Source organism: Athene noctua, chromosome 2 (assembly GCF_965140245.1).
Source record: "Athene noctua chromosome 2, bAthNoc1.hap1.1, whole genome shotgun sequence".
Taxonomy (NCBI): domain Eukaryota; kingdom Metazoa; phylum Chordata; class Aves; order Strigiformes; family Strigidae; genus Athene; species Athene noctua.
The window spans coordinates 104469497-104541585 of record NC_134038.1 but is presented as its reverse complement, the minus strand read 5'-3'; the positions used below and the strand labels follow the sequence as shown (position 1 = coordinate 104541585).

Here is a 72089-nt window from a genome sequence, read left to right as displayed (position 1 = left end):
TCATAAAGAAATCATCATTCTCTTTACATGCATTCCACAACAACCCACTTCCAGACTGCTAACCTCAACCACTCAGCAGAAAAATAGTCAGATCGGTATCTTGGAGGTACAAATATCCCCCTTGGCATTTTGTGAGAGACAGTATGTGTGTACACAAGAGAAAATTAGCATTTCTACTGAGCCAGCAAATAAGGCCAGCTATGTAGAGACACACCATCTCAGTAGGTCACAATACAGAACAGTTCCTTAAAAAAACCCTGAAAAACACAAGGAGCATTTTCTTTATTCTCTGATCTCCCTTGGACAATTCTTGAAAACATTTGTTGGATCACTGATTTTATCTTCATGCTCTTGATAAATAATCCTTATAAGCACCTTGCCCATACCTGTGGTCCCAGAGGGTACTGGGCAAAAGCTACTTTAAGAACAACGCTAAATAAAATGTTAAGGTAAATGCTCCTTATTACTGCTTTGCCTTGCATACTCCATCTGAAGGCTATGAGAACTATTCTCACCAAACAACTGGGTCTTCTCTGATGAGTCTCTATTTAAACAAGTATTAATAAATGGTGCATCTGAAAATAACACATCTTCATTTTTGGATGTAACTTTCTTTAAGGGCTTTGCCAATCATACTGTACAGTACTGCACCTGCCAGGTGCCTTTCCCTATGAACAAGAAATCAACTCTAACATTCGCCACACAAAAATGTTATGACATCCATGTGATACTTACCTTCAAACTACTGAATACACCTTAACTCAGCTGTTCAATAGGTAGCTGTAGTTTAAACTTCTCCTGTAACTCCTTCTGGAATGACAAAATCTACATTTCAGTGCCTCCACATTTTTTGACAAACCATTCTGCTTTTACCTAGTTGGCAGGCAGTATTTCTGAAGTACAAGTAAGTAAGCTAAGACAAGAATACTGAATCAGCTAAAACAAACAAACAAAAAAACCCCAAACCAGCCTTTAAAACCAATATCTACTTCATCTCAGGATTTTTCAACAAAAATTGTGAAAAGTGCTTATGTTCTTCTTGGTTTGTGGGAAATATGGGTGTTGTCAGTTGAACAACAAACAGATGATTCCATGATGTATTTACTTGAGATACTGCCAGAAATTCACACCTTGCACTAACAGATCTGACTCAGGACACACAGTACTTGGGGGTGGTGGTTCAAAAAACAAAAGAAATGCACAAAACCCCCTTGCCAAACAAAATTTCATTCTAGATCTAGTGCTGAAAAGAAAGACATTGGGAATTCCTGTAAAAGTAATTAAAGGGAAAAGATATGAGGAAACAAAGGAAGTTACACTGGTTTGTTCTGTTGTTTGGGGTTTTTTAAAAAGAAGGGTCCTTCCAATGTAAACTGTGTCCTTAATCTCAGCAGATACTGCATGAAGTGCCACAGTTAACCGATTATCACAGGTGTTTACAACAAATACTTTCACAGTTAAACAAACACTGACAGCAGTTTTTCAATTCAGTGAATATTCCAGCCACTTAGACCTTGGCAGAAAGCCCCGTCAAAACAGATAGAAAGATTACAAAAAGCAGGGCAACACAGAAAGTAAATCTTATGCTTACACTCTTAAACGTGTGAATGTCTAAATAGCCATCTAAATAGTGAAGAAATTAATTAAGCTCCTGACCCTTACCCAACCAGAGCAGCTTGATCTGAGAATGCTCAAAGCAATCTTTTACTGTCTGTAAAACCTCCTGACAATTCTTTGCACTTCACCAGGGTGCAAAATGTGCAAGTGACTTCCACATTATTTGGTCCTCAAAACGGTATTTAACTAGGGTTAACCAGGACTTGCAGCCCCTTGCAGATCTTACCAGCTTTAGAAAGGCAGCTGAACATCAAGGAATTAAATGTGAAGGAAAGGCCCTGCCAACTAACCTGTCACTACCTTATTCTTAGTGCAGTGTCTCCAGATCTTTCTCACTGAAATAACCCCTTGCTCCACCCCATTCCACTGAGCCAGCAGTTTTTGTCCAGGTCCAGATGGTAAAAGGGATCGATGATAGGTAAAGTGTTGCAGAACCCACTAAAACTTCGAATGCTACAAGATTGCTTCGTGAAAACAGTTGGACAGTCAAAGGAGGACAATGACTACTAATAACTCATGATATTTTCGGGACATTAACACAGCAAACTCAGTTGTTCATTTGGTGGCTGACTGCAGACAGCAACCTTTGATGTGGGGGACCGAGGTGCAAATCCTGTCCCTCATTCCCACAGCAGTTATTTCCCAAGTTAATGCTGGAATGGCTCACACATGGGTTCCTATTAAAAACAAGTAAACAAAACCATCTACCTCTAGTCCTACCAATTTTTCATCAGCATGGAAAGAATGTCTCCCCTCTTATTCCTATTAAGGCAGCAAAGAGCCACACGATCACTCTCTCTGTTTTACATGAGGTTTTGATGAAGCTCACATGAGACCCAAATGGCTCTTCTGGTACTTAAAGTCAAGCAGAGAAACCCAGTATGTATTTTCATAACACAGAAAATGGATCTCCTTTTTTCCATCACCATACATATGTGGAATAAAAAAAACATAGTAAAAAATGCAGACTGAACTACAGGATACTCTCAAAGGTGCCTGATGCCACCAGAAGAATTTTGTATTTGCAAGTTTTCAGTACTTTAACAAACACTTCTCTGAAGCAGTTTACACTTACTCTGATTAAACTCTTCATTTATGCTCAAGACTGTGATCTAAAGATCAGCAAATTTTATGGTTCTTGCTCATCATACATTCATTTTGGTTGTGTATGCACACACACACCTCCATAGTGTATCACAATATCATCCAGACAAAAATGGAGAAGGACAAGACAGTTCTTATCTTCTGCAGCAACACAGGGTGCAGAAACAAGTTTGGCCACTTCTTTACATAGGTATTTGTAACCTGCTGGGGGAAAAAAGCCTCCCTCCCCACAAGCCACATGGAATTTGTAAGTGAACAAAACAATGCTGAACTGGAATGAAGGCTATAAAAGGAAGTTCTAACTACCTTTCCTCTCAGAATTTTGTTAGCGCTCCAGAAAATACCTACCCAAGCACCCACTGCAGCTTCATATTTGAAGTACCTATCCTGAATGAAAGATCACTTACAAAATACTATCTTTGAGGTTTCCAGAATTAATAATTTTTCCTACATAAAGATTTTAATCTTGAATCAAAGATCTGGAGAGAAGTGAATTCACCTGCTGCTTCAAATCCATTTGTAGGAAGAACATGCAGAACCTAATTCCACAGATTTAAAAAAAAAAAAAAAAAAGTGATTTTTAAATACTAGCAAGAAAGTACAGAGATCACCATCTGATATGCCAGTGTTTTGACACTGTATGGAACGCTTCTCTGTGTTTATTTATTTCCCATTTTAAAATAATTATTCAGTTCTGTATGGCTTGGACTAGGCAAGGTAGGAAAAAAACCCCACACAATTTCTCCTTCAGAAAAACATAAAAAAATCACAAAACATTCCTTCAATTTAACAAAGAAAATTTCCAACAGTTGCCAGCATCTAGGAGCAGAATAAAAAACAAACAAAACCTCAGATCTTCATCATATAATGCAGTAGGAGCAACATGAAAGATTAGAAAGATTTTATTTTGTTGGAATACTTTTGTCCTGTATACACATACATATGAAACAGCCACTACAGATTCTAAGCACAGTGTTTTAGAAAATACCTTTGCAATTAAATTGCTTGCCATAGCTCATCAACACCATCTGTTTAATTTTCTGTGGTATAGAGTGACTTCTTTAAGCTGAAAGGCCCATGGAGATGTCTCACATTGGCTAAAAAAGTGTTTCCAGGCTTTGCTGAACTCAAGGACCATCTCAATCTTTGCTGAACTCAAGGACCATCTCAATCTTTTCTGGAAAACCACAGAATATACCAGTTTTTTTCCTGCAGTGCTGCCACTATTTTTTCTACTAAGAATAACATGAAGCTTAATCTGCATTTTGAACACACTTTTCTGAATTTGTTCCTACTCTCTTTTGCCTGAGTGCAAGAATCCTTTTGTATAGTTTTCACATTTTGCCCCCTTCCCCCTGCTCTGCAATTATTTAGACAACCATATTTGCAAGCACCACTGGCCCCAAGTCCACTGTTCTGCATCAAGGCAGACAAGAAGAATATTTATACCTGTGTCAAACCATTTCAGTACTATAGGTACAGGGGAAAAAAAAGTAGCAGACTAGTGTCACTTGATTTAGTGAACGACATATTTAGCTTTAAATTCTCTGAAGATGGATTTACATCTCTCTAACATTTCTGCTAATACCCAAATGATTTTCCATGTTTGTCTTACCATTTACAGAGAGTATTTAACTAAAGATATGAGTATAGTTTGACATTTTCAAACCTGAGTTTTAACAGAGAAGATGACTGGACTTTAGGTCTGCAGGTTTCCTTTATAGCTGTAGACTTCTGGGAATTATTTCTCAAATAATACATAACTCTTCTGAAAGCAAATCTGTTCTTTTCACAAAAATATTGGTATGTCTCATATAAAAATAAATCAAAATAATTCTCAGTTTATCATAGAATTGGTAACATAAAAAACTGCCCATCCATGATGTCAGCCTTATTACTATCTCCTCATTTAATTGCCTCCTAACTGGTTTGAGATTTCTCAATGGCACAGGCAAGGCTGAATGCAGCTGTTCCAAAGGTGAGCGGGATGGGTCCAAATTGCTTCTCCAACAGCAAAAGAAGATGGCCTAATATGAGGTGAACACATGGCTAAGACCTGGAAGGGTTGGCTTAGTTTTCCTGCTGCTGTTCGGAAGACAAGGGAACTAGGAGAGGTGGCACCAACTTGCTTCTTCCCCACCCTTTCCTTGCCATACTATATTCCTAAACCCAACCTCAGGGATGCCATCAGCAGCAGGAAACCCTCCACTCAGGAGTCCAGGAGTCTTTGCTATAAACAAAGGAAGTAGCAGAAACATGATCATGTTCTTGCTGCTAATCTCTGTCAGTGCTCTCGTTTGCAGAGTCTGGAGCAGCCCCCAAGTTGTACAACTTTCACTTCACAAGTCTCATCTCACAGTTCTCACACATCATTAGGATCGGTGAGTGCGATTAAGTATGAAACGAGATTGTGGACTGAGAGGTTTCCATCAGCCAGGATTCACAGTTGTGGTGCAAATTTCAAAGCCTCACAGAGCTTTAAAATGTAAATAAATAAAGAAACAAATGACATATCCCCACAGACCAGAATACTTATCCAAAGAAAGGAGGAACAAAAATAAAGTCAGTAATTCACATCAGAAGGTATTCAGAGGACACAGTGCATTTTTCCCTAAGGTACTCATGCCTTTTTAACACGAGTGACTGCTTTAAGTATGACAAAACCATTTACCCACTTTCTCTGTTGTAAAATTGGAAGCAGTTTCAGTGAGCTAAAAGATTTGAACACTTTTCCCCCAAATACACTTACCTGCTCTCTCACCCTTAGATAAGAAGCTGAAGCATTCTAGGCATTATAACAAGGAAAGTTGCTAATTTACTAAGACCTGAATGCTGAATGATAACAATCCAGGACGTCACGTCCAGTCTGTAGGAGGCTTTTGTTTTGATTTTTGGATTGCTTCCATGGCAGGAAGTTGCTTCAGTTGTTGCTTTAGAGTTTTCTCAGAATCACGATAGCAACGGAAAAAAACCCCTTAGAGCAATTAAGGTTTCTGGTCCTATTGAAAATACTCATGGCTTTACTGTTTTGTGCAATGATCACAAAGTTATTATGAGATCATATACATGTTTCCTACAAGGTTCATTTCAAAATGCTGCATCGGGAAAGAAAATACAGATTGCTTGTTTCTCTATGCTGTCTAAGTTTATCCTATAGTACATAGTTTGAAGTGGAAAAGAAAGAAAAGCTAAGCTTCATAACTTTTGTCAAGTGTTGAAAAGAATTATTTTCTTCCTCAAACTGCTGTAAATCTTATTTACAAAAACAGAGTGGTAGAGTCTAGAAATTATAAAAATCATCGCTTCAAAAAAATTCTACCATTCCTGTCAGGAAAAACAATGTTTTACCCATCTCTGGCTTCAGGCAAGTTCCAGCTTGTCTCAAAGTTAAACCTTGGAAAACCTGAGAATTTGCAGGGATGAAAGAGGGGGTATATTTACTTTTAAGAGTGGAATTTCATTCATTCATTCATTCATTCATTCATTCATTCATTCATTCATTCTATTTAATGGAAAAGGGAGTACCAGAACAATTCATAGAATCTGAACTTTGCTTTAAATTTACATTTCTATTTAAATATCAACAGAAGACCTTAAAGCTATCTAAATCAAAACTAAATATTTTTGGTTTAAGTCAAATAGTATAGCAAGGTTGATCTACAGTTATGGTTGACCTAAGATCTTGTTTCTTCCACTTTCTGGAGAAAACTTAAAATAAAAACTCCCTAAACCCCATGTTTTTAATATTTTTTAAAACTTCCTCTTTCCCTTTAATTTTGAAATTTCAAAATCTCCCCTTCATATATGGGTTAGTGAAAGACTGAGTTAATAAGTTAAAAACAATCCTATGCTAACTTATTACGAGCTATATCTCTTTTTGTTAAAAAATGCTATTTTATAACACACATTTATATGCTATTTTAGTCACACATTTATATGAAATTCATAGTTTACATCTTGATTTTTTTATAAAGTTGGTTATTGAGTTTTAGTGTTTTGCTATACTGCAGCTGAGGATTTTCCTGAGAATTTGTCTTTATTAGACCCAGATATAGCTAGCAGCTCAGCAAGGAATCCTTAAAGAGGCTTCAATGGTCCCATACCTCAAAATTAGCAAAATTAAAATGCACTGATGGTCTCCATCAGTTCCGTCAGCACTCAGGAGCAATAAAACTTACTTCTAGAAGGAAATGCAAATCAACAAGGGGCTTTTTTTATTTTTTAATTATTTAACAACAAAAAAATCTACAGCTGATAACAGGAAATCCTTATAACACAGATAAGATCATAACAAGCAGAATAAAAAGATTATTTTTATATTAGTAAGTTAAACCTGGAAAACAAATTCCTACAGTTTAAATAAAGTCATGCCTTTACAATTCCATTTTTTTTTTTTTCTTCATGTCCTCAACTGAATATTTTACTACAAAAAGTTCTTACTAGTTCTGGTTTGGTTTAGAAATGTGACAAAACAGCTTGCTTTCAGTTGAGTTTTCATACAAGTGTGTGGGAGTTGACATATATAAATCTTGTGTTGAATAAGTTATTTTATATCTCCGTCTTCATTCTCTGTCTCTCTCTCCCCACTCCTCCCCCACCCTTTAAAAAAACCAAGCAAGGTATAAACTGAAGCTTTTTCTTCATGTTCATAGATCAGGAATTGAACAAATTAAATTAATTTGATTGTGTTTGCAATCAAACAAAAGTTGATGTAAACTTACAGAATCTAATAATCATCCAGTGAAACACTCCATTTTGGGAAAACATTAGTAATGCTTACTCTGTTTCAAACATCCCCATATCCCATGTCTAAAATACATCTTGCTGCATATTTTCAAATAGAATATTTTTCCTAATTTGGAATATACAAAACCATAGGAATTCAGACTTCATTAAGAAGTTTTAAAAGTAAACAAAAATAAGATAAAAATTTAAAATAAACTACTAAAGAGAGTAAACTGCTCACAATACAACAAAAGAGATCTGGCAGAAGAGCAGCAAAATGACACAGGAAAGGAGGCCAAGAAATGACAGCTTGCAGCTGCAGCTTTCAAGGTTGAATTTTATTTCCCTTGAATCTTAATTAAGTTATCTATCTTCAAGTCCTGATATTTTGCTCAGTGGATGACTATTCTTCCTTACTGCTTAGTTAGTCTAATCACGAACCACTGTAATCAACCAACACATCCCAACAATGGAAGAAGGCTCAGAGGAGATGACCCAAATAATAATTATTTCAGAAAGACTATAAAGAATGACCACCAATTATTATTAAAAAAGCTGAACTTAAGACAAGGGGAACTGGAGGGTAATTCTTGTTTTAGATACATGATTGTACTAGTGGGTCATTAGGTTGTATAAACAGTCTTCCTTGAGATGACTAGTGGAGAGTAATGTCTTCCTGAGCTAACTGGAACAGCATGGGGGAAGTAGATATGTGGTTCAGCCCAACAGAGAGTATCAAAACTGAGCAACTCATAAAACGTGTTTTAATTTGTGCCCTGTCAATATCCTGTCAGTAGGCACTACTGAGAAGAATCTGTCTCCCTCTTCTTAACTCCCTCCTGTCAGGTATGTGTACACATTGATGAGATCGCTCCTGAGCCTCTTCCATGCTGAAGAGTCCCAGCTCTCTCAGCCTCTCCTCATAGGAGAGATGCTCCAATCCCCTCATCATCCTTGCTGGCCTGTGCTAGAATTGCTCCAGTGAGTCCATGTCTCGCTTGTACTGGGGAGCCCAGAACTGGACACAGCACTCCAGATGTGTCTCACCAGTGCTGATGAGAGATGAGGGATCAACCTCCCTCGCCCTTCTGGCAAAGCTATGCTGTATGCAGCCCAGAACAGGGATGGCTGCCTTCGGTGGGAGGGTTTGCTGCTGGCTCATGGACAGCTTGTAGTCCACCAAGGATGCCAACACCCCCCTCTGCAGAGCTGCTTTCCAGCCAGTGGGCTACCAGCATGTATTGGTGCATGGGGTCATTGGTCCTAGGTGCAGGACATTGTACTTCCCCTTGTTGAACTTCATGAGGTTCCTCTCTGCCCAGTTCTCCAACCTGTTGAGGTCCCTCTGGATGGCAGCACATCTATCTGGTCCATCACCCACACCTCACTGTTTTGTACTATCTGCTACATTGCTGAGCTTCTCACTCTGCCTCATCATTCAGATCATTAATGAAGATGTTAAACAGGACTGGACCCAGTATCAAACCCTGGGGTACACTACTAGCAACCTGCCTCCAACTGTACTTTGTGCCACTGACCACAACACTTAGCATGGGCCCAGCCCTTCAACCGTTCTCAATCCACCTTGCCGTCCACTTATTTTGTCCCTACTTTGTCAGCTTGTCTACAAGGATGTTATGGGAGATAGTGTCTAAAGACTTCCTAAAATCAAGGTAAACAACATCTACTGCTCTCCCCTCATCCACAAAACTAGTCACCTAATTGTAAAAGCCTATTAGGTTGTTTAAGCATGATTTCCCCTTTGTAAATCCATGTTGACTACTCTTGATCATCTTCTTGTCCTTAAGTAGTTTGGAAATGGTTTCCAGGAGGATTTTCTCCATTGTTTTTCCAGGGATTGAGGTGAAGCTCAAGTTAAATATCAAAGCAATTTTTTTTTCTTTCATAAAAATGCAGAAAAATTCCTTGAAAACAATAAGATCTGCCTGCCATCTCAGTGGTGATAGAGGACAGAGAACCATGCATCAGCAAAAACTCAAAGGTTATTGATATGTTCAAAACCGTGGAAGCGCCTGAGAACAGTTACATAGGTATTAGGGCTTGTCCCCCCAAAAAAGGTGGCGGGATCCATAGCCCAACTGTAGTACATCTACACCAATGCATGCAGCATGGGCAACAAACAGGAGGAGCTGGAAGCCATTGTGCAGCTGGAAAATTGTGATATAGTTGCAGTCACCGAAACATGGTGGGATGACTCACACAGCTGGAGTGCTGCAGTGGATGGCTATAAACTCTTCAGAAGGAATGGGCAAGGAGGGAGAGGCAGTGGAGTATCACTGAATGTTAGGGAGGGTTTTGGTTTTCTAGAGCTTGATGATGGTGTTGAAAGTGTCAAGTCTTTATGGGTAAGAATCAGAAGAAAGGCCAATAAGGCAGATATGGTTGGAGTCTGTTATAGAGCACCCAAGCAGGATGAAGAAACAGATGAAATATTTTATAAGCAGCTGGGAGAAGTCTCATGATTGCTAACCTTTGTTCTTGTGGGAGACTTCAACTTATCAGAGGTTTGCTGGAAATACAATACAGCAGAGAGGAAACAATCCAGGAGGTTCCTGGAGTGTGTGGAAGAGAACTTCCTGATACGGCTGGTGAGTGAGCCAGCTAGGGAAGGCAGCCCACTGGACCTGTTATTCTTGAACAGAGAAGGACTTGCGGGTGATGTGATGGCTGGAGGCCATGTTGGGCATAGCGATCACAAAACACATAGAGTTTTTGATTCACAGAGAAGTAAAGAGGGGGGTTTGCAGGCTTGCTACCTTGGACTTTTGGAAGGAAGGCTTTGGCCTGCTTAGTGGTCTGATTGACAGAGTCCCTTGAGAGACAGTCCTGAAGGGAAAAGGATTCTAGGAAGGCTGGGCATTCTTCAAGAAGGAAATCCTAAAGGTACAGGAGCAGTCTGTCCCCATGTGCCAAAAGATGAGCCAGTGGGGAAGAAGACTAGCCTGGCTGAACAGAGAGCTTTGGCTGGAACTCGGGAAAAAAAGGAGAGTTTATGTATGACCTTTGGAAGAAGGGGCAGGCAATTCCAGAGGATTACAAAGATGTTGTGAGGTTATGCAGGGAAAAAAATCAAAAGGGTCAAAGCTCAGCTAGAACTTAACCTGGCTACTGCCATAAAAGACAATTAAAAATGTTTCTGTAAATACATTAACAACAAAAGGAGGGCTAAGAAAAATCTCCACCCTTTATTGAATGCAGGGGGAAATATAGTAACAGAAGTTGAGGAAAAGGCTGAGGTACTTAATGCCTTCTTTGACTCAGTCTTTCGTAGTAAGACCAGTTGTTCTTGGGGTACCAGCCCCCTGATCTGGAAGGCAGAGACAGTGAGCAAAATGAAGACCCCATAATCCATGGGAAAATGGTTAGTGAGATGCCACACCACGTAGACACACACAAGTCCAATCCCATCCCTTGGATGGGATCCACCCAAGGGTACTGAGGGAGCTGGCAGAAGTGCTCACCAAGGCACTTTCAACCATTTATCAGCAGTCCTGGCTAACTCGGGAGGTCCCAGTTGACTGGAAGTTAACAGATGCCCATCTACAAGAAGGGCCAGAAGGAAGATCTGGGGAACTACAGGCCTGTCAGTCTGACCTCGGTGACAGGGAAGGTCATGGAACACATCATCTTGAGTATCATTGCAAGCACGTACAGGACAACCAGGTGATCAGGCCCAGTCAGCATGGATTTATGAAAAGCAGGTCCTGCCTGACTCAGCTGATCTCCTTCTATGACAAGGTTCCCTGTTTAGTGGATGAGGGAAAGGCTGTGGATGTTGTCTACCTGGACCTTAGTAAAGCCTTTGACACCATTTCCCATAGCATTCTCCTGATGAAACTGGCTGTTCATGTCTTGGATGGGCGTACTCTTCACTGGATAAAAACTGACTGGATGGCTGGGCCCAAAGATTTGTGGTGAATGGAGTTAAGTCCAGTTGGTGACTGGTCACAAGTGGTGTTCCCCAGGGCTCAGTACTGGGGCCAGTTCTCTTTAATCTGGATGAGTGGATCAAGAGCACCCTCAGTGAGTCTGCAGATGGCACCAAGTTGGTCAGGAGTTTTGATCTGCTTGAGGGTAGGATGGCTCTACAGAGGGATCTGGACAGGCTGGGTCAATGGACCATGGCCAAGTGCTGGTCACAACAACCCCATGCAGCACTACAGGCTTGGGGAAGAGTGGCTGGAAATCTGACCAGCAGAAAAGGACCTGGGGGTGTAGCTTGATAGCCAACTGAATATGAGCTATCAGTGTGGCCAAGAAGGCCAATAACATCCTGGCTTGTATCAGAAATAGTGTGGCCAGCACGACTAAGTAAATGATCATTGCCCTGTACTCGGCACTGGTGAGGCCACACCTCGAATACTGTGTTAGTTTTGGGCCCCTCACTACAAGAAAGACATTGAGGTGCTGGAGTGTGTCCAAAGAAGGGCAACAAAGCAGGTGAAGGGTCTAGAGAACAAGTCTTGTGAGGAGTGGCAGGGAACTAGAATTGTTTAGCCTGCAGAAAAGGCTGAGGGGAGACCTTATTTCTCTCTACAACCGCCTTTAAGGAGGTTGTAGCAAAGTAGGTGTCGGTCTCTTTTCCCAAGTAACAAGTGATAGGATAAAAGGAAATGGCCTCAAGTTGCACCACAGGCAGTTTACATTGGACATTAGGAAAAATTTCTTCACCAAAAGGGTTAATAAACATTGGAACAGGCTGCCCAGGGAAGTGGTTGAGTCACCATCCCTGAAGGTATTTAAAAGATTCATAGAGGTGGTGCTTAGGGATCTGGTTTAGTGGTGGACTTGACAGTGCTAGGTTAATGGTTGTACCCGATGATCTTATAGGTCTTTTCCAATCTTTATGATTCTGTGATTCCATATCTTGCTTTAATTACCCTATACATATCCTGCAAAGGATCACTTCTTTTTTCATTGCTTAAACATGGTCAGGTATGCTCTGCTGGATGAAGTTCAAATGCCTGCAGTAAGTTCTATAGTATTTCAGCTGTCATGAAAAAAATCTTACTAGAAGAAAATCCAATAGTTCAGTAATTTTAGAATAAATGATGAACCAAGGAGTACAGCAATATGCAACCTGCATCAACTGGTTTGATAATAAATTTACCATTCAAAGATGCCATAAATAATTTCTTCCAAATCTACTTGTGGTATTTTTCACTTATAAAATCTGTCACTTTATCATAAAGCTTTTAGCAAAAGTTTCCAAGAAATGAGACAATGATGAGAATTTTATGGAGGAGATTACAGCAGTTACCTTCCTTTGATCTTCATAGTAGAAATCTGACAATGCCAACTGAATGAAAACTGTGCAAAAAAGTTGTATGGTGTAATAGTCATCTTCATTAAAACAAACTCTGGAGAGAAAAATAAAGCAAACATAATAATATTAGCATTTCATTATAATTAGATATCTTGTGTTCAGACAAATATTTTTTGAGAGAAGGTGAATAGAAAGATCCTAAATTTTTGGACAAAATTAATTATTTGGACTGAAGGCTAAAAATTTACTATAGTCCAGGCTTAATAAAGCTTATTTAGCTTAAAAAAGCTCAGAGGTAATGAATTCTTATGATACCATCTCATAACTAATTGTTAATAAAATGCAACAATTCTGCATATAAATATTACCCGAGTCCATTACGGGAGGACTTGGAGAGAAACTGGTAAAGGACCCAGTGACAATTCTGAAGTTTTGGTACAGTTTACACTTGATCTTTTGCTGGGAACTGGCTTGATCCTTGAATCCTCAAAGCACTGGAAGAGAAGATTAGAAATTTCCAAGAAACATCACATTTCACCCTGGTTTCATACAGTCCTCCTAATAGCAGATTAAGGTTTCCCTTAGCTTTTTGCTCAAGACTACAAGATTGCATATTTAGGTAGAAAATATTTTTACTTAGAAACTACTATAGGATTTTTTTTTTGAGTAGTGGTCCCAGTTTAGTAATAACTAAACTATTTGCATAGGCAATCCAGATTTATGACATGTAGCAATCCAAGAGTGAGAAAATACCTTTGAAAGACACAACAGCCTTTCTTAATTTTCAAATAGTGATATAGGGGCTCTGGTCTCCCAGAGGAAACAGAACATTTGTCTGTTTGCTTTAGTGCAACCACCATGTTCTTCACAGCAGTGGTATACTCTCAAGAGACACGAACTGATAAAATTTATAGGGTAAGCAAACATTAGACATGTCAATGAGAGAAAAAAATTGTTATACTTACCAGAACACTGATAGTTTCTAAACTGGAGCTGCAGAGCATGAACTGAAGTCTAGTTGAGAACCTGCACTAGGCCTCCAGAAATATCTAAAGTATACAGACAAGGGTGAGTGATCTATAATTAAATACTACCAGGTAGAAAAAGGTCAGACACTAGGAAACTTTTGTTGAGCTTCTAGTATTCCCATCCCTGCCTCCACTTTATAAATGGGTAGACCAGTCAACATAATCAGTGCTAGAGCCTGACTACAGAAGTACCAGCCCACTACTTGAGAGGAAAAAAAAAAAAAAAAGAGCTTTCTCCCAAGTGTTGTATTAGTCACAGTTCTACCTTACTTACAATTCTACCATACTACACCCATAACATTGTTCTGCTGCCTTCCTGATAGAATTATCTTAGCAACTGTTTAGTAGAAAACTATAATGCATCATACCATTCAGAAAAAGAGATGTTGCAGATTATCTGGCAGAACTGTAGATTGCAAATGAGCTAAATCTCTGTGTTACTATAATAATATTTTTTCACATCTGCTGCAATTTTTACAACTCCTGCACTTTATTTGGTGCAATAGAGATTGCACCAAATAAACTGGCTATATTTTTCCATCAATTAAAAACCCATTAATGGAAATTATAGACATATCTAGCTTCTTTTTATAAAAAAACCACAAAACACAAAGAAGGGAAGAAAAAGAAGAACTTTAAAACGGAGAATTATTGCAACATATTTGCATTATTCTTTGTCTGAAGTACATAGATGTAGTACAAATACTGACATAAGATCCATCCCCCCACAGACAGCTCTGCAGGGCTTCAGGTAACAGCAAGTCCGTGATGATCTGCTAACTTAGACTGCTAGAAAATTATGTCTACAGCATTATAATTTGGTACAAATCTCAATAAGCATTTCTATGTTCATCACAGCCACAATGTTATAACTTTATCAATTCAGTTCATTCTTAAATCAAGTTACAAGACCATCCTGAATTACACAGGAATATTACTGAAGAGTGTCATAAGCCACAGTAAAGCAGTTTGTTTAGTAGTAAACTTCAACAATGTTCTAGTCCCTGTACATCAAATGGGCTAAGAGATTTCCTAGTATTTCTGGAAGCAAAGTAGCATGTAAGAACAGAATGCTAGAGATAACCTCCTATGTTATCTCAGTTGCTAAATTACTGCTATATAAATATTTATATTTTACTAATATAGGCCAAGCCCTAAGACAAAGGAAACACCTTAAAACAGAGGACCTAAAGGTGCAAATAATTTGAAACAGAAGCTACACATTACGGGCTAAGAAAGCCTGTGAATGCAAATTAGGCTGCTAATTCATTCATTGTCATGACCCAGAGGAGTTTAACTTTGTTTTAAAAGAAGCAATGAAATGTTAATCCTCCAAAAATTATGCAGTAATTTCATTTATCAGGAATGACATTACAAACTTTCTGTGTGACTTATGCCAGAAGCAGTTTAACCTGTAGTGCATTAGGTCAATGGGACAGATTTCACATTGCAATTTAATGATAAGAGAAAAAAACCCTCAGTACTCTGGTTCTGGAGGTAGCTGAAAAGAATAGCAAAGTGAAAACTAACAACAAAACAAAACCCCCAGAAATATTACAAGCTTCAGATGGTCTCAAAGCACAAAAGGAGAACCTTTTTTTTAGCACTTGGTTTTTAGTACATAATGGTATTAAAATTAAGATCTACCACTACTTCCAAAAGGTAGAACTTGTTTGTGGTTGATAAACAGAGTGCAGTGTTTGTTGTCCAGAGATTTCAAATTGCAACCCTATGTATACCCACTTAAGGGTGCAGATACTTAACTTCAGAGCCATCTACATGGATTAACCGAAATATCATAATAAAGCAAACGGGTGACCTAGAAATGGAACCAGCTTTCTCTAGCACTGTGTGGTGCCAAGTCAGCTCGGCCAAATGCACAACATGCAACAAAAGGCACACTACCCAATGGGCAGAGGTCCAAACATGTCCAAGGAAAGACACAAATCCACGAGATCTCAAACAAATTTGAGGAACTGCAATTTCACTTCCAAGTGTCAAAATAGAGGGATCTTGTAAACTCCAATAGAAGAATTTCAGCTCAGCCTTTGCACAGCATGGCAGACTGTTCACTGTGATTTTACCATAATATTTACTTTTTGTGTCCTCTCTTTTCCTCCTACATTTTTTGTAACAGCATCGATCACCTTCCACAGTCTTACTGACCTACACAACTCATCGTTTGAATTGTTCAGATATTAATCCTTTAAGTAGTGGTCAGCCTACAGATTTTTATTACTTTAGGCAACTGCTACTCTCCCTAGATGGAGGCCAGGCAGTGAGGAAGAAACACCATCTGGTTGCTCACAGGAAAAATGAGTCAGATTTAATGTGAAGACCAAGGCCCATCCTGCCCCATTTTCCTCTCTCTCTTAGCTAGTTTCAAATTCTTTTGACCAGCTTCCCCTTACTGTTCATAGTTTGTCAATACATAGGATAGAAAAGAGAATTCTAAATATCTGCTGGAAATTTTGCCTCCACTTAAGTCAGATTATCTTCACTGTGAACAGGATTTTGTCCAAAGTGTTCTCCTTATTGCCTTGGCAGCAACGGGGAAGGCAAGCAGTAGGCACTCTCTTGCTAAATCCTTGTAACACCAACTAAATCAGGGAAGGAAGTTGGCAAAGATACTGTGTAGTAACTGTAGGAAGGTGAAAAATATACTCAGTGCAGGTAATATTTAGGAATTTGGCTTTAGTTTAATAAATGTGATAAAAATGTGACTAAATTTGATCAAGATTCAAGACAGACAGAAAAAGGTACATTCCTGATATTGCAATGGCTTAGTTCTACACGTGAGACACAGTGTGACAGACTTAAAAATAAAAGTTTGTAGGGATCCATAAAATAGATAGAAACACTGCTTTAATCAATTTTGTTCCTTGAAACAGCAAAATTATTTTAAGAAAAGGACTTCTAAACATTTAAAAGCAGAATACTTTTCTCTGCTTATGAGTTTGTAAATTATAGCAAAAGGTTGCTCTAATAAAAGAATGGAATTTTAAATGTCAGTAAATGTGGGAAAGACCAGCAAGTCTTCACATTATGGCCAAACTACCAAAAAAAAAAAAAATCAGAAAAACTCATCCCCTTCCCCCGAAACCCAGAATTTGTTTCCTTAATCTAATAATTTATACATTGGCTTTGCAGAGATAACAACGCTGATACTGGATGACATGTTTATGTTTATTTCTGTCAAAGACTGGAACAGGATTATTCAATTTTTTCTTAACACATTTTGCACTCCTGGGTCAGCTGTAGTAGCAGTAAGGTGAGAAAGTAAGGTGATGAAGAAAAAGTAGAACAGTGACTAGTATTAAGTTAAGAAGACATCAAGTGTTTTAATGACAAACTGTCACTCAAAGGAAAACATGGTGACTGAGTACATACCCATTCTAACTGTTTTGTATCGTAAGATTTAAAATGTTTATTTTATTGGTAAGAGCTTCAGTATCATTAAGAGAAGAGGAAAAACATCAGCTAGCTAAGCATAGCTTAGCTTCCCCTTGTGCAATTTCGATCTATGTTCATTTTGCACCTTCCCCTCTCAGTTGGTAAAAGTGTATTTTCAATATTATGAAGGGAGAAAACATATTTTTCTTTTTTTTTCTTTTTTTTTTTTTTAGACTTACTGACTGAAAGCTAAATATTACTCTCCAGCCTTCCTCAGATTTTTAGGTAGTATGTGACATGCCACAGAATTGTGTAAATTAAAAATCTAGTTAATAGTATAAGGAACTAATTAAACCCCCATTACAATCTTCTTTCTTTCACCTCTTTGAAGCCTTGTCCCTTGAATCAAATCCAAACGTGACAAGGTCAGCGTGCCTTCTTCAGAAGAGGAAAGAGATCTGCAGCCCAAAGAGAATCTCAAGCTTCATATTCTTTGTCAGCTCAGTAGAATTACATCCTAAGACAATGAGTTACAATGAAATGTTCTCTAATATCCAGAAGTATATGAACTGCCTTCCTCAGAGCTGGATGTTACAGGGTGATCTTTGCAATTCTTACAAGTTGTAGTTACCTAGTGCAGAGAAGGCAGAGGAAAAAGGGCGCATTACCATTAAATTGAGACAATTTAATGGTAATTCAATCAGAATTCAATCAGAATTTTAATTCAATCAGAAGCTCAAGAACAAAGTCACACACAAAAGCCATACAACTCTTGTTCATAATTTGCCCTCATTCTTCACAAAGGTGTTCCCTCCCTGACAGCTTATCTCAAGTCCTTCCCACTGTTTTCTTGTCTGTTTTGCTACAGTCACCTGAGAAACCTTTTCAACAAATTGCAGTGTGATCACCACTTTCTATGAAGCTCCTGTATTAGTTTGTTGTTCTTCTTGTGCTGAAGAACACAAAGGCTGAGTTGGTTGCCAGAGACCCCAGAATTTCAGTGCCAACCCCATCCCAGTTAGTCGCAGAGATGTTCAGGACTAGTGCAGATAGCTACTAGGAACAAGCTGATTACTTTGCACTGGTTGGCCTGTCATTCCCCTCCCACCTCTAAAAATTAATCTGTTATCCGTATGCCTAAAAGAACCCCAACAAAACAAAACAAACCAAACCAACAAAAAACCCAAACAAAACAAAAATACAAACAAAACAAACAAAACAAAACCCCACACACCTGGATCAGATAAAATTATCTCTCCATGGTATTTTTAAACTAGAGGACATCTCTTGTCCTGCTTAAAAAATGAAGTGTTTTACAGTCAGAAAGAGATATCACATATGCAATGCTGAAAACAGTTTCCACACCATGTTTTTGTTTTGTTGTCATGACAGCAATTACCAATATTTTGAAGAGAATGACTGCTCACTACACAACAAGAGGACAATGAGAAGGTGTGTTTTCTTCACCAGTCCAGGAAGTTTCATTGTGTGCCCAAATGCAATTATTTCCTATGATGTTTAGGTAAAATTATTTTTCATCAGAAAGAGAACAGCAGCTAAACTGGTGAAAAAAATCTAATTCAGAAAGGAACAACGAAGAGATACAGCAGTTTTAGACTTTGCCACTTCAAATATCTGTTAAGAGAGGCAAAAAATTTAAGGGGAAAAAAAAATTTCTCAGTATTTCTTATACTTAAATCCTTCTGTCAGCTAGAACATAAAAATACTTTGCCAAATAGGTGACAAATGCCTGTTTTGGCTGCTTTTTCTTTTATACTCTTATTAGTGTTAGAATCAAAACTTCTTACTACATTCTACAGCTTTGGTATATAATAACTCTATTTTGCAAATGGCATAAAAATCAGGCTTCACAACAGTTAGTAGGATTATTCAAGTCTTCCTAGCTTAGACTTATCTCCTCCTCCAGAGAGAGAAATGGGAAGACCTCTCAGTGGACAACTTGAACTGCCATCTCATTCAAGAATTCTTGAGCAAGAAACACATGCTGCTGGGTTTACAGATCTCTGTCTTCCTTTCCTAGATCTCACCTGCATTGTAAATGCAACGATTGTAACATAACACATATATTTCACAGTCAACTCATTCATATCCATCTTAATTTGTAGACTTTTATGACATTTTCAATACAAAGCAGACATTAATATATGATGAATTTAGCGTCTTTCACGTGAACTTACACAACACATAGGTTATAGGTTACATGGTATTGTTACTGTGGCTCCTCTCAACATAAAGACTAATCAAATGGTTGTGGGACATGACCTAGTTAAAGCACAAGTCCTCAAATGATAACCCAGAGCATGCACATGACTGAAAAATCAGGACTGCAGGCACATCAGAGCTTCAGCAAGACTGTTAATTACTCATATAAAAAAGCATGGTATTCATCAACATTCTGCTTTTTCCAGTGTATGTTAAACCTTTATTTCTTTTACAAAAGAAGAAAAATAAGGGACACGATTAATAGACTATTTTCTTAAACACATTGCAAAAAACCTTAGGCATAAGACCTACAGCCGTGCTATTCCACCTCTATTTCAACAAGAATTACAGTACTGTCATAAGAGGGCTCTGTTGACACCCTAGCATCTCCTAGCAACAATCTATGTTTTGTACATAAAAAACTGGATGAAATACTGCCTATCAGTGTTTTCTTTCTCATGATGCTGTTAAACCTTTCTCCCTCTCCCATGTAAAAGGAAAAGAGTCTTATTTGGACATAATGCAGAACTTCAGACTGTGCTCTGTAATGTACTGAATTACCAAAGAACAAGCAATCAGATTACAAGGTGTTTCATGTTATCCATATTGACCTTTCTAAAAATAAAGTCAGTGTTAGTTCATAAATCCACTACAGATTCACTGATTTTTAATCATGCAATGGACAGAATGCCCCATAAGCAAATAGAGAGCTGGACATTCTGCTTTTCATCAGACTGCTCCTGAGGCTTTTTCCCTGCAAAAATAGTATCCAGTCTTATAATTCAAATTCTTTGTGAGCCGAATCACTAAGTATAAAGAATGTTTCATCAAGTCTTCTATTTCCAGTAATAAATCCCTGCAGTGGAGTGCATTCCAAGCACATAATGACAGCCCATAATAACCTGATGTCTATGAGTAGAGAGACCTGGACCATGATGGACAGTCATGGAGATGCATGGAGTTTTGCTCTGTATATTTGTTTCCTTTATCAAATATGTGGAGGAGAAACTTCAGTTTGACCTGGCTTCTTGAAGATTTGTGGTGAGCAAGGAAACCCCTCTGCTTAGACTTAATTTATTTTCTGCACTGCTAGCTGGGCTATAGAGTAGGTAGTGAAAGTGTGCACAGTGAAGAATACTTTTGAAAATCATGTAAAGATACGCTTTCTTCCTAGCGTATTATTTTTTCAGTACCTGAAAGGCTCATGATCTAAAAAAAAGAGCCTGTTTTACTAATTCAAAGAAAGACAAGCATTTCTCTGTAGAAGGGTACTTTCTGTGATTAAGTCGTCTAGTCATTTTTGATCAATCTAGGAAAAATCCTTCAACTGCAATGTATTGTCTTCTGGCCTCCAAACAACTGTGGCTCTTTTCTCTCTCCCACCCTATGCCCCTTTTCCTCCAGCCACCACCAAGTTAAAGGATCTTTCAAAACATTATTATGTGCACACACAGAGTTGCTTACACAATACCCTCCTGCAAGATGAGAACCAACATAAACCTAAATAATCTAAATAAACCCAGTTCTACAACATTCAAGTGAGGGTTTGAATAAATGTCACTGGGAATAAATGTCATCCCTTTGGAGATGCCCTAGCCTTTACTTCTAGCATAATTAGTGAGGTGGGTGGTGTTTTTATCATCCCCTCCCCTTATCTGGACACAGATTAGCTTTTATAATAAAACATATCTCAAGCAAGATGGTAAAAGGTTAGGGGGAAAAAAAAAATACAGAAAAACCCCAGCATATTTCCATCCATGCAGCAGTAACAGTATGTAGACTCCAAATCCTACTGTACTCACATAGATAAAAAGCAGCAAAGCAACCAACTCAAAAAGGAGTAGCATGGTAAAGACCAACTATTCACCCTGGAATGTAGGGTTGGAGAAATCAGGTTATTTCTGCTGGTCAGCTGCTCAGGTCTTGCCTGCATTAATCTCATCATAGCAATTCATCTCTCAGAAAGCAAAGAAATACCTGTGTTTAAAAAAGGTCCCTGTGCTTTTTCTTTTTCTTTTTTTTTTAAAAAAATTTAAATAAAGAGTAAAGGAGGCACATTAGAAAGATTTTTTTCATTTGTTCCTAATAGTTTTGTGTAAATTCTGTCTCTATACTTGTGTATCTCAAAACAGACAGTGGAGGAAAGTTGCTTCATGCTGAATCAGTTTACAAAGGTGTTTGCATATGTGTGCAATACATTCCCTTTGCTGCCACTGAAGATGTCTGATGATAGGTGTCCAAAAAAAAAAAATTTCAGAATTATTTAGACAATTCATTTTCACTGACACACTTCTATCCTGTGGAAGAATAGAACTAAGATGATTTCTCTTACCATTGCTCACATCCTTGCTTCAACCCAATTTATTAGCAGTTATTAGAGAAAAAAATAAATTGCAAATCAGTCTTCAGTGTTTCCTTAAAATCCTTTTGTGCATTTAGAACAAATGCATTTCATTTTCTCAATTTGTTATAGAAATTCTGGGTTGGTTTTAAAAAATATCCTGGGAAATTCAACTCTATTTCAATGGCAGCATCAGAAACATAAATTCAAACTCATAGTAACTCACATAAAGTCTGTTGACATATGGTGCCACCTAGCTAGGAGATTTTATGCATGTATTACGGATTCACGTATTACAGATTTAAATGTATTGCCATAAAGTCCTCTTCCAAATGAGCTAAACATGAAATGTCTACCAGATAAACTTAAAAAACCGTACCTTTCTGGTATATTTATAGTGAAACAGAGAGGTAGGTATATATTACATTAACCCACAGTACTAAGTAAAATTTTTTGAATTCTTAATGTTTATATAGGACCATAAGACTACAGGCCATTACTGATTATTGCAAAGCTTTTCAATGTATTTAATATGATCTTACAGCCTGCATAGACAAGAGCAAATGGGACAAGACATAAGTAACAGGACAGGCAGAATTGCTTCCTAAGCCTTTTCTTGAAAACAACCAGAATTGTTTGGAAAATGCAACAGCATACCACTGGCACAAGGAAAGGCACACAGACAAACAGCCACAAGAAATAGGAGCAAGAGATTCTCTTTCAGCTTGAGAAACAGTAAAAATGCACTATTACAACCAAGTTGAACTGAAAGAAGTCACACCAACTACTTGTTTTAAAACTTCAGTAAACTTTTTTTCTTACCAGAGGCTGAAAACTCTGAGTCCAACATTTCTATAAAATACAGGAGAATGAGATTTCTCAAAGAATGGGAGCTTTTCTTGAGGTATTTAGTGTGCCCAGTCATGTGTATCAGTACATTTAGCAAAGAGGATACCAGTCAGTGTCTGCCACCCAAACAAAAACATTTATATTTGCTTCTGGGAAGAAGTTTTTTCTTAAAAGCTGCTTTTTTTTTTTTTTTTTTTCCTGGAGAACTTAGGCAGTAGGCCTCTTAAAAGGATTGTCTAGCACCCTTAGGACTGCAGTTAGAGATTGCTGTGCATAACTGACGTTGCTTAAGGGTCAGATAGGCTGAATAAATAAGCAAACCTTCCCCAGGCACAAAGTGCTTCCTGATATGATAATGAGGCAAAGAATATACAGTCTTTTATACATATAATCCACAGAGTCCACAAAGGGTGATTGATTTATAGAATTTCAGAAAGTTTGAATGCATTCTGTCTGAAACCCAAGATGAAGATATCAAATAAGACACTGCATGTTATTTCCATTTTCAATAGTACACACAGAAGTTTAAGCAAATACGAAAACAAATCAGCCCATTCCTCTAGAGGAATATTTTAAACATTCTGCTGTGGAATTTTATTCAAGAGCTAAGGTAGGCAATTCAACTCGAAGTGTTTTAATAAAGATTTCTTCATTAACTGTAAACTTAGGGTGTGGTACAGGAATCAAATTATAATTACGACGCCTGTTAAGCATGAGAAATCAGACTTACTGTACTAGAGGCCAAAACCACATTAGTTTTAAAAGCACTTTTCAGTTAAAATTCTTTTAGGGAGACACAAGGCTGTGTGACCATGCAAACACTTTCCAACAGTCAACACTCTCACAGTGCAGCAGATCACAGATGTTACTTCCAAGAACCCATAGGTCATGATGAATCAGAATGCATGAGCAGCAAAGCAGCCCAAACACATTGCCATACACACATTTCTAACAATTCCCAAATTGAAAAGCTTAGCTGTATGCTTTTTTCAGCACTGCTGCAACTGATAGGAAAATGCATGTGCAGCAGAGGTAGTGATATAAGTTATTAACAACCAAAAACTTCCCCTAAGCATAGAACTTTTGCACTTCATCTAGCATAGATTCCCTTTCCACAACTGCTGCTCATCCTTGGAGTATCCTCAAAAGCTCGGGGAAAATACATTATATGCAAGAGCAGTTAGAAGAAATTGGAGCAATCTGAAAAAAAAAACCAGGTCATATTTTGACAAAATAATCATTCCACACCAGTTATCACTTAATGAACTTCTGAACTGTAAAAGGTATTAGATCAGAAAAATCTGAGTGTGGAGAGTGAAACATAATAGTAGCAGTCAAGTACAGTATTCAGGTTTGAGTTATAACTACTCCACTCCCAAAAGGGAAAAAAAATAAGCAAACAAATCTTAAAAAATACTGTTATTTCACATTTCAGTGGCTAATTGCCTTGTTTCTGGGCCTGACATCTAAGGAAAGAAAAGGAATCAGATTCATGACAAGATTCAAATCTCTCCACACAATTACATGAACCAATATGTAGTCACACAGAGGGGAATTTCAGTATTAACCTCCTAGCTCATACCAACAGAAAACAAAGAAACAGAGTAGAGTTGGAAGCAAAACTTTTTTGTAAGACTTTAATTCTCCTTGTCAAACAACTGTTCCTAACATTACCTTTTATTATTTCCATCTATCCCGTGGGTGGAGGAGCAAGACAGGAGATCTCCATACCTTGATGAAGGTACCAGCATACATGGAAAAAATGTGCAGTGCTCCCCTGTGTGGCCTTTCTCTCTGCGTAAGGATTCTGCAGCTGATAAAACTGACATAGTGCAACATCTACAAAGAAATAAAGGAATATATATTTGCAAATGAAGCTGGGCAGAATGTGCCACCCTTTTTCAGGAGAATCCACGCTGAAAGAGTACAGTACCCACTGCTTCCCAGGCAGGACACAGTCATTTTGCTCTTACTGCTTATTTCACTATTTCTTCTTGCAGGATCTGCAAGCTGTAAGAAGGCCCAGCTCCTCCTGAAAGTCTTGTGAGTGCAGAGGAGAGCCCAGCAGAAGGGTTACAGGTGGGGCTGGCAGAGGCCTTTGCTGACCTGGTGCTGGGCAGGTCTAGAGACCCCGTGAAGATTCCGGAGCTCCTGTGGTGAATAAGAAAAATGTCACTGAAGAAAGATCCCAGGATTCTGCTGCTCCCTGAATCATCCAAAGTACTGGATGGAGTTCAGGCCACCTGTCAACAGGAGATGCATCAGGGGATTTGCCTGAAGGCACAAGTGTGCTTCAGAGCAGGAGCAGCATTCCAGCTTCAGGGCTAAAGAGCACTCAACACCCAGCTGCAAGTGTCCTGCACAGGGAAGTCCAAATAGTTCCAGCTGAGCTGCACATGGATATTTCAAAACACAGCTCTGTCCACAAGCTCATAATTTTAAAAACAGGTAGACATGAAAGTAAATAGGGAAATAGCTTATGCTACGGACTTGTGCATCGCTGCAGTCAAGCCTGAACATGCCATAGACTGATGGTCTCTCATTTCCTTCATTTAAGAACCCTGTGTTACTGTACTTCAACTAATTAAATTTGTTTCAATATCTTTTAAAGGTCTAAATCAACTTAATTGTTGGTAGTAATTGTTTCGCATTTCCTTATATTTTCCATCCAGTATCTTTTTACTTATCATTGCAATTAACTAATTTTCTGAACATTCTGTGAGGATCCTGGGAATAAAGACATCTGATCTGAGACTTTCTTCCTCTGTTTAGGCTGTAGATGCTTGATTATTTCAGTGTCTTCAAATTAAAAGATTCCAAATCTTCACAAATTCCAAGCTGCTGAGCTCTGTAGCACAGTATACCAGCTGATTCCTGTATCCCATTACCAAAGTTTGTCTTGCAAAACAGAACCTTTGTTATGGACAGTAAATTTCCCAGTTTGATTCCAGATGGGTCATGGTTAAATGTGACAAATTTACTTTCATTTCTCCCAGAAATATAACTCTTTTGTGAAAGGTCTACCCTATTAGACCCAATTATTACCCTATTAAGCTAAATCAAGTCATGCTTCTTCAACCCAAAAATTTCCTAAAGAACTCTTTCCTATTCATTATCATAATCAAGTCTAAAATAGCAATCAATAGAGTTGGATCAGCAATTCTTCAGTGAAAACATGGTTAGTGGAAATGTCATCCAGAAATGTCTGTATTCACTATTATTAACAAAATTTGTTCTCTAACCTTTCTATAAAATAATAAGGAGACTTATTAGTAGTGTTAGAGGTATTCGCATCCATATCTGAAAACAGTTTAGTGGTCTAGATGAATGTTCAAATAAGATGTCAGTGGAACCTGTCATCTTCTCCTAGGTTCACCCAGGTAGACTATGAAAAAACCTGCTTGATTGAAGTCATCCTATCAAAATGTTACCATACAGTATTATCTTCATCTTAAAGAGAAATCTCTGATTTTATTTAACCTAATCTTAGATTTAATCTTGAAGGTTAAGTATGTCTCAACAGCATTTAGCAGTCAATATCCACATTCTCAGTACAATTATTACTTAAACCAGATTCCTCCATCTAGTCTGTCCTACTCATAGCTGGAGTCCTTGCCTTCTCAATGTAAGAAAACTAAATTGAAGAGAGTGTAGATACTTTCTCCATTAAAATCCCAGTGGTTTCTCACCATTTCTCATAGTAAGCTATTCCAGAAGGCTATACTCTCAGGCCCTTTCAGGAGGATGATCTCATGATTGTAGCAGATAAATCACAGAATCTTAGAAAAAGCTTAGCTGAAAGGCACCTCTCCTGCTTCAGTCAAAGTTAGCTTCCAAGCTAGCTGGAATTAACTTCCAAATCCAGCTGAAAACCTGTAAAGACAAAGATTAAATGACCTCTCTGGGCAACCTGTTTCAAGGCTTGACCATTCTCATAGTGAAGATTTTTTTCCTGATAAGAAAACGTCAGAATTTTTGTTGTTGCAACTCATGCTAGTTACTTCTTGTCCTCTTACTATGCACTTCTGAAAGTGCCTGGGTCTATTTTATCCAAGTAACTCCCTTGAGGGACTTCTTTCAATAGCAATTCTTTCCAATTGCAATTAGATTTAAAGTACACACACCCCTCCCCTTCTCAGCTTCCATATAGAACTGTTTTGTGATGCAGGGCAAGTTGTTACGAATGCCCAGCTCTTGATATATTCTCTGTATTTCTGTTTTCCATGGTGCTTGACACATGGACACTTCCCCTGATCTGTGAAGTGCTAAAATTTCAGAAGTGTACGTAAGAAGAGGAAGAACTGCCATATACAAACATCTATGCAAGTCCTTTGCCTGGTGGAAGAAAACTTTATGGGATTCTTTGACCTCACAATGTCTTACATATTCATTGGGAATGCGTAAGGAAAACTGGAGTAGGAGTGAATATAAGTTCTTGTAAAATGGCAGTTTCACTGCTGAAGAGACAAGATGAACCTGTCTGGTGGCTTTCTCCTGAGAGAAGACCTTCCTGTCCCCACAGCCACTATTTGAACTCACTTCACTAAGGATTTTGCCAAGCTTGAATATCTGTGTTGATGTGATTACTTTGTGTTCATAATATTATTTTCTTTGGAATTTAACTTTCTGTATAAGTTTGTTATGGCTGTCTCAAAAGAAGAAGCTGCCACAGTTACATCTTTGGACTAAGCAATATGAGATGGAGTAGCAAGTAGTAAAGGAGAGATGCACTTGTATATAATACATCCTTGTATATCACATTTATTACCAAGGTTTATTTATGGTAGCTAAAGAGAAAAAATTAAATCTGTGTGTTCAAAGGGTATCTTTCAGTATTACATGTGATTACAAGAAACAGTTTTGGATCTGAAAATTAAAACATTGCGAATTATCAGAAAGATATTACAAGTATATTTTCATCACTTATGGTGAGTTAGAAGAACAACACAGCAGGGCACAAGCAATCTAGATTTCTGGAGTGTATTGACAACTTCCTGACACAAGTGATTGAGAGGCTAACAAGGAAAGGTGCTCTGCTGGACCTGATACTTCCACACTCCCAAGGAGTTCTTCCTCATTTGTAAGGCAGGGTTAGCTTTGGCTGAAGTGAACATGAGATGGTGGAGTTCAGGACACTAAGAGGGGGTAGCAGGACAAAAAGCAGGGCCAACAGACGTGGATTTCAGGAGAATAGACTTTTTCAGAGATCACCTTGGAAGAATCCCATGGAATATGGCCCTAGAGAAAAGGGATGTCCAGAAGAGCTGGTTGATATTCAAGGATCACCTCCTCCAAGCTAAAGAATAGCCTATCCTGACAAGTACAAAATCAAGTAAAGGTAGCTGGAGGCCTGCACAGAGGAGCTCCTGGCTGAACTCAGATAAAAAGGAAATGTACAGGAGTTGGCAACAGGGCAGGTGACCCAGGAGGAACATAGAAATGCTGTCTGTTCTTGAAGGGATGGGGTTAAGAAAGCCAGGGCCCAATGATACAACACTGTGAGGTGAGAGTGACAGAACAGATGGACATGCTGCCATTCAGAGGGACCTCAACAGGTTGGGGAACTGGGCAGAGGTGAGCCTCATGAAGTTCAAGGAAATGCAAAATCCTGCACCTGGACTGGTAGCCCACTGGCTGGAAAGCAGCTCTGCAGGGGGGGGTGTTGGCATCCTTGGTGGACTACAAGCTGTCCATGAGCCAGCAGCGAACCCTCCCACCGAAGGCAGCCATCCCTGTTCTGGGCTGCATACAGCATAGCTTTGCCAGAAGGGCGAGGGAGGTTGATCCCTCATCTCTCGTCAGCACTGGTGAGACACATCTGGAGTGCTGTGTCCAGTTCTGGGCTCCCCAGTACAAGCGAGACATGGACTCACTGGAGCAATTCTAGCACAGGCCAGCAAGGATGATGAGGGGATTGGAGCATCTCTCCCATGAGGAGAGGCTGAGAGAGCTGGGACTCTTCAGCATGGAAGAGGCTCAGGAGCGATCTCATCAGTGTGTACACATACCTGACAGGAGGGAGTTAAGAAGAGGGAGACAGATTCTTCTCAGTAGTGCCTACTGACAAGACAAGAAAAGATTGGGAGTGTAGTTATCCTGACAACCATTTCACAAGGGCATGTTAATTGCAGTATAACAAAACCAAGTCTACTAAGGTGAGCTGAACCTAGGTCCAAATTCATATTATTCTCTTGCAGCTCTGAAAGCACTTCAAAGATAACAGAAATGGCTCTTTGAGAGTCAACATCTGCCTTTCAGCCTTCTGGAAAATGACAGCAGGGCCTTAGAATCAATTCCTCCCTTTTCATCTTGACTGTATGCTTTGTAGGCTTAAGAGCAGCTGCTCAGGAAGGATTTTATGTTAAAGGATACTATATTCAGAGGTATTTGGGGGGGGAGTGGGTAGAAGAAGAGCTTAAACACACAGAATTACACATTTGAACTTAGGAATACCTTCACTGCACACTCCAAAGTAATCATCCCCCTTCAATAACTCATGTGATGAGTATCTGGGCCTTATGACCTCCACCAGTTCTCCTGCCCCTTCTAGCTGTGCCATCCCAACTCTTCCTGACCAACATGTGCACTCTGTAAAATAAAATTAAAAAAAGAGCTTACACACTGATTAAAAATACACTCCATCTCTTAAAGCTGCAATAGTACTGTTAGCCAGCAAACTTTCTACATGACCAAAACTTCTCACCTCAGGCTGAACCAGAAAACCAAGGTACTTGTATCAAGGGCAGATAGCTATCTGCCTATTAAATCTGCCTCTCTGATCTATCAAATTGTCTTACAAAACTCTATGCTTCTGCTCAGTATTAAGGCAAGACACCAGAATGACATCCTTGCAGTGTGAGGGGTGTGCTGCTGATTTTCATTCTGAGAGAAGCGTAGGATCCTTCACAACTGAGACAGCTCATAATTATAAAGGGTTTGCTATCAAATTGCCTTTGCCAGGCAATGCTGATTTCAGGAGCTCCCATTTCCCGATACTCTTTTATTTCCAGCCTTTAGTGGGCCACTGTGTCCTAAACTGTTTTGCAAAACTGACTGGCTGAAGGGCAGCTGCCAGTATCACAGCTGACTGAACATAAAATTACATGTCACAGCCAAACAGCAAACAGAACCCTGAGAAGGGGGGTGGGGAGGGGCTGGGAAAAGGCATGTCAGAGGACAAGGGAGAGGAAACAGTGAAGACCATAAATACCTAATTTGAATGACCAGATCTCCCTATTTAGACTTTATCAAGGCTTTAATATCAGTTACCTGACAGACTTCTGGGTTGGTTCCTAGAAATTCAGTTAATTTTCTTTACAGCTGTATGTGGCATGATGAAATTTATCTTTTGAAGCAGCACAAAAATTCAGACCAAAACCCTCTATTGTTTTAGACTTAGTAATGTTAAGGTAGCAAATTATCTCCTGGCAAGAACAAGACATTTGCAAACATCAAAAGTAATTTTGTATTTTTATTAATATTTACAAAATATTGAAAATTCGTAACATTTGCCAACTTACACATATCAATGGTACAAAATGCCCCAGTTACATCAGTACTGAATTATAAAAGTTTTATTTTAAAATTACTGAAAAGCACACTTACCCAGTATTTTTTCCATCCAAGTAAATATACATATCCAATTAAAAAATATAAGTATTATATTTTGTTTCAAGACACAAGGGATCACAAAAACATCCATCTTTTTTAGATCCAGGGTAGAATTTCTGTAGTGAGTGTTTTAATGCAAGTAACTCAAATTAAGTATTCTTTAGAGTGATTTAAAAAAAAAGATTTAAGAGTATGGGGAAGCAGAAACAACTTCTACAAATCAGGGTTAGGAGATGGGAAACATAATGATCACAATTCATGCAGTTCTGTCACTGCTGAAATAAAATATTCCTCCCTGAAGCTGTTAAAGACCCGAACAGAATTGGTAGAGAATTCTAGTAGAAACATTTCATGACCACTGCCGTGATACTGGGAAAGCTACCACTTTTTAGTTTCTATAGAAGACAAATTTTTCTAACACATTTTTTGTTGATTTTCAGCCAATATTTACACACCAGTAGACAGTGACCTCCCTCAACAAACAAATCAAAAGCAGGTTTTGGTACATTGCTAACAACATAATATACTAAGTAGGTATTTTTCTTTTGTTTAATCCAGCATGTATGATAATATTATACAGGAATCCTCGCAGAAAAGAGGAAAAAAATTGAGGTTTCTGCCATGGACAAAAACTTTATAAAAACATAATACAATTAAAATACAAAATACATATAATACATGTCAGATTAGTTAGTAGTGGCATTTGAGGTTTCCGGAGACTGAAGAAATTCATAGGGATCGTGAACCATGTCTTGCTGTTCTCCAACACTCAGATGAGAAGGGCTTCCTGTAGAATATGAAAAGAAAAAAAAAAAATCAAAACCTTTACAATTACAGAAAAATAATGGAGAGATACTTAGGTATATAAACAGCATGGTTACTCTACATGTTCCTTTCAGACTTTTAAAGCAAGACAGACATTTAAATGATATTTAAACACGAGATTTTGAAAAAGAAGTTACAAGATTCTTTAGTCATTTAAATCCTTTTTAAAAAAGCGGCCATTATTCTATTACTCTGTTGAAAAATTAAATGTAAGGTAATTATCATCAAACCAACATCTCTTAACTTCTTAGAAATGACACCAAATTGTTAAGTGGTATGTTACCCTATCATCCTGTCTTACTGCTGAATTTTACAGTTGACACTGGAAGGCTAGTGTAGAATCCCACCTGTAACTTGCTGTATACAACTATGTGGAAGTAAAATAAATGTTATATACTCCTTCGTATTTTTAAGAGCATAAAACACAAGTGCATATAGGGATTTGTCAGTATCAATTTACTTCACAATTACTTCAATCATGGCAAATCAAAAAATAAGTAACTACAATTAGCGTCCTTAATTCCACAGGCCAAAAGCGTATCTTCTAAGTTGCCTTTGCAATGCATACTTAAAAATTAAAACATGATCCTGTAGTCACTCAGCACACTGTTTTATCAGAGTAGTTTCATGCAAAGATTTATGTAAATTAAAATATAAGTTTCAACCAGTTTCAATTAGAGCAGAAGTGCTGCAACTTCTGTGACACAGCTAACTTTACCAAGATGATGCTGGTCTCTTTCAGAGGTATTGGAGAGAGAACTCAAATTGGATGATGGCCGGGATCCCACTCTGTCAGCCTGAGCTTCATGGAGGTCCTGCAGTAGCTTAGTTGTTTCATCCAGATGTAAATGGTTATCGTCATGATCAAGCTCCTTCTTTACTTTCCCTATAGGCCACCAAGCAAAAACCTTAATTAGTACGTGCACACTGACTCAGGAATTACTGAGTCACTGTAAAAAAATTCTAAAAGAAATTATCACAAGTGTTGCCTATCACACAGAAGACCTCAATCTTGCATTTTCCTTTGCACCTATGAAAAGCAACAGCTGCAGATCTGTTCTCAGTTTCAAGAAACACATGTTGAAATGAATTTGGCAATCTGAAAGATGAAGGAGAGGGCCATGAGAAATGGCTGAAGCTGGTGCAGGGTCTGGAGCACAGGTCGTACGGAGAGCGGCTGAGGGAACTGGGGGTGTTTAGTCTGGAGGAGGCTGAGGGGAGACCTCATCGCCCTCTACAGCTACCTGAAAGGAGGTTGCAGAGAGCTGGGGATGAGCCTCTTTAACCTAGTAGTAAGCAACAGGACAAGAGGGAATGGCCTCAAGTTGCGCCAGGGAAGGTTTAGACTGGATATTAGGAAGCATTTCTTTCCAGAAGGGGTTGTTAGGTGTTGGAATGGGCTGCCCAGGGAGGTGGTGGAGTCCCCATCCCTGCAGGTGTTTAAGAGTCGGGTCGATTTAGTGCTTAAAGATATGGTGTAGTTGGGAACTGTCAGTGCTAGGCGAACGGTTGGACTGGATGATCTCCAAGGCCCTTTCCAACCTAGATGATTCTGTATGTGATTCTGTGTGTGAACCGACTCTCAGTGTTTAAACAGCTATAAGAGCTTAATTTGCCTTCCTCATCTGTTAAACTCCAGACATGAAATAATGCATTTAGTATGTAGCAAAGGAGAGTCAGTCAAAAGATTAAATATCTAACTTAAAATATAGATAGAATGTTATTATTAAAATATAGACATTATTAAAATATAATGTTACTATTAAAATATAAACAGATATTATTAAAATATAGATAGAATGTTATTATTAAAATATAAAATAGAACGTGTAATTTGTGGAGGTGAAGAATTCTACATCACAGAAGGTTTTAAGAACAGTGTCTTCTCCAGCTACACTGACTTTATATCAAGCCAAATAAAATTGTGAAATTGGAAAGAACTGGAAGTATGTGCCAACACACACTGTTCTTTCATCTGAAGACTTCAAAAAATTTCCCTCAACTTTAACAGGAAAATAAACTCTTTCCCTTCTCTTTGGGCTGTCTTCAACGCAGACCTTGCTAACTTTACAAGAATTATGGTAAGTAGTAATGCCATAAACTCTCTCTGGGAAGTAATATAGAAGTATGATACTTTTTGTACAGAAAGATCAAAGAAGAAAAATGTAAGTAGCCTTCAGTGGAGCAAGAAATTAATAGTAAGACTGCTATGTCTAAACATTATCTATAAAACAGATATTTATTAATTTTTTTATTGAACTGAAATAAAATTATACAATTGCTTTTCAAATAATACTGCATTCATGGGAGAAATTTGAAGATTTTTTTTTTTCTTTACGCTTTCAGTTAAATTGGTTGTTTTATAATAGATAGTTTGGCATCTTCACATTCTGAATTAAAAGTATCTTAAACCTTAGCAGCTGGGTTTTTTTGTGAAGACATTTTTGAACACTTCTGACCAGCTCAACAGCCTGCAGAAACAGGAATGTCTTATGTCTTTAAAGAAGGATACCTATCAAAGATGTATAAAAGTACTGGGATGTTTCAAATACACAACTGCCTTATTTGAAATTTCTTTTGATTTTTGTTTTGGGACATTCCAAGTGGCGATATGATTGAGATTCACATACTTACCTACTTCCCAAGTTATTTCAAAAGACAGCATATGAAGCAATAACATTTCTGAGCCAAAGCTCCACGCTGATTCTTAAAATTTATGTTACTATGAACACATAAAAAACAAGAAAGCTATCAAAATTGCCAGGTACAGATACTTTGGTTTCTTCAGTAGTACGGGAAAAGTTAGCTTGGCTAAGCATACGTATGTCTCAAAGGAAAAACAGATCAAGGTTTCATTTACCTTGTACCATCCACAGACTTTTACCTACGTCAAATGTAGACTTACTACTACGCTTCAAACTTTGTTATTCTTAGCAAATCCAGCTGTTATTTTGCCTAAAGGGTACAACTAAATCATTATTGATGGCTTGTATATTTAATTACTTACCTAATGAACTTAACATAGAAATATCAAGAGATACATCTGAGTATGTTTTCATAGAGAGAAAGTCCAAGTCAGAAGCGTTACTGTCTCCAGCAGATTCTCCAACCTATCAAAATACAAAAACCAGAAAGACTAGCAATAGCGACAAGCTGTCGTATAACTTTTTAATGTTTAAGGTGAATACATGAATCTATACTGTCAGTGTGCACAACACTTTGGAGCATCCATAACCGTTTTGGCTAACCTGCAACTCACAAGCAGCTCAAACGTGGTCCCAGGACTCACCAATCATATGAATGGCAAGGTATCTGCTGGGTAGTCTAAATTTAATCTTTCATCTCATCATCCAGGACTGCTGAAACCAACATTACCAAATCCTCTGGGACTCAATTACATACTCAACTCATCCCTGTTCTGTTGCAGAAGAATCACCGGTCTCCCCCATCATGAATCACTCCAAGATCCCCTTTTCCCCTCACCTTTTCAATGCAACCCTGGATTTACTGAAATTTTTAGCATGTGACTAGTAAAACCAGTAAGGTGGGCCTCCCTATACAGTATCAGCTGGAGTTGGTCTCTGAAGTAGTTTTTCCTATACATTTGGATAATGAAATACACCCTGCACTACAATAATTTCATTTTTTCCATCCCTGCTGCAATACTGCTATGTAATGGCAAAAAGTAAGAGATCAAAGTAAAAATGATTATGCATTCCAACAGAATTCTCAGACATTGCCTATTCAAGCAGGAGGAATAAGACATGCAGGTAAATACACAACCAGGTATTATCTTTTATAAATATAAAAAATGAAACTTAGCAGTTTCATGAATTAATTTAACCAGACACCTTCTACAGAAATACAAACCTTTCCACAAAACATAAGGTATATTTATAAAACCATAAATGTCATTATGTGCTATAATGTAATCCATTTAATTTTTTATGTGAGGTGCCATGGAATGAAGTGCATCTCTTCTGTTGTCACAAATAATTTGCAAGATAAAACCTGTACCACTTACAGAAAGATTTGATTAGTAGCTGCGAAAGCGTAAGATATGCATTATTTACCCCTACTTTCTAACAGATGTTTTCAACAGCTGTGGTAAAACTGATAAGTACTACTGTTTTTTTCCACTTTTACAGCACCTTGAACCTCAAATATTCATCATCAGTATTCATCAATTATCTTTCAGATTCCTAAGAGGTCTTTTTGTCTCAGATTTAGTTATGCATGCTGAATTAAACTAGCAAATACAGAACAACAAGACAGACAAAGCCACTAACTAAAACAGAGTGTCAAGAGAATCCACTTCAAGTACTGAAAGTTTATTCTAGATACTGTTACTTTAATCTCCTACCTCAGAACATGTATATCCTTGCACTGAAACAAAATGAGTATCTCAAAATACTCCCTTTGTTTTGGTTTTGTTTTTTTAAACACACAAACCATTTTACCATAATCTGTTTGGAAGAATCCGGACAGGTATTACGCAACTTGTGTTCTTCTTTTATGAGAACTGGCAAAACCTAAAGAACCAAATCATATTTTAGATCTTAGCATTTCACAGCTTACACTTGTTTCCTAAAAACACTCTTAGTTTGTGTAATTTACTGGTTTACCGTGAAGAAATCCCAGGCGACCACAGAACACTATCGTGTTTTGTGATGTTTGCGTAGGTCTCTACAAAAAAGATAAAGACTAGCTCTTCTCTAATGGGTGACCATATACATTCACGTAAACAATTTAGAACTTATCAGGACAGCGTCTTAGGACGGCATCTTTAGGACCAACCTAACACTCTCTTAATCATATACTCCACTTACCAAGGTTTTCTGTTATATTATACACAATAGATGCACACTAAATAAAATTAGGAATTTGAATGTTGCAAGCCCAGAGACCATCACTTTCTCCACTTTAAATGACAAGAAATTTTTTCCAGTTAAAAAAAATAAGACTGAGTATCAGCATAACTTACTTTAACTTCATCCAATGGTTTTACTGGGATGTTTCGCCTCTAGAAAGACACAACACTAATAATTACTTTCATTCAATATAAGAGAAAGACCTCTCTTGCACAATTTCAAGTATATTCAAACTTTGCACACAAAATGAGATTAGAGACAGGTATCTTTCACATATCTGTAATGCAATTACTATGTAACAGTTACTGTTTTGTAATATTTTAGTACTATGCATTTTTACTAATTTTGAGTCTCCTTACACTATTTCTTTGCCCATAAACTTCACATTCACGTGCAGTATCTCAGTCACTACTTCAGTAACTTCTGATTCCAAACCCTTTAAGGCTGCACTTTCAGAGATATTCATTCTTACTCAAACACAGCAGCACAAAATACTCATGCATAAAACACCATGGCACATCACTGAAACACATTTCATTGCACAAAATCTGTACATACCCGCATATGTCACAATCAAACAGCATTTCTAATTCTAAGTAGCTATTGACCATTTGAAAGAAATCCTCATTTGAAACAATATTCATAAAACAAGGTGGTACACAAGGGAAGGCACATGTTTTGTTTTACAGCTAAATTCAGTGAGTTGTATACACACGTTTCTAGATGTAGAATATTCAAAATATTGGTTTTGAACTTTTTAATTTTTTGAACTAATCCTTTACATTTCTTCCTGTCTCATACAATCTTTTTCCAATAGGGACTGGAAAAAAACACCCAGAAGATTCTAAAGAACCCTCTGTATTTTTCATTCTATTGTCTCCTTTGCCCCAAACATCACCCACCCTTTTCTACTTGTAAGTCTGCAGAGATGTTGCACAATCTCATTTCCACCACGTTAGGGATCACAGAATGGTTTGGGTTGGAAGGGACCTTAAAGATCACCTAGTTCCAACCCCCCTGCCATGGGCAGGGACACCTTCCACTAGACCAGTTTGCTCAAAGCCCCGTCCAACCTGGCCTTGAACACTTCAGGGAGGGGGCAGCCACAGCTTCTTTGGAATGAAACAGAAACAGTCCATTCATGTTATGATGAACTTGTGACATTTCTGCACATTAAGGACACACCTGCTTTAGCTGATAAATAGTTTTGGAATGATCTCCACTAGTGATCTGGTCCAGAAGATCATCTACTATTTTCTTGCTGTAATTTCCAGCATCCTTCACAAATTCTTGTAAGCTAGTAGGAATGGAGATATAAGCATTACAGAAAATGTTTACTTTTGTAAAAAATATTTCAACTCATAATATGGTTTTCCCCAGCTACGCTGCATTGGACCTACATTTTCCTTGTTCTGTTACATTTTTATTCATCTTCAGAAAAGCAATTAAGGCCTTCTACATATAATTTTCTTTTCCTTTTTTTTTTTTTAAATGAAAGTAAATGTATGTGCAAACTTATTTTTCACAACTATCAGCACATTTTCACTTGAACTATCATTGCTAGCATGTTAAAAAGAAAAAAAAGAAGAAAGAAGCTTAAGATTAATTCTTTCCCTCCAAGATCGACAATTTAAGAAGTGGCCATTTCCCTTTTCTAGTAGCTTTAACTGTTTTGAAACTCCTTGAAGTCACTGAAATCTATTACTTGCATATACAAACCTCCTTACTGCTGCGTTTAAAGCAAAATGCTAAATCTTTAGCAACTTATAATATCCTGTGGTCAAAGACCCTAGTAAAAAGATCCATAACAGCCCTGCAATGAAATAGGGTAACTTAGAAGTTATGGAAAGAAATGGAAAAAAACGCCTCACCAAACCCAAAATGAAACAACACAACAAAAAAAACCTCCCACCCTCACCCTTTCCCAACCAGGATGAAAGGTAGTTTTAAGTTTTACAGTGAATTATTTTTTATAACAAGTTTTGGAAAAAAATATCAGGATTTGGATGCTCCTAGTTGAAATTTAGTCCAAATTGCTTTTCATAAAACTGCTGTGAGAAGTTAGGCCTCCTAATAAGGAAGCGCTTACCTTAAGGCACACTGTATCCCAGTTTCATCACCATATGCCGAGTACAGGAGTTCCATTTCATCTGATTTCAAATCATGAAATATAGAGTTGTTTTGCATGGAAGGTGCTGTACTAGCACTTGTAAGAAAGGTTACTGGGCAGACAGAAGAAAGAGATGACAAATGATGACAAAGATCACTTAGGGGTGGGGAAAGAAATAAAAAAAATATTCGCCTTTTGAAACAGATACAGGAAGTGCAGTGTGTTCTTCCCCTCCAACTGAAATCAAGAGCATTATCTCAATGACAATTCCAAACTCTAGAGTCAGTGCAACTATTTTAACCACTGCTAGAAAATAAAGAACCAAGTTGACCACCCCAATGTCACAAAAAAGAGATTCATCACTCTGCTCCCTTTTATATCTCTGCCTTTTTTCACATGTCTACTTCACTGTTGTTTGCCAGTGAGTTTTTGGAGAGCAGATTAGAAACTATTAAAAATGTCAGTAATACTAGAAAAAAAACCATCCAGTCTGTGAAATCCTTGTCATGTGAAACAAAACTGCAAATGACCAAAAGGATTTTTTCTGAACTCTAAGCACAGCTGCTCAGGAAAACTTATTTCCTCCAGAAAAAGGGCAGTACCACTACTGGAAAGCTTCTAGTGTGGCTGAAACACTAAATTAAAAAACATTAATCCATAAACTCCTAATTAGGTTATGTTTAAGCAAAAAAGTCCATTTACTTAAAACTGCATTCTGCTGTAAATGGAATAATTACATATTATAAAAATAACCAAGTGAACTTTCATTTGGAGACAGGTATAATCTGAAATTATTGTATATCAAGAAATTGCTCAGTTAACACAAAGTTAAAACATGCTCTTTGGCATTTACCTTTATTTCTTCGCTCATCTTTAAAGCCCAGTGTAGTGAAGCCAGGTAATAATTTGCTTGACAATGAACTCAGATCCACTGGGTGAGTCTCTTCCTCTAATAATTTGATTTAAAAGAAGATAATTTTTAGAAGAGCATTTCATGTTTAAACTTTATTTATGCTTAATATTTAGACTTTTCTATTTTAAAAAGTTAACATAAAGGCTAAATGTTTTTTAATCTGTACCTTTTATAAAGAACAGGTAGTGTAATTCAGGTTCTCCATTTAAATTTCAAATACACACTGTAAATACGTTTCCATCTCTTATTTACATCTACGGCTTACTCAGTTATTTCACTTTCAAAGTATACAACAACTGTTGTATACAAAAGAAACTGTTCTTTGAGCTAATTCATAAACATTCAAGATCCAGATACTGTGAAGTGATAAAAGCCATTTCTTATGTTGACTAAATGGTAGTAGCTAGCTGTCTGTAGAAACACAGACACCAGGTAAAGAACTTTATTAAGATAATTACTATTATGGCTACAGCAATATTTCTTTCTTTTAAAGTTCTGAGAATCGCTTAATTAAAATGACTCAAATAATTTAGAATATGCTTTTAAACTCAAAAAATCCCAACAACGTTTAGGACACTTCCAGTTACTTTAAATCTCTCTGACTGTTACGGAATCTAATGGCAATTATGCTCAACTACTGAACAAGAGAAAGCAAGTTTATGCCTAGAACCTTACTAGGATAAAAAACCCCAAAAGAACTACAACAAAAATTCAGATTACAGTATTAGCTGGAAATTCAGTGTAACTAGTGTTAACTATACAAACAAAAGACTCTGGAGCACAGAAACATCAGGAAGCAGTACAGTACAGCACACAGAGAAAGTTTGCTCTGCTCCCATTACCATCACCGTACAAATTTTCAATGGCATGATTTCAGAGGTATTAAATCACATTCGTTTTATTAATTTTTTTTCAGAAATAGGTATGGGCATGCTAGCAGCCAAAGTGCTCAATTTCACTGCAGAAAAATTTACTACCAAATGAAAAGGAATTTAGACAGTAACAGAATTACAGGCTTGTACCTCCCAATGAAAAAAATCAACAGAAATGTGACTAATTAAAAGGGTTCATGCCTTCATCAATGCAACAATAGGTAAGCTGTGAATGAGTGTTCAAAAAGTACAGAGAAGGAAGTGCTAAATCCACATGACATAGAGCAGCATAAAGACTATGACAATTTCATTCATTACAAACTTTCAGAACTTCTACATTTTGAGCTCAAAACTAGAAGTGGAAAGCATAAGACAATATAAACAATATACAGCAGTAACACTAACAAAAACCCACAGAAAAGATCAAGGGACTGAAGAAAAACTATTAGCAAAACCTAATTAACTTAAAAATGAAATTTAGCTAATAATTTAAATTATGAAATTAAAAAAAGGTAAAAGATGATTCTGTATTTGCATCTGTGCATTGCACAATTACATAGGACTACAGCACCTTCATTCACCTTTTGTCTATTAGATTTTAACACTACATGGTACCTGGAGCAAAAGCCCGTCTTCTAAGTTATCTGTAAAATTTAAGCACATATACTTTGCTATGAAAAAGGTTATCTTTTACCTTCTTACTGTTAGCATTAGTAAAACAGAGCATCTGAAGAGTGAAAATTTGAAAGGCAAAAGAGAAACATATTGGAGATATTAAATACAGCTGTTGGAGAAAATGGTTTGGAGAATAATTTTAAAAAAAACCCTCATCTATACTACTACACAGCATCTGTATGTACAATTAAGACTTCAAAATCTGCTAGAACACTCAGAATTAGAAATGTTTGCTTGAAAGATTATGGCATTTACCTTCTGCTTCTGGATCAGATGAATTTACTACACTAAATAATAAAGTTCCATCTCCATTTTTTTTCAGATAACCGATCTGTAAATAGAACCACAAAGATACAGAAGAAATCATTCAAAACAGTTCAAACTCAAAGGAGTTGCTTGCTTACAGAGAGAATTATAAAAAACATTTTTAGCTTTATTCAGATCCTGCAATCTGGTATTCCCTTTTTAATACAGAGAATCTTGGGTCACAACTATTATCACTGCATTAGAATATGCTTCAGAAGAGAAGACTTAGGAGCAAAAGTTCATATATCATATATACAACCCCTTATTCATCTTCCTAAATCTGATCTAAAGTTTGAATCCAAGACAAAATCAATTCAATTATAATTAGTATAGAGCCAGGCTTTCTGACTGCCACGACTAGAATGTACTTTCTTTTTAGAAGCAAAACTTGTCACTCCTATCCATAATCTAGCTCGCTGTTTATTTTCAAATCTAGATTGAACTGCTTGTTTTAATCTCACTCACAACCTTCTCTAACTAGACATATTTTTATGAACACTACCAAATTCTTCAAGAGGAAGAAGTGCTGTGACAGACCTATCAGAGCACAAAAACACAATGCTAAGACGACAGCCGATGTGAAAGACAAGAGAATGCTCTGGGGTCTCTAAAGATTGAGCCAGAACTAATGCAACAAACTAAGCTGATGTGAGAAACTGTCTACACATGAATCGTGTAAAAAACACTGTAACTTCTCAGTAAAGATGGAAAATGAAAACTACACTCCCCCTGCAGAAATATTAGTAAATACTTCCAAGTAAATTGCACAATAAATATCTCCCCTTTGGGTTTTTTTGCCTCCCTCTTAAAAAGTTTAAAACTCTCTCCACACATAAGTCCAAAGCTAATGTTGGCATATAATAGAAAGAGGTGACAAATGCTGGAAAGAGAATGAACAGGAACAGTACCTTCAAGCAATGGCAAAAGTTAACAACAGCTGAACTCTAAGAACATGTCCATGTTACCTAGATTCAGTGGGATTTGCAGTGGATTTTCTAGCTGATTAACAGCCTAGACAATTAAGAGCTGCACACTTAAAACAGCTCTTTCCTGAACACTGCAAAACTGACTGCGCCAACATGAAAGGCCTTTCCGGTAAAGCTAGCAATTAGTAGAAGACTGGTATTGCTTCAAAGTGTTTTTAAAAAGCCACTCCTTGGAGGTTTCAAATAGCCTTCTATCCTACCAAGTCTAATTATCCACAGAAATATGCTGAAGAAGCTAAACCTTCTCCCATTGTTCTTTGAGGCTTTACTTCCTAATCCAGTTGAGCCTAAGGTGACTGCATAACAAGGGCCATTGTCCAAGAAACATACATTTAAGTTTGAAGACACAACTGTTACCACCAATGCTTCAAAGCAAATGCTTATTCTGCAACAGCTGTTAAAAAAAATAGGTGGAAAATGCAGGGTGCAGCAACATCTTGATTCTTTTTTCAAGTGCAGTGGTCACTAGAGTATGTGACAATGAGAAATTAAGACAAAGTATAATGGTGGTAATAAGAGTCCACATGACATGAGGGAAACAGAGTAAACGTATGTCAACATAAGTCTGTAGCTAATGCCTGTAGCATTCACTCCAACTGTAGCATGAGGTAATGAAAGAATCCACCATTATCACACAGCTAAGAAAAACAGCTCACAAATGGATCATGGCTGAGAAAACTCTATTAACAGTATCACCAAGCTTTTCCTTCTAACCCTTTGAACAGCACAAAAACCAAACACACAGATCAGAATCACATTCAAAACCATCAAACCTGTGGTTAGCACTGTCCAGAATTCCAAGATGGACAAACTACTGCCATCTGCTCAGAGTTACTGAAGGACATCTGCATTTTGTACTCACAAGGATGTGCTATAGCTGACAGCTACTACTTGTAGGTAAGAGGTTCTGGACTTCTCATTGAAAGAGAGTAATTTAACACTTAAAAATTCCTGAATTCCTTAGGCTGGGTGGGAAAACCTAATAACCCTTCAACCTATACAAAGTTTGCTTTTTCTGAGGATGCAACAACAGGAAGAGCGTTATGCTATTTTAATCACTTTCAATGCTAAGGGCTGCAATTAAGGAAGCCAGATTCAAGACTGAGCAACATTTCACTGTTTTCTGCAAGTGAATTTCTAAAGATGTTCAACACACGATACACCCTGAGATCCATTTAGGACACCCTACAATGGGCTTCAGTGGGAACTAAATGATAGACAGCAGTCGTACTGGTATTCCACACAGAGCACACATCCTAGATGGTACAGTCTTAGAAACTGTAATACTAAAGACTGTTTCCTAAGATGAAATGAAACATTCAGTAGTCAGACACAAAATGAAATTGTGAATTTTGTTGTGCAGTAGACCTTGCTGTTGGGTAGATATCGATTGATCCTATCCCGAGCTTCATCTGCTGCATGTTCCACTAGTGCCAGGACATGTTCTTCAGCAGTGCTATCTGTCAGGCTGCACGCATTTCCCTCAGGTTCAAATATGCAACTAAGAAAGAGAAGAGGACTAGCTGTAGATATTAAAAGCTAAAACAAAACAAAGGTCTGAATTCTGAGTTTGTTAAATAGAACAATCAGTCCCACTCCTCTCCCAGTGTCTGTCTACTTCAGCATTTAAGCGGTATTATAATCATATTATGAAACTGAAGTTTTACAGCAGAAGCTGAGAACTACCAAACTACTGAACTTCAAAAATTTGCTTCTGTAGCTTCATGAAAATAAAGGAAATATTACAAAACAGAGATTGGGAGTAAAATTGCATTAATACAGGGTGAATGCTGTATGTGTCCTTAAGTCTCCCACATGCACAAAAGTGCTATTTTCACAAATTCCAAATAGAAAGATGCAGAAATTACATGATGAGGGAATGGAGACTGTAACTCTTAATCTGAGAAAAAAACCCAAACCAAACACTGCAGCAGGCTGCATTTATGAGGATTATGTCATTTAGTTGCTTGTAAAAGTAGGACACTGCTCCCAATCTAACAGGGAGTCCATTAATTCCTGTTTTTAATATTGGCAATTAGTATTCCTAATCAGTATCAATCACACCATTCCTTCTCATTGAAATTAAAGAATTTAACATTTATCTTTCAGTAGATCCCTTTTCATCGAAACAGTGAAAAAACAACAAATAAGCATACCTAAGATGGAACAGGACATATCTTAGCTATTATATAAAATCAGAGAATGGTAGTATTATAAAGAGAAGTGTGAAGGTATCAGTAGGGTACGGCAGTCTTCATTACATTATATATTTAAAATAAACTTTGTACATCAAAATCTTTCAGGGCATTATATGGACATTAGACACTAGGGCCAAACACCTTAGGTACTGGGTAGAGCATCTCCTCACACCAAATCCATTTCTCTCTCCTGGGGTATCTTCTTCCATTTGCTTAGCTAAGAATTTCTCTCTGTATAGAGATTCAGATCCGATACACAAGAAAGTTTTGCTATTAAAGACAATAAAAAGATCACAGGATCATACTATTATGAGACACATGTGTTACACGATTTTTGTTTCATTTAAAGTTTAAGAAAGGGTGTACACAGCAGGAAACTCCTCAACTTTCTATCACACTCTACAGAATACTTAATGGACAAGAATTTTGAGAGAATTTTCAGAAACTTGCAACATCCTGAACAAAATTTTCAAAAACTACTTAAATATTAGGATGTTCAAGTGATCAAGTTGCTTTTTCAACTGCGGTATAGAGGTCTAAGCTGCTTTAACACTTTGCAAACATTGACTTCAGCTCTTTCTCTGTTTTTAACTGTGAAATATGAAGGCAAAAACATCTGCTATTGGATTCAATTCTCCCCCCAAAGCTCTCATTGTACATCAAAAATAATATCTATCCAACTGATGACAAAATACAAGGGTTTAAAAGGTCAAGTTAATTAAAAAAACCCCAAAATAATTCCAACTACTGAAGTTACATAAACATTGAAAAGAACAGGAAGGTAAATTTATACCACAACTGACTGCAAGGAAACTGGTATCAGGATAAAATTAAAGGTCAGTTATTTTTAACTATCTGAACTGCATGTTAAGGTAGATATTAGAGACAAAGCAGTACTATATTGCTTGGCTGTCTCAATTTCTCGCTCTGTTAGCTACCTGTATTTGAAGATGAGCACTCAAAAAGTGGCAAAGTATGAAGTTACTCCTGTAATGGAGTTTGTGTAAGAATTCATCAGAAAAGAAAAATCTATTATTCTGAGCACCAAATCATCTTTTAAAAAACACAACCAAACAAAATCCAAACCAATTCCCCCTCAATCAAGTCTTGTTTACATAAAAGTACTTTCAGTTAATTCCTATACACAATCCCTTAAACAAAGAGCAAATTACACTTTGATAATTCTCCATGATAAAGCAACAGGTATGTTTCTGTATGCTGACATTAGAACAGTTCCAGCCAAAAAATTTACTCAGTTAAAAATTATTAAAACATGTGGCTGAAGTTCACTTTTAGCAAAAATGAGAGAGCATGAACTTGAAGTAAGTCACGTTTCACTTTTTTTTACTTTGAATGTTTAAGAAAGAAGCTTGCAGAACACATCTACATGATCAGATTATTTAAGGGATGACTAGTAATGCTCTCTTGCAGTTTTATTTTCATAAAATTCCCATTGATATAAAGCTCTACAATTAAATTTCAACATCTATCCTAGGATGTCTATGTAAGAACACTGAACAAGGTAATTTGCTTGTAAACCAGTTTCTGCTAAAATCTCTTCATAAAATAGAAAATAAAACACTTTAATTTGACTGAAATTAGATTTTAGCCATAAAAACACAACTATGGGACATGGGGGCGCCTATTAGCTGGAAGATAGCTATTGTGCTAGCAATGTACTTCACAAAGAAGCTTAGTATGATTTCACTGGGAAAATGTTATAATCTGCTCCAGAAATAATCTTCTGCACCTCTACATCCTGCCTGATAAGAGTAAAGTTAAATAATTGACTGATATGGGGCCACTTTTCCCTCCCAGAAAGAGCTTGGTTAGATTTTTATATAGTATATCATTTTAGGGAAAAAAATAAAAAAAGACAAAATGTGAAAAGGCATTTGCGGCTATGTTAAAAATTAAAGAACATTTCAAACCATCATGAGAAGAAAATAGTCATTATTTAAAAGAGATATAAATAAGGATAAGAATATCTATATATACATTTAAGAGTAAATGTTTAAAAGAATATGCAGTCATTCTTTCAATTGTTTGTTTCAAGTTGGGAACCCCCGGGTTATCAAACTAGTTCTACAAATAAACAAACAGTATTGCCCATTTATCCTATGGACCACAAGGAGAAAGGCTGAAACGAGGTTTTTTCCTTAATTTTTGCTGCTGTCTAGTATTATAAAAGCTGCAACAAACCAGTAAGCATGCCCATTAAAACCTTTACCTAATAACTTCTTTATTTTGCTTTTTGGATTTCTTGGTAGTCTCTGCTTGTACAGGAACAACTTCAGGGACAGGTTCCTCAACTGCTGTGTCTTCATCACCCAAAAGAGCTGCCTGCTGAGAAAAATCCATGTCCTGCATAAACGACATGCTGCGCTTCAAAGCTAACAGCCGTTCCTAGAATCAGAAAGGACAGAGCGGCAGGGACTTAACCTTTCCCTCATAGCCAAGATGCTATGATAATGGGATGGGATGGGAATGGCCATGGCCTTATTTTGTTCTTAATGCCTCGTTTCCAATGGCGATGCAACATGATTTGGTCATGGTAGCATGGCATCAGAATTTCTGCAGCCCAACTATCAAGAGAGAAACAAACAAAAAAAAAGCTGCATATGCAAAGACAACTGCCTATTTTACAAAAAACTTACCATAACTGCAACACACACACACACACACACACACAGAGCAGCCTCACCAAAATGACTTCCATTTTACAAGCCAACAACTGTATTTGAGTAAAAACTGTGTTTGCACGCGCGCCTCTGTGAAACCCCTGAAACCTCCCCTACACCCACCACCTTCAAAAAAGAAAACAACTTCCTTGCTTATACAAAATAAAACTTGAATGAGATCTCATTTGCAAAGTTTCAGGCAAAAGCAATGCTTTACAGTTAGGTTTTATATACGTGGATCTTAATTGCTTCCACTGATGCCACTGAAAGAAGCTCCTACAAACTTCAGTGGTGCAGATGAGGTTCAGAAATAAGGGTGTGGTTGTAACAAGAATGCTATCAAGCCCTTAAATATTGCAGCACTAATAGGCACTGCTGTAATTAATCACAGGTGGATGAAATAACATTTAACATTGTTATTAGTTATGTTCCTTCTAAGTACGACAAAAAAAAAGTTTCTGCTTTTTGTTTTAATAGGTCTCTTACTTTGCTCATCATCTTAAAGCCTGTGTGCAGTATCTTCTTGGCTAGTTTGTAGTAAACAGTATCTGGTCTGTTGTAAGTCATTGCATTATCACACATCAGTTTAAAATCTGCCTGTAAAATACAAAACAAAAGAACAGTTAAGATTTTTAACTCCTTTGTTAAATGACTGGAAGATACCATTTCATCATGCCAGCTCTGTGAAGAACACAATATTATTTTAGCAGCAAGCTTATGAGTAAATGCAAGCCAAAATGTAACACAGAATTGCAAAGGTTCAAGCCCTTTTTGCTTTTTCAAGATGCTCAGATTTGTTTGAAATTGGCTTTTTTGTTATTAAACAAACAGAAGAAATGGAGAAACTGACAGAAGGACTGAAGCACCACGTTAAGTACTTTTTGGTGGCTTTCCCACCTCCTAAATCAGAGTAGACTTGAGAAATACAATGACATCAGGAAGACAGAATGTGTAATACATATAATTTTAATCTTAATAATTTGACTTCTTCAATTACTTGCACTAAAGCAAAGAAAAAAAAAAAAAAAAAGAAAACTTCAAAGCATAAGAAACAGCCTTCTAGATGCTCATCCCATGCAACAAAAGAACAGAACAGCCAAGCCTGATTTTGTCTTCTCTTTTGAATGGTTATCTGTCATACATAATTTCATGTACTTTGTACTGATGGAAGTTCCCAAAACAAAGGTGCAACACCCTCCACTGCAAATAGAACCCCCAAAAAATTGTTGCAGATTGCAAAAGCTTTTTCTAGTCACATTCTACTGATTTGTAGAATAAAGCATGGAAAGCATTATTGAAAAGCTCTATGAAACGCTGATTTAAAAAGACATTATATGCCTCTGAAAATTTCTAAAGTTGGCAAATCAATAACCAAGAATCATGCAGTAGTCTTTCCAGACAATTCACAAATTGGATCCTAACAAATTAAACTGGTGCCTGATTTAAGACTATATTTTTCTCTCTTACTAACTTCTCAATATTTAAACAATGATTGTTCAAGCAATTAGGTTTCATTTATTCTGTAGACACAAATGTGAATGTTTTTTTGTGCATGAGTTCACTATATTTGATGATGACTTCATTATGTGCAGAAGTGTATGCAAACATATTAGCATGCTTTTTGAAAAGTTAACCCGTTGAGTTTACAGACCAGTGAACTGGGATTGGACACAGAAGTTTTTCTAGACTTTCTCTAGCACCCAACATTTACACAAAATAACGTTGCCTTACTGCAATCCTGATCAGATTCTGTAAAAACAAAAAATTATTTTAGTTCCTGTTTCCATACAGGAATGTCAAAGCAGTGCTCTCCACTCTCCTAATCATCCAGTAGTTATCATCAAGCCCGTACTAAGCAAGTTGGTGAACAGCAATACAACAGGTAGTCTGTGACACACTACAGCATTTAAGCCATCTGCCTTCACTTAATGAGACCATCACAAAAACAGAAATCGGGAAGGTGACATGGAGGAGCAAACTATGAGCCAAGAAGCAGATAAAGAATCCCTTGTGAGCTATACATCTAGCTATAGCCTTTGAAGTACCACAGAAAAGGACAGAGAAGAGTCTTCTGCTTGCCCAACTTTGAAGTAAACCCTTTTTTTTGGCAACAAAACTGATGAGCTCTGTGCAGCAATTTCCCTTCTTCTAAATTCAGCAAATGGTTCTTCCAGATGCTACTCTGAGATGGATTATTTATTGGCTTGTGACTAGCCTCAGCTAGCTGTAATAGGTATGTCAGAAACAAAAGATAACCCTTTGAGCAGGCCTTGTTTTAGAGGTCAAAAACCTACAAACAATTCCTGTATTACACAGAATTACAAAGGCATAAGCATAATTAGGTACGCTCATACATCTAGAAAGGCAGTTCAATCTCTGTCACTTTAAGATGGACAGACTTCTACCAACCATTTACTGCTCCTCAGAGTATCAGCAGAAACCAAGTCCTTCAGAAAAGAATCTGACAGTCTAACCAATACTGCGATTTTCATTTTTTGTAGGTTGCTATCCCATGTTTCATTACTGCAACCTTGCCTGTAACTAAATAGAGCCACAAAGCTCCCATTCAAACTTCCTTTTTAAGCTGCCAAATAAGACAATCCAGCAAGCCAAGAGAATTTAGAGACCTGAAGGTATTGCTGATGGCAATACTATTATAAATCCTTCTTTACTATTTTCTGTAAAACTCTATACTTTTTTTGAAAAATAAAGCATCCATCTTTGTCAAAGCAACTGTAAGAAATACAAGACAATTCTCTGCTTACCTTGTTGGACCTTTCAAAAGAAGAAATTAACCCTGAGAGGCAAGCCAAGTGCTCTCTGTCAAGTCTATTATATCAACACCACTCTAGAAAACAGTAATACTGAAGGCGGCTAATATAACTTTACTAATCAGTTAAAGACAACTCCTTTCTTTCCAGGAACTGGGAATACCGTGAAAAGATTTCTTACTGTACTGTCTGTAAAGGCACAGTGCATCCAATAAAGTATTACAGCAACAGACAAAACAGCTACAGCAAATTGCCAATAAACTTGCCAATTTCCTGCCAAAACATCATTGCAAATTAAGTTATATGGAAAACAGGATAATTAAAGACAAAAAGTTTGTAGTTATCAAATCTTAGAAAAAATGCTTCAGTATATCCAGTTTTCTTGCAGACATGTCACATCAAAATTGCCTTTTAATCAATCTAATCAGGTCTAGATTAAAAAAAAAAAAAAGCTCCAGGTTCTTCAACCACTTAAGTCTTTTTGATACTCTTACTCATGTTTATGTCTAGCAGCATAATTCCACAGAACTTTAGAGCCTGTTCTCAGTTTCCACAGTAATTTCTAGTAGAATCTCACAAATGTACAGCTTCCACAGTAAAAAACAAAGCAAGAAACCCATTCTAACATACAGAATACACAAAGTGCTCAGTTCTGAAAAAAAATGCACAATAATTAATGTAAGAAAGACTCCTATAGTTAAAACAGAATCTGCCGTCTCTTACTGAAGAGTTCTGAAATAACTAAATCTCTATCAATTCACCTTGAATTCAGTGACTGATTTGTATTCATTCGCTGCAATTTTTTCCTTCATTGTACCAAAATCCATGGGGTGCTTTATTATCATGGAATACCCAGGAGCAATGGCATCCGTGACTGGAAAAGCAAAAAACCCATGAGGATCTTTCCTAAAAATAAAAACAATAAATTTAGATTTATATCAGCAAACAGAATGATCATTTTTTTAGTACCACATTACTTGTATAAAAATAGTACTACTTAAAAAAAACAAACACTAAAAACACTCTTGTAAAACAGAAGCGTACTTGAAAAATTTCCTGATACAGGAGAAAATTTTGATTACACATATGTAGACTTTTTGAAAAAGATGCAGCTAGTTCTGGAATCACCTCATTATTTCTAGTATGCTTTCTGTGTCTATTTACACCCCAAATGGGTCTTTTTGGCTTCACTGAGTAATGACCTCTACAACTCTTCTTGTTCATGAAGTCCGCTAAAAATAACTAGTGTTTAATATTTTTAGTTTCAAATTCAGCTTATTGTTATGTAATAAAAAAAAGAAAATGAAATATTTTGGTTGGGGTTCTTTTGGGGTTTGTTTAAGAATATGAGGGTTAACAACTTATGGAAAACAATAAAATAAAAAGCCTCTTCTAATTAAAGAGGATTATCAAGTGAGAAGGTATAAGCTTGCTTTGGTATCTGATAGAGGACACAGACTAAAACAAAATTTCAAGAGAATAGTTCAACTTTTTAAGCTAGATTCCTGTTTTTTAATTCCTAAACTAAGTCACTAATATTTAATAAATTCGTACTGGCAGTGTATCCTCTGTCCAAAACACTTCCCTGCCAAAAGCTAGGATAGCATAGTTGGTAATAATATTCCTCAACTAATATTTAAAAACTACCAGGTCTGACATGGTTGCAAAGGTTACCAAACATATTTCAGTCAGTCTTTAGGCACTTTTTTCAAGCTGAAAACCAGGATAAGAAGTTGTAAAGTAACATATAAATATGCATTAGACACCATCGACACAGCTGTAGACACAATATGCTTAATACCTTTGAAGCTGGCGAAGGAAGTGTTCTAGTAATTGCTGGATAGGTGTGCTCTCATTTTCAGCTGCAGTTTGAGACAGAAACACGGATAAGCACAATTAAACAGAATAAAGGTATATTTATTTTTAAAAATACAAATACCAGAGAGAACATCTTAACTACAAATACAGCTTGTACCAATCTGAAGGCCAATAAGACATGGATGTCAAAGCAGAAGCACATCAGATTTCTAAGCATACAGTAACTACTTCTTCTATCACTTACTGAGCTTTAATTACATTAAAAACTAGTAGATAAATTAGATGTAATGGTAAGTCTAGTAGTTGTAAGAAAATGTATTAGTAAGGTGAAAGTAAGGTGTTAAGTATTTTTACAGGAAAAGTGAAACTTGGCTCCCCAAATACTGCATTTGGGAAATCCACATTCTCACAACATGTTATCTGTACAATTTTAATGGTTTCTGCACCATAATACCCATGCAACTAGCTTCTATGAATATTTTCAGTCAAAAAGAGTGTCAAATAGACGCAGATTTGCTGGCAAGAGGGGCACTTTCTACAATTTCACTTCCTGTACTGATTAAACAGAAACACTATGCGTTAATTACCTGTTCCATGCACATACTTCAGACAGACTAATATGAAGTTTGAAAAACTAAAGAAGCAGCATGATGAAATCTAGAATTAAAATTCCAACTCTTCATCATGATAATGGAGAGACATTTCCCCTCCTTACCAGAATAGGTAAGAACAACTTATATCCTTTTGAACGACATTTTCCAAGCATATGAAAGCAGATGCCTTGTCAATACAGACATCAGTTTTTAATTTGTCAGTTTTTCAAAGCTCCTGGCTATCCAGAGACATAAAGCTTCAAACAGAAGACTTCAGTTACCCCTATTAGGTCACCTTGACAGTTGATGGACACCATGACTCAATTTAATCTGTGGTCATAATTAGAAAATTCCTCAATAAATCACTTGACCAGTCAAAAGGCAGTGTTTCAAAGACAAGACTCAAAATATTACGAAAGGCCCAATTTTTTGCCACTAAGTTCCATTTCCAGGCATATGTGTACTGTGATCATGATGTATACGAAGATTCTTCTAAGCAAAAGTTTCTACAGGATAATGTTGAGTTGTAACTATCAAGCAATGGCTACGGGTGGAGAAAGCGTGGCAAAATCTGAACAGATTAAAAATGCAGAAGTTACCACACACAACTGATAAGTGATGGTGATGAGAATTAAAGACTGGGAAATTAAAACTGCAGAGACTAAGGTCTTTAGAGACACTCTTTTGTAACTTATTGCCATACTTTTGATGAAAATAGATACTAAAATTAAAACTCCACATAAGTTATAAAAAAAGACCAGAATAACAGCTAAGCAGTCTCCACAAGATATTTTTGCCTCGAACTGAGGAAAATCTAGTTTCAGATGTTCTGACCATTGTTCTGTAAATGCTGAGGAAATGCTAAAGAGAAAGAATAAGGGAACACTATGCACAGTAACGCTTTCGTACTAGCTTTATTCTGCCAAGTAACAGGAGACAGAGACAGGTGTCTTTATCAAGTTCAGTCACATGAAAACAAAGCTACTAAAATCCAAAGGCAGTAAGAGGAATACTGTTTTTTCAGGCAGCAAAAAGTTCTGAATGTTGAAAAAAAAACTGTCTCTAGATTTCAGCAAATCCTCACGGAAATTTTACACTTTGGTACCTTTGATAAAAGCTTTACTGTTCGTGCTTTTAAAAACATCCAAGATGATTTAGTTTTTCACACTGCTCACCTGGCTGAGTTCTGCATGCTCTGACAGGACGATCTGGAGGAGGTTCAACCTCCACTTTTTTCCCAGGGTCAAAGTCATCAGTTTCTCCTTCAGTGTCACACTGCTCTTTCTCCCTTTTCCTCTTTTTCTCTTCCTAGCACAGGAGAAAGACGACAAAATTCAGAATGTATATAATCTATCATTAGTTACTGTACTTTTACTGAAAAGAATGTTAAAACTCTGAAGCTATTTATATGTAAAACTGCATGATAATAAACTACATCAAAGAGTAAAGGAAGTTAATTTGCTATTCAGTAAAGATCAGTCTGCAGCTCTGATTTGATCAACGTGTTTTTGTTGTCTGGTGCATTGAACAGGAATCAATACAGTACACGGTAATTTAGGAAGCCTACAGAAGAACCATAAGGAATGCTCTGTAGCAATGGTGGCAATTAATAGTCTCTTCCTGAGCTTCAAAGCAAAGGCATATCTGAGTCATTCCTATAATCTCACAGTCATTATTCAGGTTTCATAGAAAAGCACATTAATCTTATTTAGACTACAGTTATGTTACTTATCTACCCATTAGATTAAAAAAAAAAAATTAATCAAAACACCCCTCCATTTAGCAAAGGCACAACAAATAATTTGATTTGATGCTGCAAGATCTTGTATTACAGACAGTTGTTTTGCTGCATTTCAAGTCGCAGCCATACTCTCAACTGAGACACTGGAAATGTCTGTACAAAGAAAATTTTCCATTATCTGTATTCACGAGCTTCTCAATGATTTTACAAGATTTATCACTTTCAAGTAGTACAAGCCTAACAAATAAATCAATTCAAAATGACAGATGTTATCCATACACACATACAAAGTACCAGTGAAAAACTGTCATATTGAGAATATCAAAGCCACATGACAGAAGAGAATTAAAAAAGCAGATATGTCATAAAATCATTAGTACACAAAAGAAATAATTAAAATGAAGTTGTAAAGGTAACTACCATAAACACTTTCTTGATTTCAGTCTAACTCCCAGAGGTTCAGTACGGACAACTAAGGTGACCGCACCATGTGCTAGTAACAATGCCACAAAGCGTACAGGTCATTCTCAACAAGAGCCAACAAGACTACTGTGCCACAGCACTCAACAGATCAGATTTCAGAAAACTCTTTTGAGTAAACATATCAATTTCAATGTCCAATAACGTGGTGTATCTCAGGCACAGAAACGCAATCTAGATTTATTTGAAAAGCTGAAAATACACTCCTCAAAGGGTAGCAAAACACCTTTCTGACCTGGCTGAAATACAAAACATCCATCTTAAAAACAGAAGTATTTATACCTACAGACAAAGCAAGTGGATAAGAAAAACAAGCAGTTACAAGAAACAAGCTTTTACTTTGTTCAAAAAGTCATCACAGGGATATCTTTTTAAATGGGAGAAACACACCAACACAGACACAGGTTTTCTACATCTGTGAAGTGCTGTCTCCAAACAATAAGCTTCTTGCAACAGCAATTAAAAAAAACCCCAGGGCTTACCTTCCTCTTCCTTCTTTCCTCATCATCTAGATGCTTTTCTTTATCCTTCTCAGACTTTTTTTTCTTTTTTTTCTTCTTTTCTTTATGTCGTTCTCGCTCATGATCTGATCTGTCATCATAGTAACTAGAATCATGCCCTGACCCAGAAAGTTCAGTCACTTCACTTCCTCCAACTTTAAGCACCAGCTTTAAAGGTTTTTCCAAAGGCTTATCCACATAATCTAAATTCAAAAAGTAAAACATTTCATAAATGCACATGGAGGTGACAGCATACAGCAATTACTGACTGTTCTTCTAAAAGTATGCAAGAATTTGCTGCAGTTTGAAAATACATGCAATACATCTGGAGAGAAAAACAATAGCCAAGACTAACAAATTCAAGTTGAGAAGCAGTTGTTCACCACACTTTACCATCACGATTTTCCACAAGCCTGTAATATGTAAGGAACTAACTCCTCGGCTTTCCCTGAAAGCATCACAAGATCCTCGTCAGAGTAAGGCGAAACCAAGTTATCATTCAACCGGCGCAGTCACCGCGACCCGTTAAGAGCCGCACGAACCGCGAAGAGGGTTGGGCGCGCAACACACCGCCCCAGGGCCCGCTCCGCGTTCCCCGCTGCTCCCCCACGCCCCCCAAGCCGCCTCCGGGCGGGCGCGGCCGCCTCCCGCCTCCTCCACGGTACCGCCCGCTTCCCCTCGCCACCCCCCTCCGCGCAGGTGCCCCGTAACACGCCACTAGCCCCCTTCGTCCTGCCCCGGCAGCCCGGCCCCGGGTGCCCCCCCGGCAGCTCAGGCGTTCAGAGCGGGGCCGCCCCCTCCAGGCGCTCAGCCGAGACCCAGCCCGCGGAGCGACGCCGGGTCCTAACAGTCGCGGGCGGGGGACGGGGGGAGGTTGGGGGAAGAGGGTAGACGCGTCCACCGGGTACAAAGACGGGTTCCCCCCGGTTCTTTCTTACCGCTGTAGGCGGTGGCGGAGGCCGAGCGCCATTCCGCCTTCTCCGCCTTATGCTTCTTGTGCTTCTTCCCCATGGCGGAGCCGGCCCCGGCAGCCGCGGCCTCGGCTCAGCCCCGCCGGAAGCGCTCGGGCGGGACGAGCCCTTCCGCCTGCCGCGGAGGAAGATCCAGGTCAAGGGGGAGGGCCGGGCCGCGCCGCGCCAGCCCGCCATTTACAAAAAGAAGGCGGCGGCGGCGGCGTGCTGCCGCGCCAGGCTCTGCCCGCGCTCTAGCGGGGTTTCTCCCGTGCGCGGCGCGGCGCAGCCCTTACAGCACTCAGGGTGCTGAGGGGAGGGAGGAGCCGCCCGCCCTTTCTCTCCGCGGGTGGACCTGTGTCCCGCCCGGCCCCCGCCGCGGCCGCACCGCAGTGAGGTGATTTCCCGTCCCTGCCGTGGAGGCCCGCGGGGGGAGGGCCGGGCCGCCCGTGCGCGCCGTGGGGCTGCCGTCGGCATCTCGGGGGGGGGCGGTGGGGGGAGCAGCGCCCTTCCCCGCCGTGGGCGGCGGCGCGTGGAGAGGGCGCGGGGGCTGCTGTCGTGCCGGCGGCCGCAGGCCCGCCCCTCCTTGGTACCGCTTTCCCCCTAGGAGCGGGAAGGATGGATGAAGCTGCGGGGGACTTGAAGCAAGCGCTCCCCAGCGTGTGGGACAGCGTTCAGATACACGTGGAGGTTCATCAGAAATCAAGCAGGTCTCTCTGAGCCGAGCTTTGCTTGCCGCGACTTGGTCTGTTGCCTTTTGTCCTGGCGCACCCTGCTCTGCCCTCTCTGTGCTCCCACACGAGTTTCCACACAGGCGCCTCTTCCTAAGGTTGAACAAACCCGTTTCTCTCGGGTTTCTCCTTGTACATCACATCATCCCGTCTCGTAATCGAGTTGGCGGCCGTATTCTGGACTTGCTCCAGTATGTCATTGTCTCATGTACAGCAGAGCCCAAAACTGCACACAGTGCTCCACACTTGGTCTCTCAAACAGCCAGTAGACAGAAAGAATCATTTTCCCTGATATTAGCACAGTCTAAAATAAGGATGGCCTTACTTGTATCAGGGACACACTGCTGACTCGTTGCCAACTTGTCCACTGTACCCTTGGGTCCTTATCTGCAAAGCTGCTTTTCATCCAGCTGGCCTCTGGTCTGTACTGTTGTCTGGGCACTAGATGGAGAGACAGAAGTTCACATTTACCTTTGCTTAACTTTGAGAGATGCCTGTCAAACCGTATCTCCAGCCTGCAGGTGTCCCTCTGAATGGCAGCCCTGCTCTCTAGTATACCAACAGCTCTCCCTGCTTTGGTGTTATCTATAAACTTGCTGCAGTTGGTTTCCATCCCATTGTCCAGGGTGTAAATTAAGATGTAAATACAGTGCAGGTGCCAATATCGACAGGACCACCTCACCTTTCCCTGCCTGACTTACAGCTCTGCTTAGTCTGCGTACTACTAATCGCAACCCTTTGAGCTGCCCAGTCCAGTCACCTCGTCCATTTATCCGGTCCTTATCTTACCAAATTAGCTATCTAGGTACTATGGGAAACTGTGACCAAGGTGTTGCTAAAGTCAAGGTGTAAAATATTCAATGCTCTCTTTTTGTCAGACATAAAAGACAAGGAACTGGGAGTTTGCACTGGGAATGCATCACTGAAGTTAAAGCCTTTCTGAAACCTTAAAATGGTATTCCTTTTCCTGTAGTTTTTGTCTTTTCTACTGGAATTCTCCTTATAGCATGTCCCCGTCCTGAGGTATCAGCTGTCCTCAGGCTTGAAAGCACAATAGAGCTTCCAAGCTAAGTGTACCGAATTCAGTCTAGTGGCTTGGCTGTGAGTTTTTCTCTTTTTCCTAGTGAAACACAGATTGCATAACTGATTTCCATTCTTGAAATCTAGCTGTGTCTTTCCACGTCCCCTGATATGACTGTGAACGGAGCAAATAGTATTCTTTGTCGTGTCTTTTAATGCACAAAAACAAGTATCACACTTGTTGCTTTTGTAGACAAACTGAATTTGATAGGTTTTTTTCCCATAGAATATTATGCTAGGAGTTGCGTGGGTTTGGGAGATTTTGTGGGGGTTGTTTTTTGGGGGGTGGTTTGTTTGTTGGTTTGGGGGATTTTTTTTGTGAGATGGAAGCTGTTTTCCATGTAGACTTTGTGTATGAAGTAAAGCACTCTGATATTAGTTCATACTTCCTTATAAATATCAATGCCATCAATAATGCTGTTTCTTTCTTGTTAGCACGGCCAAGAAAGAAGATATCAGGAGGAATGTCTTAAAGCTGCTCAACAGACATAACGTGGTGTTTGGTGATTACAAGTGGACAGAGTTTGATGATGGCTTCCTTAACAGCAACGTGCAGTCAGTGTCTATTGTGGATACAGAGCTGAAGCTGAAAGACAGACAGGTATTCACAGTGTCAACATACAGCTCATATGCATATGAATTAGTTGTAGGTAGAGTAGTGATAGCCTAAGGACATAAGCAGGACAAGGTCTGTGGGATGATGTAATATCTTTTATTAGGCTGACTGGTGTAACCTGGAAAAGGTGAGTAAATTTTTGGTCCTACACCCCTTGGTAAGCTCTGAAACAGAAGTAGTAGGCTTCAAGATGAATGCCAGCTGAAAACTGTAACTTTCTTATATTTAGCTTTGAATGAGATATGTGATGTATTAAAGGTCTTTTTATGTCCATTTTAGCCTATTGACTTGAGCAAAAGCAGTCTTTCTCTTCATATTTTTCATCTGAACGAAGAAGGACCAAGCTCAGAAAACCTAGAAGAAGAGAATGAGGATATCATTGCAGCTAACCACTGGGTGCTACCCGCAGGTACCTGTGTGATATTTCTGGAAGGTCTAGAGCAATTACAATGAAAGAAAATCTTGAGAAGCCTAAAGGTGTTTACAGGGTTATCTGCTAAAGGCGTTATTTCTATATATTGTTTAACTTCATCCTTTGTCAATGGGACCGATAGATTTGGACTTTCTGTATCATTTTGACTGAACTACTATGGGTGATTTCACCATGTGTCATTTATTTATGTAATACCTGTGGATGAGTGGAAGTAACTGGTCTTGTGGAATAAAATGTATAATCAGAAGCATGCAAGTTTTTAACCCTACAAGCTGCATTCCAGATTTTTATTTGGAGATCCACAAGAAACTCATCCGTTCAAACATTCATTTTCCAGAGCCCACTGCTGGCTTCCAACACCCAAGACAGTGCTGCTCTTACATGTTCAAACAAACAAACAAACTAGAGATTTAGAGTCCTCAGAGTGTCTTCTGAAAAGAAGAATAAGGCTTGCTTTGCTCTGCAATAGAGCGTGGCTTGCCTGTTACTATCTTGTGCTTGGGGAAGTTGGATTCTGCATCTGGAAGAAGTACAGGTGTGAGCTTAAGCTCAAAGAGACAGTGATTCTGAGATGTTTCTTGCTCTTTTCAGGTTGTCAAAAGCCTATCCATTACAATTCTCTCTGAGAAGAATTCAGTCTGATACTTTGATGTAATTCCCATATTATTGGGGTTTATAATCCTTCAGTCTTTTTTGTTTTCTTTGCTGAAAGCTAGAAGTTAACTGATAATTGATACCCAAATCACACCTTTAATTTTTTATGCATTTTTCAGCTATGTGCTTTTTTTGGTCTTGTACATGTTGATGTTAAATTAAAATCGAAAGCCCCTGAATGATAAAATCAGGCTTAGAACTTTCTCCTCCCACCCCAATTTTTCATAGCTCTTTATCTTGGGCAAGTGTAGGTCCATCTCCTATTGAGGGTGGAAAGAATGATGGGTTATCTTTCATGTTATGAAATTAATAAGATTAATTTCTCCTCACAGTTATTTGAGGAAACAAAAGTTGTGAAACTGCTGAATTTGTCTGTTAGAAAGTAGTGTTTACAGTTTGAGAAAAATAACGGTTTTTTCCATATATTTTAATTGCTGTCATAAATCTGTTATTAATCTTTAATTGTAGTTGAGAATAACTTGGAAACTTCTTTGTGCTGCAATGATAGATTACAGATTGCCAGATTGATTTATCCTAAACAGGTATATAATATATTGCTTTTCCAGCTGAATTCCATGGCCTTTGGGAAAGTCTTATATATGACACTGAAGTAAAATCACATGTAAGTTGAAAGTGAATAACAATTAAAATTGCTTGAGGTGCTTGAATTGAAATGTAGGCTGTTTGAAGTTTGCTGCATCCCATGGAGAGGTTATTTGGAAATCACCAGCTCAAGAAAGAAATCTGATGTCTGCTTATTACACTTCTGTATTTTGAAAGGTAGTATAGTCTTAGCCGTTTTGCAAAGCTTATATTGTTAAAATTGCTATATAATTTTTGATAGTTACGTACGTCTCTGATGTACACTTAACAAAAGAAGGCAGAGCTATGAGCTGAAATATCTGTATCAATGTGTACTAATGTTTTCTTATGAAACTGGGTTCAGTGATGCTCATGCCACAAATGATAAATAATTTCTTCATATGCATTGGATTATTTTACAGAAATCAGAAGTTTAATAGTTGGAGGTGGCATTTTGGTAGCAACTTAAAACTTCTCAGATGATTTTTCACTTTTGCTTTAGACATATTCATCAGCCAGCATGAGGAAAACAGTGTTCTGTAGAACAGAGGAGAAATTCACTTGATTAAAATACTGCACCTTGTTTTAAGGCTCATTAATTGCATGTTTTTCTAGAAGGGGAGAAAAAATTTGATGGAAAAAAATAACTTCAAAGAGGCTTAGAAAAAATGCACGTGGCATTCTTTCAATACAGCTGCTTTTATGACGGCACTCATTAAGATGTTTATCATGCTTGTTAAAAAAAATAAAAGCTTCTACCTGAAGGTTTTGGACACAAATAACTAATTCATTAGCTTGTTTATAGTACTGTAGATACAGTATTCTCACTTAAGTCTTTATAACCACCTCTAGTAAAGCAAAACATCCCAGTGATTGTACTTCTTCATTTATGAGGTAAACATCGATTAACACATTAATGTTTGTCTAGTTTATGGAACTGCTTTCCAAATCATCTGTGAAATGACAAGTCTAATTAGACTTACTGATGTACTAAATAACAGCAACTTAACCACTGTTCACTGTAAGTATATGTTGGTAGAAAGAAGTGGTAGCTTTTAATGACTAAAACTGGAACTACTTAACTCCTTTAAAAGTAATTGTGATGAATGTTTGTTCTTTAATCCATGGAACTGGCTGGGTACAGTTGGATCCTACAGACTGAAATGGTTGCTGTGAATTTTCAAAATAGTACGGTGTCAATATAATATTGAAAAACATGCTGGATGAAGTTCAGGGTTTTTTGCTGTTGCATAAGTAAGTGCTCCATCTTAGACATGAGATACTACAGGAATACTGTTGTATTGTCCTATTAACGCAAATGGATCAAAAGCACATTACAGGTAACAACAACAGAAAATCATATGGTATCAGGTGTTATTATAGGTGAAAATCACTGTAGGTTCACAGCTGAGGTTCATATTAATTTTGTTGAAAGAGTTCTCTACTTCCTAATGCCAGATTATTCTAAAATGAAGTAGCATTAATTTTAGAAGCAAGCATTCAGGGAAGTACCTGCAACTTCCATTATTTGGTAGGATAAGTAATCTACAGATTCCTTACAGTAGCTTCATTCCTTACAAATGCTTCAGCAGAAAAGAACTAATATGTGACAGGTTGGTTGACTACCCCAAACCAAACAGATGTAATGCTGTACAAGATCTAAACAGGACCTGGACTTTGAGTCTTTGACTGGGCTTTGGGCAGCTTGTGTTTTAAAGCTACACTATAAATGGGACAATGGAAAATAAAAATAATTTCACTTCCTTAAAGCATTTCATTTGTTCATGTGCAAGTTCTGGAACTCCATTTGGGCCCAGTGCATGCTATTCTTTTTCTTGAGGGCAGAAAGAAAATTAATTTCCAACTTTTGCAGGAAGAAAATTTGCCTATGACTAAAAGGCATGAGCCCAATTTTTTTTTTTTTTGCTAAGAGTACAGAATAGACATAATTAGGAGATTGCTTCTATTTTTAATTGTATTTGCTGATATACCTCTAAATTGTGTGTCTCTTTTTCTTCTCTTCAGTTACTTGATTATGTGACAACCACATTACTATTTTCTGACAAAAACGTTGACAGCAACCTGATATCGTGGAACAGAGTTGTTTTGCTGCATGGTAAAAATTATGTCTTAAAACAAGTAGATTCATTGTCCAACTGTTTATACGTTCCTTCTGGAAAAACTTTTATTGCACTTCTCTGTAGTGAAATTAGATGATCCAAAAGCAGCAGAGAAGTGTTCTCTGTATAATACAAGTTTAGAGGAAATGTAATGTTAGAATCAAATCAATGTTCACATGTACTATGTTTTGTGGAATTTAAATTCTAAAATTTATAATGGAGTGACAATAGGTTTTTTAAAATTTATTTTCATTTTTAAGTGATATTATTGCTCTTTTTGTATAAAGTGCAAAAATAACGTCAATACTGAGGACATTAGGAACCATATATTAGTTGCAGTTCTATCATGGTATGAAAAACATTGTTAGTTATGGCTTTGTAAAAACTTTTGAGAAAACTGGGAGATCAGTCTGTGTTGTGTTGTTAAGACTGTGTGTTCTGTTGTTAAGTATGAAGGCAGTATTCTTGCTAATTTAGTTATTACTATTTCAATGAAGCCCTTTCAATCTTCAGTCAGTCATAGCTTACTGTGGAGGTTATACCATAAATGAGATTAACATCAGCTGAATCTATTTTCTTGCAAAATGCAGCTTGCTATTAATTACAATTTTGTCATCAAGACTGATACTCAAAAATAAAAGGTCATAGTGGAAATATTTGTTATGAGTGCTGATTATACTTAAGTTATAACTATTTCTCAGTTTAGAAGCTGCATGATGTTTTCTGTTTGGAAAACTATTTATTTCAGACTGTTAGATATATGATAGGTATATTTAATTTTTGTAATGAGCTCTTTATTATGATCACAAAGAAGTTTATACTGGGAAACCTACAGCTGTTGTAGTGCAAAATACATTCATGCTATAATGGCAGTACTGGCTTTGAATGAAAGAAGTACTGTCATCTGGGTGATGTTTAGCACCCACACATCAACTTCCATACGTTCATACTCTGTTTAACTATGCTTGTACTTGTCCATTTGGAGAAAGTCTTTGTGGCTCTTCCATAGGGTGTCAAGCCAGATCCAAAAGGTTTGTCCCAGAGGAGACTTCCTAAAATATGCTGGGGTGCCCCAAGAGGTTTCTGGGAAAGTGGACAGCAGATCAAACTGGGCATGATATGTTTCTGTCTTTTGTGTTTCAGGAAGATATAAATTTAGGCATAGCACTGATTTTTGAAAATGCTAATAAACACAAGCCCTGCTAGGGTGATACACTTTGCTTCTATAGCTGTTGAGTATTTTAACTTTATGTTGCTTGCATACAAACTATTACACTAACTATATTAATAAGTGAAAATTATAGAAATTTAGAACTCAGCTCTAGGACTATAGAGGAGTAAGCAACCTTCTCAAAATACTCTGTGTTCACAATCATTGTTTGCTGTGTTTTTATTGTACAATTAGTGCTGTAGTGAAGTACAGTAGTTACTAAGTTGTTACATGTAATTAAAAATCTGATGCAGATTCTGTGTAATATATGGATTTTATTTCAAACCAGGCCCTCCTGGAACTGGTAAAACCTCTCTCTGTAAAGCACTGGCTCAGAAGCTGACAATTCGACTGTCATACAGGTGATCATTTTTGGAAATTTTTCACTTTAGTTTACTATTCCTAATTGCTCATTTTCAGTAGCCCAAAGGTATTTCTCATTTCAAATAACTGGTACCAAGTGCTAATGTTCGTAGTTCTTTTATAGTGTACCTGGGGAAATGCTGGGGTTTCAACCCCAAGCCCCAAATTAAGGTTGATGTATGGGTGATTCCCACAGCCCTTCACAAAGGGAGGGTGGGTTTGCCTTTAGGCTTCCCTCCAGGGTGCAGCCTTGCAGGGAGAGCCATTGGGTAAATGAGCCCCAGGTGTCTGCATTAAGTAACCAAAGGTCAGGTGTCCCACTTAGGGATAAAAGCTGGGACCACTTGCAGGCAGGGGCAGTGTCTGTCTGTGAGGTGGATGCACTTTGCAGAGTTCCCTGTTGGGGAAGGACCTCCTGCCTCCCTGGAACTGGGCTCTGGTTAGGTCTGGCTTTTGTAAATGCGGGCTGTGTAGAGATTAGGTATGTGGCTTCCTTGGTCTTACGTATTTGGTTTGTTGACTCAGTTGTCTCCTGTCCTTTCTATGGGAGACTGCATTTCACCATTTATTCCACCCATTGTTGGTTGTGTGGTGTCGTTGTTGGGGTCAGTGGGATTGATGTGGATAACGTATAATCTGACTTGTTTGTACCCCCAGTGCTCACCCATGTACTGACCCTTGTGTATCAAATACAATTTGGTTATTGGTTCATCTTTACGTTGGCTGTGTCCTTTATGCTAGGCCTAATAATTGGCAAAACACCTGGCTAGCAATAAAATTGATCTGATAGAGAGACTGTTTAGGATTATTTTAATGCCTTTTAAAATGTGTAATTAGTTGGGCTCAGGTATGTAAAACAAATTCCAGTGGCAACTTAGTCATTTGTTTGTGCTTACATTGTGCATCAGTGAATATTAAAGGAAAAAGGATCACAGAGTATCAAGACTGCTATTTGCATCTTCATGTCTAAGAAAGCCCGTTTTTACTAGATAGTGATTTTGTAACCAGTTTGTTTTGTCCTTAGATTGTCTGAATGCCACAGTCTGCAGAGGTCAGTCTGTATATCAGACAGGTGATAAGAGCCTGAAGCTTCATAGCACCTTAAAAAAATTATATAAAAAAATAAATGTTATATAAAATGCTAGGTGTAACATAAATAATGTGTAATTACTGCAGCGATCTGACTCTAGCCCAAGCTGAATTTGACAAACATGGGCTATATAATGTGTGGTTGAGATACTTTGCTCTAAGGATATCCATGCAGAGCTAAGTAAATAAGCTTCATGCTTTTATAAGTGTTCTTGCTATACTGAACATATCTTACACCAACAGAAGAATGAGGCCATTAGCATGGTGACTGTTACTTAAACTATATTTAAATACAACCTGTTCTAATGAAGGAATTTGGATAGCAATTAAATATAAAGAATTCTAGTGAGACATGTTTCTGGAAATTACAGTTAAACCAGGTATTATGTTTTGAATAGTAAGCAATTTAAAGTACTCATTCACAGAATTCCAGTGTTGAAATGGAAGGAACGAGGCTTAGGAAGTTAGTGATATCACTGAGTTCATACTTTTTTCCTCTTCATACTTTAGGTACAGGTATGGACAGTTCATTGAGATAAACAGCCATAGCCTTTTCTCTAAATGGTTTTCAGAGGTATGTATTGATGTAGCTGATAATGTAGCTAACGTAGACTTTGTGTTTTAGAAATTACACTCTTTCTGTTGAACTTATTTCATAAAATAACTGTGCACCAAAGATTACTTAGAATAATTAATGTGTTTGAGAAGACTTAGAAATTGAAAGTGAAAACACTGTATTAGAAAGTTATTTTAAAAAACAGGTATTTTCCATCTTTAAATATGGTAAGGCGTGGAAAGTTGTGTGGTAAGGAAATAGTTCATTATATGCATATGGTGTCTTTCTAGAGTGGCAAGCTTGTAACCAAGATGTTCCAGAAGATTCAAGAGTTAATTGATGACAAAGATGCTCTCATATTTGTATTGATTGATGAGGTATGATCCTAATAGCATTGATGTACATAAAATTTAGCAGAAGGTAAATTGATGGGTGGAAACAGTGATAATGCTCATTCGTAAAGAACAATGAAAGCATATTCATGCTTTTTTGTAAGTTACATAACTTTGTGCAGAAGAGTGAATTTTAATCTTGAATACTGCAGATTTAAGAGATTTGGGAGGAACACAGTATGATTTAGCAGGCAAATTGCAGCTGAAAATGAAGCAAAACATTTCTTGGTGGAATTTCTCTTGGTGTTGAGTGTTTACAAGTGTAATATTGTTTTAAACATCTGAGTAGCCTAGATTTGTACTAATTATGGTCTTGCATACGTTGAAAAACTCTGAAAAGCACTTTCTGTTCAGTTCGTTGTCTAGATTCTCTTCAGACTTGCATACAAAAGCAACTTAGTGTGTACCTTATTAACTTGGTTATACTGGAGTTCCTATGGGGAAGCTCATTCTAAATTCAATATATTTGTTATTCTGTTGCGTGTCATCCCACCACCCCACCCCCCAAATTTAATTAAAATGCCTCCATTCTGCTGTCTAAACAGGTATTTCACTCACTACACTTTGCTTTCTTGACGTTCTTTTCTCTCTCCTGGTAAATTCCTACTAAAAAAAAGATTTTTTTAAGGTGATGCTTTAGATGCCAGACACAGGGATCTGAAGGTGTATTGTCTGGGTTCTTTGCTTGCTGCCAGCATTCCAAATGTGTAATCTTTCATGGGTTTTTTTTTGCTGTTTGGTGATGTTGTGTGTGTGTGTGTTGTTTTTTGTTTGTTGTTTGTTTGTTGAGTTGGTTTGGCTTCTTGTAGGTAGAAAGCCTCACAGCAGCCCGCAGTGCTTTCAAGGCAGGCACAGAGCCTTCAGATGCTATTCGTGTGGTGAATGCTGTACTGACACAAATAGATCAGATTAAAAGGTAAACTCACATTATTGCAACAGCAGTCCAAAGCAGACTTGCACAACACGTGGTTTAGAAGCATCGTTAAAGATGCTTGGTACACATTGCATGCTGGATTTAGTGCTACATACTATATCTTGTTTTATTCCTGCCACTTCCCTCCCCTTTTTGGGTTTACTCAGCTTTGCTTACAGAAAGAAAGGTGCCCTGGTATTTGGCCCTGTCTGGCAGATAATTAAAATTAAGTGACTTATCCATACATAAAAGTTCACAGGTTTCATCCAGAAATAGCTATGGTTAAGAACATTCTTTCAACATTTCTTAGAGCAAGATGTTACTTCTCTTTTAAGCTTACTCTAATGTCATCCACAGTTAGAATGTGTCAGCTGGCCAAGAGCTTCAGATCTTTTAATGTAATTGTTGGCTGACAGGAGTGATGTGACTGCTTGTTGCATGAGGTGGTTTGAGTCATAAGGAAGGTATTGGTTTGCCAAACACAAAAGGAGATAATTCTTGTGCACGTGACCTAAAAATCTGCTTTTATCTTGAAGGTATCCCAATGTAGTTATCCTGACTACTTCAAATATTACGGAGAAAATTGACATGGCCTTTGTAGACAGGGCTGACATAAAACAATACATTGGACCTCCGTCCCCTGCAGCAATATTTAAAATATATCTTTCTTGCTTGGAAGAACTGATGAAGGTAATATTTTGAAAGCAAGACTGTAAAACATATTTTAATAAATTTGACATTTAAATCATACTTTCTAAATAACAAAGATACAAAAATTTCATTCCTTCTCTTATTTCCACTCTTACTATAGAATTTAATTTTGAATGTATTTAAGTTTTTCATGCAACAGTGTATAACTCTTCTTTCTAGTGTCAAATAATATATCCTCGGCAGCAGCTCCTGACACTCAGAGAGCTAGAGATGATAGGCTTTGTAGAAAATAATGTGTCAAGGTTAAGCCTTGTACTAAAAGAAATCTCAAGGTAAGATTCTGAAATTCTACATTTTTTTATATATATACACATTATGAGTTGTGGAATGATGTCTAAAACTAACTGAATTTCATAATGGCTAGAGTTCTGAAACATCTCAATTTTTTTCTGTTAGGGTTAGTGCAAAAGCTTTCAGCAGACAAAAAGTAGAAGCGATCGGGATTGGCCAACACTTCTTGGTCTCAGATCTGGCTTTCTTTAGTAATGCTTCTGGTTTTTGCTCTGTCCTTTGAACTCCTCTTGACAAATTGCTGGCTGGATTAGTGAGATGCCTTAGATTTCAGTGGATATTGTGAATTGTAATGCAGTTTAGTGGCAATAACACTGATCTTGGTTCCTGCTGAGAAAGTGTCTTGGAGTGCCTTGCAATCTCCTAAGTCAGTTTTTGGCATTGAGATGTAAGTGGACAGAAGCAAAGAAGAAAGGAGTGAAGTGTGAATGGAGAGTGTTACGATTTGCTGAGTATGACAGTGGAGCACGTAGTCTTTCACAGCAGCATAGCAATTCTTGAAACAATAAAAATGAAACTTAGAATATCGAGCAATATTTTTTCCAAAGTGCTGGTCCCTATGGAACAAAATATAATAACATTCATAAAGTCAGGGAAGTGTTTTCCTTCTGTTCCTGAAGTATTCAATCTTAACCAGTGAGGAGTGGAGTAAAAGCAAGGGAGTTTTTCCAGGCATGGAGGTTTTCATTCTATATAGACAGTGGTGCTAGGAGAAGAGGGAAACATATATCACGTAGGTGGGGTAAAGGAAGCTGTGTGTAAATGGTGGGAAGAGGGAGGAAAAGCTGTAGCCATGACGTCCAGCCTTAAAAACAGATTTGTCAAGTCCTTCCAAGAGTGGTTATGTCTGTACCATACCATTTCAGTCTAGTCATTCCCCCAAATTCATGCGATGCAGCACAGTAATGTGAAGCGTGTGATGTCACCCTCGGCAGGCAGATGTGACTGTGCTATTTCTGTACCCTTGCTTGCTTTTCTGTACTGTATAGCCTCCCGCAGGCTCAAGTTGCTCACTTCCTGCTTCTGCTAAAAGTGCTGCAAGTGACCTGCTGAATTGTGATTTGAGGGTTTTTTAGAGCAACTTATAGGAGAAACACAGAAAAAGGTCATCTTTTAAGAGGGTATATTTAGCACTGAAGCAGCGTTTGTCTCTGTTTTACTTATAGAAGAAGTGATGGTCTTAGTGGCCGGGTCCTGAGAAAACTTCCTTTCCTAGCACATGCACTTTACATTCAAGTAAGTTGTTTCTATTCATGATAGCTTGGTTTGGTTTTGAGACAGGTGGGAAGATATTTGGGCACTGTCTGAAGTAAAAGATTGCATCTAAAGCCCCCTTATAATCTAAATTACACTGGGTTTGCAGCTTTGTAGACTGAAATGATTTTGTGCTGCCCATAATTTAAAATGAGACTGAAGAAGACGGGTAGGATGCTGTTGGACAGGTCAACCCTACTTTTAACTGAATGTTGTAATAGAACATTGATATTGATTCTCTGATCATTTCTTGCTGAACAAAAACCCTCTGCCACTTTATCAATAGCTTGTTAAAAACCTTTTTTGAAGCAAATCCACAGTAATAATGATTGACTCGAGATTTTTTTCGTAGCTTGACTTTGTCTTTATTATGCCAGCTGTTTTAAAATAAGCCTGCAGTTTTGTTGTTTGTAGCATTTTGAAAATTTTGTAACATGGAAGTTAAGTATCTCTTTCAAATACAGTGATTTTAATGTAAAATATTATGTATGCCAATTGTTGTAGCGTGTCTAACAAGATGTTCTCTTATTTTCAGTCCCCCAGTGTTACAATGACAACATTTCTTCAGGCTCTTTCACTTGCAGTAGACAAACAATTTGAAGAAAGAAAGAAACTTGCAGACAGTGCATGATACTCTATTTTTTTTATAGTTATCTGTATTTTTAACACTGAAAACTATATATGTTTCATACAAACTGTGCAACTTCCGTGCATCTGTAAAATAGATTGTCACCTTAAAAAACCTGGAATGCCTAATCTAGTTTTTCAAAACATTCATTAATAAACAATTAAATTTTACAGCCTATTTTTTGAAAGTTTTATTTCAAGTGCTAGTATGATTGTAAAAAAACTCTTGCTAAAAGTGAGTTTTCATCTTTTACAGTTATTAAAAGTGGTCAGACTTCCATTCCTTGTTTCTTAATCACTAAATTTCTATCCATGCATCAGTTTGTATACTTCTGATTTCTTTTATATTTTTAATAGCAATAGAAATTCAGTCTTTGGATCTGATACTTCTGCCATAAATGCAGTATTTGTTATGGCTTCTGAGATAACAAGCATGAAACTGAAGGATTTTAAGTGCTCGGTGATGGCCGAGACCTTTTATACTGACATCTCTTTATCTTGAAGTTTCATATCAAGTATTACTTTTTAAAATTATGGCAGATTCAAAAGTTTAAAATCAAGAGATCACTTAATTTTATTTGGTAATACTACTCTTGTGTCATTGCAAGGACGTGGACCAGAGTGGACCATGTTTTCTCACTGAAGAGTAACTACAGTGTGTAAGAAAGGTTCTTTAAAATGCATGAAGTTTGTTTTAGTTTTGTTTTATAAACATGACATAAAAGTTACATCTGTGGAGAAAAGTATTTTGTAGTACAAAAGCCAGGAAATGTATGCATCCAGTTACTAAAGAAACAGTCAGCTTTTATATGGTAATTACATCTCCTATATAATATTGATTACAAAACTCAACTTTTTGTTTTTATTTACAAGTATTTTATCTGCAGTCAGTTGAAAGGATGAAATGTTAAGGGAGTTACCAGATTAGAAGTTTAATTTTTCTTAAATGAAGATTAAATAGTGAGGTTTAAGTTGATGATATCCAGTTAATGAATGCCTCCTAGCTGTTGGTACTGGAAATACTTTAATGATAGTGCATTTTATTACTTCCTTGTCTGTATCTTTTAAACCAATGTTACACTATACATTCATGAGATGAAAGATTTTTTTTATTGATGAACACTATAAGCTGTGCTTTAAAAAATTGCACAGAACTTGTCAAGTGCTACTAAATTTCCATTATGGCATCTATACTTATGTAAAGAGAGCCTCTTTGATAAGCCTGAGTGTCTGTTCATTATATTACTTTTGAAAGTAACTTATTAAATTTATTTCCTATCCATCCCCCCAAAAAAGAAAAGAAGTAGGCAGGAGAAGATTGTATCAAGTTCAGTCATTTGCAGTTGTGTGCTCTTTTTCCAACACTCGTTTTGGAAATACTGGTACACACAAGAAACTTCCATAAAAGCTAGGTGTAGGAAGATTACTGAAAGGTGAAATTTTATATAGCGGATTTGTGTTTTTTAAAGTAAAGAGATTAGAGACTTGAGTATTCATTCAGTACAGGTGTATTATATTATGTGTGCCTGTTTTGATGATCCATGTCATAGATACTGGAGTACTTCCACGCTAATGCAAAAGCATGGAATTACCTTCTGGTCTGGATTTGAGATTCTTTAAGAACTGTAGAGGCTCCAAGAATTGCACGTTCTTGTGTATGTTTTCTTGAGGGTATATATATGATTCCTCTGCTTCCGAAACAGGCCTTACTAATGCTGCTTGTTTGGTCTTTCTGTAGACTCACTGAGTATATCAAGTCTATAAAAACTGTGGAGACCAGCTGTTCGTGCAGTTTACACCTTCTTCCCTCCTCATCCTCTGTTGGAGATGATGTCATTTTCTCCAGCCACGTAGCTTACTTTTTTCTTAGCATTTCATAGATACTTAAAGTATTCCCGCTCAAACTAGGACATGCTAGTATTCTGAGAGTTGAACAGAATTTGGAGATCATTTTTAGTAAGTGCAATTTTGCTAAAACATGAATCTGTGCTATGGCTGGCAATAGTTAATCTTTTATTTAAAATCCTAGCTAACTAATTCTGATGACTAATTTACTTTAGGTGGTAATTCCAGAAAGAAAACTCGTACGGTAAGGAAGGTTTATTCCTGTTTTCCAGTTGTGTGGAAAGTACTGCCCTGCGTTTCCTGTATAGAACAGACATTTTTGGATATTTTTTTCTTGAGAATTTTAGTTCAACACAACTTTAAATTCTGAAGAGACTGTATCTTTGAAGAGAATCACCTTGAAATCCAAGAGTACAAAAGGAATGAAACTGGACAATGAACATACCATGCGGAGCCTTACTACAATCTGGGGCTTAGGCCATTCAGCTGGAAAGAGGGTGCTTGGGAGGTTCTAGGCTGAACTGTTTCTGTCTTGTGTTTAATGACCATCTACTCTGAAGTATGCATGTTTTCTGAAGAACAGAAACGGACGGTCATATCAGCCCCCATGGAATCTTATTTAGCCTTTTCTTGCAAACCGGTAATTTTATTTTAAAGAAGGCAGACAAAAAATATTTGTGCTCAGGTTGGATTGTTTTATGGATTTCTGGGACTGCCATAAGGATGGACACACTGGATATGAAGAGTCCTCAGAGTAACCTCCCCCAGTCAGTGCCAGTCTCTCATGCTCAGATGCAGTAACCATGGCTGTTCTTTTCACAGGAGACTCAGTGGCCACTCATTAATCCTCTGTTTTATTTTTGTGTTCAGTTAATGATTATATGGAGGGAAGAGTCCTCTTTCCCAGGTATAATTCAGATGAGTTTTTTGATTTTCAGACATAACCATAAATCAAAACGACCGTCTTTCAGCACAAAAAATATTTTCTACTTTGTTATCAATAGATTGCTTCCAATTCCGCTCAAAGCCACTAGATGGCAAGCATGAATCCTTGAGTTTTAGCAAGTCATGTGAGAATGGGAATGCTGGCTGAAAGTTTCAAAAGTCCTAACGAACAAGGCTTACTTTGCTGCAGTGAAAAACCCTCTTCAAAA

The 72089-nt window shown here is 37.7% G+C and overlaps 2 protein-coding genes across 12 annotated transcripts; one reads left to right on the top strand and one right to left on the bottom strand.

Moving 5' to 3' along the window:
• Nucleotides 1–30033: 30033 nt before the first annotated feature.
• BRD9 (bromodomain containing 9) lies at nucleotides 30034–55581 on the bottom strand. 11 transcript variants are annotated; one of them, XM_074899785.1, is made up of 18 exons: nucleotides 55457–55581; nucleotides 54501–54721; nucleotides 52973–53105; nucleotides 51188–51248; nucleotides 50148–50292; nucleotides 47102–47212; nucleotides 46165–46340; nucleotides 44076–44204; nucleotides 43105–43237; nucleotides 40700–40775; nucleotides 38838–38933; nucleotides 37964–38096; nucleotides 37060–37171; nucleotides 35988–36026; nucleotides 35464–35535; nucleotides 34011–34113; nucleotides 31722–31889; nucleotides 30034–30965 (listed from the first exon to the last, which is right to left on the bottom strand). In XM_074899785.1, exons 1-18 carry the CDS (start codon nucleotides 55527–55529, stop codon nucleotides 30865–30867), a joined length of 2082 nt encoding a protein of 693 aa, XP_074755886.1. In that variant the 5' UTR covers nucleotides 55530–55581; the 3' UTR covers nucleotides 30034–30864. The 11 variants fall into 11 exon arrangements, with proteins under 11 accessions (XP_074755886.1, XP_074755887.1, XP_074755889.1 ...); XM_074899786.1 differs by having other exon boundaries at nucleotides 44076–44165; XM_074899788.1 differs by having other exon boundaries at nucleotides 46165–46280.
• Nucleotides 55582–55669: 88 nt separating this feature from the next.
• Nucleotides 55670–69289, top strand: TRIP13 (thyroid hormone receptor interactor 13). The gene is made up of 14 exons (XM_074897920.1): nucleotides 55670–55865; nucleotides 56076–56178; nucleotides 57715–57880; nucleotides 58175–58304; nucleotides 59549–59604; nucleotides 61590–61680; nucleotides 63184–63256; nucleotides 64857–64920; nucleotides 65193–65279; nucleotides 66104–66210; nucleotides 66744–66897; nucleotides 67078–67190; nucleotides 68376–68445; nucleotides 68999–69289. The coding sequence occupies exons 2-14, from the start codon at nucleotides 56087–56089 to the stop codon at nucleotides 69092–69094; spliced, it is 1299 nt and encodes a 432-aa protein (XP_074754021.1). The 5' UTR covers nucleotides 55670–55865; nucleotides 56076–56086; the 3' UTR covers nucleotides 69095–69289.
• The last annotated feature ends 2800 nt before the right edge of the window (nucleotides 69290–72089 follow it).

Coding starts and splice junctions, on each gene's coding strand:
- BRD9 (XM_074899785.1), bottom strand. CDS start 55,529: ATGGGGAAGAAGCACAAGAAGCATAAGGCGGAGAAGGCGGAATGGCGC. Junction 54,722..55,456: donor CTCCGCCACCGCCTACAGCG/GTAAGAAAGAAC, acceptor TTTTGAATTTAG/ATTATGTGGATAAGCCTTTG. Junction 37,172..37,963: donor GGGATACAGTGTGCCTTAAG/GTAAGCGCTTCC, acceptor CATTCCTACTAG/CTTACAAGAATTTGTGAAGG.
- TRIP13 (XM_074897920.1), top strand. CDS start 56,087: ATGGATGAAGCTGCGGGGGACTTGAAGCAAGCGCTCCCCAGCGTGTGG. Junction 59,605..61,589: donor ACACTGAAGTAAAATCACAT/GTAAGTTGAAAG, acceptor TCTTCTCTTCAG/TTACTTGATTATGTGACAAC. Junction 67,191..68,375: donor GTACTAAAAGAAATCTCAAG/GTAAGATTCTGA, acceptor TTTTACTTATAG/AAGAAGTGATGGTCTTAGTG.